The 72,089-nt window shown below is 31.9% G+C and overlaps 2 protein-coding genes and 1 long non-coding RNA gene across 3 annotated transcripts; 2 read left to right on the forward strand and 1 right to left on the reverse strand.

Moving 5' to 3' along the window:
- Window positions 1–24,775: 24,775 nt before the first annotated feature.
- LOC142235942 (uncharacterized) lies at window positions 24,776–26,482 on the forward strand. Its single transcript, XM_075307195.1, has one exon. The coding sequence runs from the start codon at window positions 24,776–24,778 to the stop codon at window positions 26,480–26,482; it is 1,707 nt and encodes a 568-aa protein (XP_075163310.1).
- An 866-nt stretch (window positions 26,483–27,348) lies between these two features.
- On the reverse strand, window positions 27,349–28,550 carry LOC142233892 (uncharacterized). Its single transcript, XR_012721508.1, has 2 exons — window positions 28,024–28,550; window positions 27,349–27,966 (listed from the first exon to the last, which is right to left on the reverse strand). It is a non-coding gene; the product is annotated as an uncharacterized LOC142233892 (long non-coding RNA).
- A 394-nt stretch (window positions 28,551–28,944) lies between these two features.
- Window positions 28,945–32,295, forward strand: LOC142235943 (uncharacterized). Its single transcript, XM_075307196.1, has one exon. It carries the CDS (start codon window positions 28,945–28,947, stop codon window positions 32,293–32,295), a length of 3,351 nt encoding a protein of 1,116 aa, XP_075163311.1.
- The last annotated feature ends 39,794 nt before the right edge of the window (window positions 32,296–72,089 follow it).

Genomic DNA, 72,089 nt, shown 5'->3' on the forward strand with positions numbered 1-72,089 from the left:
TGAAATTTGGTACGTGGTCTTAGTATACGGTCTCTAACAACCATGCACAAATTGGTCCATATCGGTCCATAAATATATATAGCCCCCATATAAACCGATCCCCAGATTTGACCTCCGGAGCCTCTTGAAGGGGCAAAATTCATCCGATTCGATTGATATTTGGTACCTGATGTTAGTATATGGTCTCTAACAACCATGCAAAAATTGGTCCATATCGGTCCATAATTATATATAGCCCCCATATAAACCGATCCCCAGATTTGACCTCCGGAGACTTTTGGAGGGGCAAAATTCATCCAATCCGGTTGAAATTTGGTACCTGATGTTAGTATACGGCCTCTAACAACCATGCAAACATTGGTCCATATCGGTCCATAATTATATATAGCTCCCATATAAACCGATCCCCAGATTTGACCACCGGAGCCTCTTGGAGGAGCAAAATTCATCCGATCCGGTTGAAATTTAGTACGTGGTCTTAGTATACGGTTTTTAACAACCATGCAAAAATTGGTCCATATCGGTCCATAATTATATATAGCCCCCATATAAACCGATCCCCAGATTTGACCTCCGGAGCCTCTTGGAGGGGCAAAATTCATCCGATCCGGTTGAAATTTGGTACCTGATGTTAGTTTACGGCCTCTCATAACCATGCAAAAATTGGTCCATATCGGTCCATAATTATATATAGCCCCCATATAAACCGATCCCCAGATTTGAACTCCGGAGCCTCTTGGAAGAGCAAAATTCATCCGATCCAGTTGAAATTTGGTACATGGTGTTAGTATATGGTCTCTAACAACCATGCAAAAATTGGTCCATATCGGTCCATAATTATATATAGTTCCCATATAAACCGTCCCCAGATTTGACGTCCGGAACCTCTTGGAGGAGCAAAAGTCATCCGATACGGTTGAAATTTGGTACATTTTGTCAATATATGGCCTCTAACAGCCATGTAAAAATTGGTCCATATCGGTCTTTAGTTATATATAGCCGATGACTTATTACACAAAAATTGGTCCATATCGCCAAAAATAATCTACCAAAACTTTATTTCCATAGAAAATTTTGTCAAATTTTATTACTATAGAAAGTTTTGTCAAAATTTTATTTCTATAGAAAGTTTTGTCAAAAGTTTATTTCTATACAAATGTTTGTCAAAATTTTATTTCTATAGAAAATTTTGTAATCTTCCTAAACTTTATTTCCATAGAAAATTTTGTCAAATTTTATTACTATAGAAAGTTTTGTTAAAATTTCATTTCTATAGAAAGTTTTGTCAAAAGTTTATTTCTTTAGAAATGTTTGTCAAAATTTTATTTCTATAGAAAATTTTGTAAAAAATTTATTTCTGTAGAAAGTTTTGTTAACATTTTATTTCTATACAAAATTGTGTCAAAATTTTATTTCTATACAATATTTTGTCAACATTTTATTTCTATAGAAATTTTTGTCAAAATTGTATTGCTATAGAAAATTTTGTCAACATTTTACTTCCATAGAAAATTTTGTCAACATTTTATTTCTATAGAAAATTTTGTCAAGTTTTTATTTCTATAGAAAATTTTGTCAAATTTTTATTTCTATAGAAAATTTTGTCAAAATTTTATTTCTATAGAAAATTTTGTCAAGGTTTCATTTCTATAGAAAATTTTGTCAAAATTTTATTTCTATAGAAAATTTTGTCAAACTAGATTATATACATATTTAATCGGCCTTTTTTTGTTTAATATATACCCCGTATGGGCTAACTTACAATTTAGAAGACAGTGTTAAAAAGTTTTACGATACCTTGCCATCGGCAAGTGTTATCGCAACCCAAGTAATTCGATTGTGGATGACAGCCTTTAGTAGAAGTTCCTACGCAATCCATGGTGGAGGGTACATAAGATTCGGCCTGGCCGAACTTACGGCCGTATATACTTGTTTTTCTATAGAAAATTTTGTCAAAATTTTATTTTATTTTTTGGGTGTACTAATCATGCAAAAAATCCAAAAATGTATTCTAGAAAAAAATTGCCTCGAATTTTCAACCTGGCTTTAGACAAAGAGTTGATATCTATATTGCAAAATCAGTAAACAAATTTTGAAATCCTTAATGCTGATGTTTAGCTCTTGGTTGTTCATTTAGCCTATCGCATTGTTATTAAACTAAATCAACAATGAACATTTGTATTGTGTGTGTGTGTCTTTTGTTCGAGAAACATTTGTTCATTTCATTCCAAAGAAACGATTATTTGTAACTTTTTGTTTGCGTATTTTTGAAACTAAAGCTACTGGGCTTTATTTGACCTGATTTTAATATTTTAGACAAATATCATGAATGCTATACCCTACATCACCTAGAAGGTTACAAAACTAAGTCTCTGTGTGTCATTGCTAAATCGATTTAGTAATAAATGCTGAGTAATATTCATGATTTTGGCCTGTCCGTCTTTCTGCCCATCTTTCTGTGCAGTAAAATGAATATTGACCTAATATGAAGGAAAGAAAGAAAAAATTTCATGACACGTCTCCCATAAAGACGTGAATTTAAGGGGCATTTTGAAACTGAAACTTTTTACTAACACTGGTAAAAATTTGACGAAAATCGGGGTAATAGTTTCACTAGCCAAGGGGGCTAGTAAGAATTTTGACGTTAAACATTTTTGACATTTACGAAATTGCATGGCTTGATTATCTCAAAACCAATAAAAAGTTTTTTTTTTATATTTATTAAAGAAATGAGTAAATCAAACTAGCAATTTTTTCTCATCATAGTAAAAAGTTCCGGTTTCGAACAGACCCTAACTCATTTTGTGCCAGTCGTGTAGGGTAAAGTACAGTTAGTATCGCTTCCTTGAAGCCTTTCCATTTTAGTTTAACTTTTGAAATTATAATTTTCGCTTAACTTGGTTTACTATAATGCTTGAGGCCATTGATACCACTTATTTTTTCTAAATTGTTAATAAAATATTTGTCAAAAACTATTTTTGTTATGAGTTAAATATGACAGTACCTGTATTGGATTTTGTTATTACAGATTTTCGTCAATTGCTTTTGGGGGAAAATTAATAAATAATATTTTTTTTTGGAATTTATGACAAATTTATCAATTTACGATATGTCATCAAGGCATAATAATCTGCATGATTTGCCCTACATAGAAATAACAAAATTGTATTTCTATAGAAAATTTTTTCAACATTTTGTTTCTATAGAAAATTTTGTAAAAATTTTATTTCTATAGAAAATCTTGTCGAAATTTTATTTCAATAGAAAATTTTGTAAAAATTTTATTGCTATAGAAAATTTTGTCAAAATTTTATTTCTATAGAAAATTTTGTCAAAATTTTATTTCTATAGAAAATTTTTTAAAAATTTTATTTCTATAGAAAATTTTTTAAAAATTTTATTTCTATAGAAAATTTTTTAAAAATTTTATTTCTATAGAAAATTTTTTAAAAATTTTATTTCTATAGAAAATTTTTTAAAAATTTTATTTCTATAGAAAACTTTATTTCTATAGAAAATTTTGTCAACATTTTATTTCTATAGAAAATTTTGTCAAAATTTTATTTATTTTATTTTATTCCGAAACGTGCGTCCATCCAACCATCTTGCAGTCTATAGGGCTTTGCCCAAATAAATTTGACAAACATTCTTTTCCTCTGTTGGTTAAGCTACTCTTGTAGTTTAGTCAATGTATGGTTTTAAGCTGAAATAAAAAACAACAACAATGCTTAAAGAACAAAACCAACAATAACAAAACAAAACAAATGGAAAAAGAAGAGGAGGCACGCTCAAAATAAACCCAGCCATGTGAATTCAAATCGATGATTTGACAGTGGCATAGGAAAAGAGATATGTTTGTTTCGAATTTATTTCGGCATAAGCCGGCTATCAATGTAAAACCTTTTTTCGGAGGGTTCAAGTGTGGTTTTTGTTGGGTTTAATAAACTGCCTGAATTTATTCTGATAATTGGTTGATAGTTTTGCTGCAAGTAGAGGATGCTGATGAGGAATGTGGTAATTCCGAAACGTGCGTCCATCCAACCATCTTGCAGTCTATAGGGCTTTGCCCAAATAAATTTGACAAACATTCTTTTCCTCTGTTGGTTAAGCTACTCTTGTAGTTTAGTCAATGTATGGTTTTAAGCTGAAATAAAAAACAACAACAATGCTTAAAGAACAAAACCAACAATAACAAAACAAAACAAATATTATTTCTATAGAAAATTTTGTCAAAATTTTATTTCTATAGAAAATTTTGTAAAAATTTTATTTCTATAGAAAATTTTGTAAAAATTTTATTTCTATAGAAAATTTTGTAAAAATTTTATTTCTATAGAAAATTTTGTCAAAATTTTATTTCTATAGAAAATTTTGTTAAAAAATTTTATTTCTATAGATTTTCCAAATTTTATTTGTTTAGAAAATTTTTTCCAAATTTTACTTCTATAGAAAATGTTGTCAAAATTTAATTTTTTCAAAATGTTATTTCTATAGAAACTTTAAACTTAATTATATACGTATTTAATCGGCCTTTTATAGCCTCCACCATAGGATGGGGGTATATTAACTTTGTCATTCCGTTCGTAACACATCGAAATATTGCTCTCAGACCCCATAAAGTATATATATTCTGGGTCGTGGTGAAATTCTGAGTCGATCTGAGCATGTCCGTCCGTCCATCCATCCGTCTGTTGAAATCACGCTAACTTCCGAACGAAACAAGTTATCGACTTGAAACTTGACACAAGTAGTTTTTATTGATGTAGGTCGGACGGTGTTGCCAATGGGCCATATCGGTCTAGTTTTACGTATAGCCCCCATATAAATCGATGCTCAGAATTGCCTTGCGGAGCCTCTTGGAGGAGCAAAATTCATCCGATTTGGTTGAAATTTGCTACATGGTGTTAGTATATGGTCTCTAACAACCATGCGAAAATTGGTCCACATCGATTCAAAATTATAGATAGGCCCCATATAAACCGATCCCCAGATTTGACCTCCGGAGCCTCGAAGAAGAGCAAAATTAATCCGATTCGGTTGAAATTTGGTACGTGGTGTTAGTATATGTTCTCTAACAACCATGCAGAAATTGGTCCATATCGGTCAATAATTACATATAGCCCCCATATAAACCGGTCCCCCGATTTGGCTTGCGGAGCCTCTAAACCAAATTTCATCCGATCCGGCTGAAATTTGTTACAGGGTGTTAGTATATGGTCTCTAACAACCGTGCAAAAATTGGTCAACATCGGCCCATAATTATATATAGCCCCCATATAAACCGATCCCCAGATTTGGCTTGCGGAGCCTCTAAGACAAGAAAATTTCATCCGATCCGGCTGAAATTTGGTACGTGGTGTTAGTATATTGTCTGTAACAACTATGCCAAAATTGGTCAACATCGGTCCATAATTATATATAGCCCCATATAAACCGATCCCCCGATTTGGCTTGCGGAGCCTCTAAGAGAAACAAATTTCATCCGATCCGGCTGAAATTTGGTACATGGTGTTGGTATATGTTCTCTAATGACCATGCAAAAATTGGTCCACATCGGCCCATAATTATATATAGCCCCCATATAAGCCGATCACCAGATTTGACCTCCGGAGCCTCTTAGAGGAGTAAAATTCATCCGATCCGGTTAAAATTTGGTACGTGGTGTTAGTATAAGGCCGCTAATAACCATGCCAAAAATGGTCCGTATCGGTCTATAGTTATATATAGCCGATCCCAAATCACACAAAAATTGGTCCATATCGGTTCATAATCATGGTTGCATCTCGAGCCTAAAATACTCTACCAAAATTTTATTTTTATAGAAAACATTGTCAAAATGTTATTTCTATAGAAAATTTTGTCAAAATTTTATTTCGATAGAAAATTTTGTAAAAAATTTATTTCTATAGAAAATTTTGTCAAAATTTTATTTCTATATAAAAATTTTTTCCAAATTTTATTTCTATAGAAAATTTTGTCAAAATTTTATTTCTATAGAAAATTTTGTCAAAATTTTATTTCTATAGAATTTTTTTTCCAAATTTTATTTGTTTAGAAAATTTTTTCCAAATTTTACTTCTATAGAAAATGTTGTCAAAATTTTATTTTTTCAAAATGTTATTTCTATAGAAGCTTTAAACTTAATTATATACGTATTTAATCGGCCTTTTTATACCCTCCACCATAGGAGGAGGGTATAAATATTGCTCTAAGACCCCATAAAGTATATATATTCTGGGTCGTGGTGAAATTCTGAGTCGATCTGAGCATGTCCGTTCGTCCGTCCGTTCGTCTGTTGAAATCACGCTAATGTCCGAACGAAACAAGCTATCGACTTGAAACTTGGCACAATTGATGTAGGTCGTATGGTATTGCAAATGGGCCATATCGGTCCACTTTTACGTATAGCCCCCATATAAACGGACCCCCAAATTTGGCTTGCGAGGCCTCTAAGAGAAGCATATTTCATCCGATCCGGCTGAAATTTGGTACATGGTGTTAGTATATGGTCTCTAACAAGCATGCAAAAATTGGTGCACATCGGTCCATAATTATATATAGCCCCCATATAAACCGATCCCCCGATTTGGCTTGCGAGGCCTATAAGAGAAGCAAATTTCATCCGATCCGGCTGAAATTTGGTACAGGGTGTTAGTATATGGTCTCTAACAATCATGCAAAAATTGGTCCACATCGGTCTATAATTATATATAGCCCCCATATAAACCGATCACCAGATTTGACCTCCGGAGCCTCTTGGAAGACCAAAATTCATCTGATTCAGTTGAAATTTGATACGTGATGTTAGTATATGGTCTCTAACAACCATGCAAAAATTGGTCCACATCGGTCCATAATTATATATAGCCCCCATATAAACCGATCCCCCAATTTGGCTTGCGAGGCCTATAAGAGAAGCAAATTTCATCCGATCCGGCTGAAATTTGGTACAGGGTGTTAGTATAAGGTCTCTAACAATCATGCAAAAATTGGTCCACATCGATCCATAATTATATATAGCCCCCATATAAACCGATCACCAGATTTGACCTCCGGAGCCTCTTGGAAGACCAAAATTCATCTGATTCAGTTGAAATTTGATACGTGATGTTAGTATATGGTCTCTAACAACCATGCAAAAATTGGTCCACAACGGTCCATAATCATATATATCCCCCATATAAACCGATCCCCAGATTTGGTTTGTGGAGCCTCTAAGAGAAGCAAAATTCATCCGATTCGATTGAAATTTGGTACGTGGTGTTAGTATATAGTCTCTAACAGCCATGCAGGAATTGGTCCATATCGGTCCATAATTATATGTAGCCCCCATATAAACCGATCCCCAGATTTGACCTCCGGAGTCCCATGGAAGAGCAAAGTTCACCCGATACGGTTGAAATTTGGTACGTGGTGAAATTTGGTGCATTGCGCTAGTATATGGCCGCTAACAACCATGTCAAAATTGGTCCATATCGATCTATAGTTATATATACCCAATCCCCAAAATAATCTACCAAAATTTTTTGTCTATAAAAAATTTTGTCAAAATTTTATTACTATAGAAAATTTTGTCAAAATTTTATTACTATACAAAATTTTGTCAAAATGTTATTTTTATAGGAAATTTTGTCAAAATTTTATTGGTATAGCAAATTTTGTCAAAATTTTATTTCTATCGAAATTTTTCTCACATTGAATTATATACGCATTTAATCGGTCTTTTTTGTTATTGTTATATATACCCCGTATGGACTAACTTACAATTGAGAAGACGGTGTAAAAATGTTTTATGATACCATGCCATCGGCAAGTTTTACCGCAATCCAAGTAATTCGATTGTGGATGACAGTCTTCAGTAGAAGTTTCTACGCAATCCATGGTGGAGGGTACATAAGATTCGGCCTGGCCGAACTTACGACCGTATATATTTGTTCTTGCTTAGTTCTCTTGCTTTTGTGTCGTTGACATTGAAAATTTAATAAGCTGGCAAACAAATTTGGGCATTAGAGGGTTAATGTGGTATGCAGATGTCCTTTTTTCAACATTTTGCATATTATATATTTTTGTGCGGAGGAATCGGGGATCCTGTTCGTTTAAGGGTTAATTTTTGTCAACTTTTGTCTTTATATAAATAAACTGAATAATTGAATAAAACTAGCAAATAATAGAATGCAAATTCCACATTTGTCGAGAAATGGATCGGTACACTTTTCAAATATTCTTTGGAGATTTCGGATATTTTCTTTGTCCTACACTGAAAAAAAAGCGTACTCGGTTCCAAAGATTTTGTCTTTACTTTAAAAAATTTGGTATTGATTCCGAGCCAAAGAAGCGGAGAATACAAGTAAGGATACTTTTAAGACACAATTCTCTTTTAAATTTAGGTTTTGTGTACTTGCTTCTAGGAAGCAAATTTTAATTTTTCGCTTTCTCAGCTTTTTTTCTTCATATGCTATCAAAGTCCTTTAAAAACGAGTTAACGGCAACTTTATTTTCCAAATTAGGACTCGACTTCCAGTAGAAATTATACTATGTATGAAGTAAAAAACTTCTTTAAAATAAAGTTTTGAAAAACACGTCCTATTGTTGAACGATTTTTTGCTTTGTAGTCAAGATGCAAAAAGACAACAAATTTAAAGACAATTTCATTAAATTTAAAGAATTTTTCTGAATTATTAAAGTCAAGTTGACCTTAGCCTATGAATTTTTTCTTTCATGTTAAGATACCCATTTTTAAGTCAAATCACTTAATTATAAGGACAATACGACTTCATTGAAAAGTTTATCGACTTTTGGACAAGGAGAGTAACTTTATTTTAGAGAAATGCGTCTTCTATGCTAAGCAAAATTTGTATTCGTATTTTAAAGACATGAAATCTTTGACCTCACGACAATATTTTTTTGCAGTGTACTGTGTTTTACCCATTGTGAAATTCAGAAAATTTATTTTATTTTTATGCATAAAAACCAGGATCGTTATATAGCACTTTTTATACCCTTCACCACTACTGTGGTACAGGGTATAATAAGTTTGTGCATTTGTATGTAACGCCAAGAAGGAAAAGTCTGAGACCCATCGTTTAGTATACCGATCGTCTTAGAATTAAATTCTGAGTCGATTTAGCGATGTCCGTCTGTCTGTCTGTCTGTCTGTCTGTCTGTCTGTCTGTCCGTCTGTCTGTCTGTTGATGTATTTTTGTGTGCAAAGTACAGCTCGCAGTTTTAGTCCGATTGTCCTAAAATTTGGTATAGGGTCCTGTTTCGGCTCAAAGACGATCCCTATTGATTTTGGAAAAAATCGGTTCAGATTTAGATATAGCTGCCATATATATTTTTCACCGATCTGGTCATAATTGGCGTGTATATCAACCGATCTTCCTCAAATTCCGTACATCCGAATATTTTATGAGTCTCGAAAAACTTGCAAAATATCAGCCAAATCGGTTCAGATTTAGATATATAGCTTTCGCCCGATTTACACTCATTTGCCCACAGAGGCCAATTTTTTGCTCCGATTTAGTTGAAATTTTGCACAGGGAGTAGAATTAGCATTGTAGCTATGCGTGTCAAATTTGGTTGAAATCGGTTCAGATTTAGATATAGCTCCCATATATAGCTTTCGCCCGATTTACACTCATATGACCACAGAGGCCAATTTTTGCTCCGATTTAGTTGAAATTTTGCACAGGGAGTAGAATTAGCATTGTAGCTATGCGTGCCAAATTTGGTTGAAATCGGTTCAGATTTAGATATATCTCCCATATATAGCTTTCGCCCGATTTACACTCATATGACCGTAGAGGCCAATTTTTAACTCCGATTTAGTTGAAATTTTACACAGGGAGTAGAATTAGCATTGTAGCTATGCGTGCAAAATTTGGTTGACATCGGTTCAGATTTAGATATAGCTCCCATATATATGTTTTTCTGATTTCGACAAAAATGGTCAAAATACCAATATTTTCCTTGTAAAATCGCCGCTGCTTAGTCGAAAAGTTGTAAAAATGACTCTAATTTTCCTAAACTTCTAATGCATATATATCGAGCGATAAATCATAAATAAACTTTTGCGAAGTTTTCTTAAAATTGCTCCAGATTTAAATGTTTCCAATATTTATACCCTTCACCACTACTGTGGTACAGGGTATAATAAGTTTGTGCATTTGTATGTAACGCCAAGAAGGAGTAATCATAGACCAACCTTTTAGTATACGGATCGGCTTAGAATTAAATTCTGAGTCGATTTAGCGATGTCCGTCTGTCTGTCTGTCCGTCTGTCTGTCCGTCTGTCTGTCCGTCTGTCTGTCTGTCTGTCTGTTGATGTATTTTTGTGTGCAAAGTACAGCTCGCAGTTTTAGTCCGATTGTTCTAAAATTTGGTATATGGTCCTGTTTCGGCTCAAAGACGATCCCTATTGATTTTGGAAAAAATCGGTTCAGATTTAGATATAGCTGCCATATATATTTTTCACCGATCTGGTCATAATTGGCGTGTATATCAACCTATCTTCCTCAAATTCCGTACATCCGAATATTTTATGAGTCTCGAAAAACTTGCAAAATATCAGCAAAATCGGTTCAGATTTCGATATAACTCCCATATATAGCTTTCGCCCGATTTACACTCATTTGCCCACAGAGGCCAATTTCTTGCTCCGATTTAGTTGAAATTTTGCATAGAGAGTAGAATTAGCGTTGTTACTATGCGTGCCAAATTTGGTTGAAATCGGTACAGATTTGGATATATCTCCCATATAAAGCTTTCGCCCGATTTACACTCATATGACCACAGAGGCCAATTTTTAACTCCGATTTAGTTGAAATTTCGCACAGGGAGTAGAATTAGCATTGTAGCTATGCGTGCCAAATTTTGTTGAAATCGGTTCAGATTTAGATATAGCTCCCATATATATGTTTTTCTGATTTCGACAAAAATGGTCAAAATACCAACATTTTCCTTATAAAATCGCTACTGCTTAGTCGAAAAGTTGTAAAAATGACTCTAATTTTCTTAAACTTCTAATACATATATATCGAGCGATAAATCATGAATAATTTTTTTCGAAGTTTCCTTAAAATTGCTTCAGATTTAAACGTTTCCCATATTTATTTTTTACTAACATTGTGTTCCACCCTAGTGCATTATCCGACTTAAATTTTGAGTCTATAGATTTTGCAGAAGTCTATCAAATTCTTCCAGATCGAGTGACATTTAAATGTATGTATTTGGGACAAACCTTTATATATAGCCCCCAACACATTTGACGGATGTGATATGGTATCGAAAATTTAGATCTACAAAGTGGTGCAGGGTATAATATAGTCGGCCTCGCCCGACTTTAGACTTTCCTTACTGGGTTTTTACTAACATTGTGTTCCACCCTAGTGCATTAGCCGACTTAAATTTTGAGTCTATAGATTTTGTAGAAGTCTATCAAATTCTTACAGATCGAGTGATATTTAAATGTATGTATTTGGGACAAACATTTATATATAGCCCCAAACACGTTTGGCGGATGTGATATTGTATCGAAAATTTAGATCTACAAAGTGGTGCAGGGTATAATATAGTCGGCCCCGCCCGACTTTAGACTTTCCTTACTTGTTTTTTACTAACATTGTGTTCCACCCTAGTGCATTAGCCGACTTAAATTTTGAGTCTATAGATTTTGTAGAAGTCTATCAAATTCTTCCAGATCGAGTGATATTTAAATGTATGTATTTGGGACAAACCTTTATATATATAGCCCCAAACACGTTTGGCGGATGTGATATGGTATCGAAAATTTAGATCTAAAAAGTGGTGCAGGGTATAATATAGTCGGCCCCGCCCGACTTTAGACTTTCCTTACTTGTTTTTAATATATTTTATTTACTTCACTTCCAAAAAAGTAAATATTAAGTCCATCTATAGAAGGGCATTTAAGGATGTACATTATAGATGATGAGTTAGGAAGAAAATGTTTAAATGTTTATGCTAAGGACGCTTTGCAGCAATATTTCGATGATTCTTTGCTATCTGTATCTGTATTACGATAAATATTTTAGTTTGGAAACATTTTTGCGATATTCAATAAAATTGCATAGCCCTTCAGAAACTTAAGATCCTCTGACTTTTCTATGCTCTCACAATTTCAGAAACTCACGAGAGAGAAATCATAAAAATTGAGACGAGAATGACAAATAGTCTAATAGCGAAAAGTTTTCGTTTGCTAATATTTTATTAAATAACCCAGCTATCAGTTTTACAAAAAGTCCTAAATTCATATACATTGCATACTCACGCAGCACATTACCGAATTTTAACATTGCAATGGTTTCAAATGCTACAATATCGCTTGTGTTACCCCGTTAAAGACGATTTCAAGATTGCTTGGTACAACAAATCCTCAACGATTAAAATAGGCGGCCAATTGATGGAAATCATTGTCTAGAGTACTATTACATTTACTGCTTGTTATTGTTGTTGGGTGAATAAATGAAGGCTTGCTCATCCATATGAGTTGTACAGGTTGTTGCTTCACTCTAATCACCACACTATCACTACAAAACACATTTCTAGACATTCAACAATTGCTGATACTGTAATGAGATCATCCACATCATGATGTTGCAGTTAAACTGATGCAGATGCTGATGTAAACGATGACTAGGTTCAAAATTGGAAAGACCAGCCTCCGCAACCCGTATCTCCTCTGAGAACTTTTGTATACTGACTATAAGTGGTAGTAGTGGGATCTCTAACGTTGTTGGTAATTAAATTCCAAATTAGTTCTGCAATGTATTTTCTTCACTAATTTGTTGTTGCTTACTTTAGTCATTGCTGTGATCTTGAAAACTGGCTGGCTGTTTGGCTCGCTCATAGTCATCGATTTTTTATCGTCATCATATTCGAGTTAAGAACTCTTAAGGATGCTGCTGCATAAACAATTCTTTGTCGCTGCATTCATAACCATGCATAGAGCATGCATTTGGTATGAATCAAGAATATGGATGGAAATCTTTAGTGGTAGCTATAACCCAGGTAAACTTTTCCAGTTATGTTGAATCTCTTATGATATGAGCATTACACCATTCTAAAGATATAAATTATTGGCACAATCTGAAATCCTTCAAATTTGCCAGGGGCTGATTTTGAAAAATTTCGCTTAATTTACACATTTTGTTTTCTACTTAGTAGTAGCAATTTTTACAAAGATTTGTGCTAGCTCTAGTCGATTATCACCAGGATTGCTTTTAAAATTCTCGAATAAACGGCCCTTTACAACCGTATTACTAAATCTAATTATTTACGAATATTTGTGTCTGTACTCTTTTTTTTTAGGCGACATTGATTTCTCTTTCTCTCACAAGAACTCTTAAATACAAAAGAGAATTACAAACCAGTGGTAACCAGAGAATGAAGCCGCAGAGTCGCGCCGCCGATTTTAGCCGTCGCCGACCCGTTTTTAGCAGTCGACGCCGCCGCCGAATATGTCGACTCATCTCGACTCAAATTTAGCCGCCAATTAATCTAAAATATTGGTTTATACTTGATTTATTTTGTTTCTTGTTCGATCTTTTTCAGTTTAAATCAGAAAAATTTAATAATATTTGATATAGTTTTTGCCAAAATTTTGAACTTTCCACCTTCAATGAATTATAATCAAGTTGCTATAATAGTTTTACAAAAATTTAGCTCAAAAAATTTGAATGAAATGTAAATTTGATTGTAGGATTGGTTGTACAACTAATATCATTACAATTCGGAAAACTTCAAATTGATTTTATAATAGATAATTTTGCGCCGCCGAATAGATAATTTTTTATCGGCTTAGCTGTCAAGCCGCCGCCGCCGGAGGCAAATATTTAGTGTCAGCCGCCGCCGACAAAAATGGGTCGGCTTCATTCTCTGGTGGTAACCTACATTCGTTTTCTCCATATTATTTTATCTGCCACGTAGAAGTCTAGTGGCTTCTCATCCCTATTTGTGACAGTTTGATATTCAATTGAATATTCTTTGCGTTCATTGAAATGTTTGCTGGACTTAAGTATTTCTCTCAGAAGGCATATTTCTATGCGTCTACCATCATATCAATAATTATGAACGCTTATCGTATAGTATTACCGTTAGTCCAGCTTCCTATATCACCGAAAAGACGGCAAGCACTCATACTAGATATGAGGTGGGTAAGCCATAGCAAATGCAAAAATGAATATCTCAAATAGAGATGGGTATGTGAGTGAGATTACTCTCAATCTCTTGACTGAGAGCAACTGCATATACATACATATGAACGAGAAGTCTTAGCAGAGGCTCACACACCACTATCTTAGGAGAGGTTTACACACCACTATCATTTTAGGAATTTTGCAGCTGAATTTAGCATTTATTTTTGGCCGCAAAATTTTCATTTAGCATTCCTAAGTTTTTTTTTCAGTTATGCGGATGCGTTTTATATATCGGGATTAGAAAACAAAAACATATATTATATATCGAAAATCGCTTTATTGTTTTACAATATATTCCCCATTAAGATCTATAAACTTTTGCATGGAATGGAATTTAATAGTGAACATTTTCGTGCGGTTATTTTTAACAACTTGCGACGTGGATTAACTCAACAAGAGCGCGTCGATGAACTTAATTCAATGTTTGGCGATGGACCTCCGTCAAGGACCAATGTTTATCGATGGATATGGTGAATTCAACCGTGGTGTCGTAGCTCACTCCAAGACGAATTTCGTGAAGGTCATACAAAATCAGTTGTTGTTCCGGAAACCATTGATGCTGTGCACCAACTGATATCGTCATGTCACCTATCGTGTGCTTGGGACGACTTTAGGCATTAGTGGCACCAGAATACATTCAATATGTATTGCATAAACATTTAACCGTCAACAAAATGTATTTGCATTGGAGTTGGGAGAATTCCACCAAAAATTCTAGACTTTTTAGTATTTTATAGTTTTGTAGCATTCTTGATGTGTTTGTAGATTTTGCAACTTATTCCTCTCCAACTAAGAGGTACTTCACAAATTTTTTCTAGAAATAAAATTTTGCCAAAAATTTTCTATAAAAATAAAATGTTGACAAAATTTTCTATAGAAATAAAATTTTGACAAAATTTTTTATAGAAATAAACTTTTGACGGAATTTTCTATAGAAATCAAATTTTGACAACATTTTCTACAGAAATAAAATTTTGACAAAATTTTCAACAGAAATAAAATTTTGACAACATTTTTTACAGATATAACATTTTGACAAAATTTTCTACTGAAAAAAAAAAAATTGACAAAGTTTTCTACAGACAGACAGACAGACAGGTTTTGACAAAATGTTCTATAAAAATAAAAATTTGTTTTTTATTGTGGGTATGTACTTCAATCATATTTGTTGTTTTGATCTCAGCTTTAAAACCATTGTGTTGACTAAACTACAAGAGTAGCTTAACCAACAGAGGAAAAGAATGTTTGTCAAATCTATTTGGGCAAAGCACTATAGACTACAAGATGGTTGGATGGACGCACGTTTCGAAATTACCACATTCCTCATCAGCATCCTCTACTTGCAGCAAAACTATCAACCAATTATCAGAATACATTCAGGCAGTTCACTAAACCCATGGTGAACCACATTTGAACCTTCCGAAAAAAGGTTTATGATAGCCGGCTTATGCCGAAATAAATTCATACAAACATTTCTCTTTTTTTCGGAAGGTTCAAATGTGGTTCACCATGGGTTTAAAGCTGAGATCAAAACAACAAATATGAAATAAAATTTTGACAACATTTTCTATAGAAATAAAATTTTGACCACATTTTCTATAGAAAAACAAGTAAGGAAAGTCTAAAGTCGGGCGGGGCCGACTATATTATACCCTGCACCACTTGTTAGATCTAAATTTCCGATACCATATCACATCCGTCAAATGTGTTGGGGGCTATATATAAAGGTTTGTCCCAAATACATACATTTAAATATCACTCGATCTGGACAGAATTTGATAGACTTCTACAAAATCTATAGACTCAAAATTAAAGTCGGCTAAGCACTAGGGTGGAACACAATGTTAGTAAAAAACAAGTAAGGAAAGTCTAAAGTCGGGCGGGGCCGACTATATTATACCCTGCACCACTTGTTAGATCTAAATTTCCGATACCATATCACATCCGTCAAATGTGTTGGGGGCTATATATAAAGGTTTGTCCCAAATACATACATTTAAATATCACTCGATCTGGACAGAATTTGATAGACTTCTACAAAATCTATAGACTCAAAATTAAAGTCGGCTAAGCACTAGGGTGGAACACAATGTTAGTAAAAAAATATGGGAAACGTTTAAATCTGAAGCAATTTTAAGGAAACTTCGCAATAGTTTATTTATGATTTATCGCTCGATATATACGTATTAGAAGTTTAGGAAAATTAGAGTCATTTTTACAACTTTTCGACTAAGCAGTGGCGATTTTACAAGGAAAATGTTAGTATTGTGACCATTTTTGTCGAAATCAGAAAAACATATATATGGGAGCTATATCTAAATCTGAACCAATTTCAACCAAATCTGGCACGTATAGCTACAATGCTAATTCTACTCCCTGTGCAAAATTTCAACTAAATCGGAGTTAAAAATTGGCCTCTGTGGTCATATGAGTGTAAATCAGGCGAAAGCTATATATTGGAGATATATCTAAATCTGAACCGATTTCAACCAAATTTGGCACACATAGCTAAAATGCTAATTCTACTTCCTGTGCAAAATTTCAACTAATTCGGACCACAAAATTGGCCTCTGTGGTCATATGAGTGTAAATCGGCCGAAAGCTATATATGGGAGATATATCTAAATCCGATCCGATTTCAACCAAATTTGGCACGCATAGCAACAATGCTAATTCTACTCCCTGTGCAAAATTTCAACTAAATCGGAGTTAAAAATTGGCCTCTGTGGTCATATGAGTGTAAATCGGGCGAAAGCTATATATTGGAGATATATCTAAATCTGAACCGATTTCAACCAAATTTGGCACGCATAGCAACAATTCTAATTCTGCTCCCTGTGCAATATTTCAACTAAATCGGAGCCAAAAATTGGCCTCTGTGGTCATATGAGTGTAAATCGGGCTAAAGCTATATATGGGAGATATATCTAAATCTGAACCGATTTCAAATTTGAAATTTGGCACGCATAGCTACAATGCTAATGGTAGTCCCTGTGCAAAATTTCAACCAAATTGGGGTAAAACTCTGGCTTCTGTGACCGCATTAGTCCATATCGGGCGAAAGATATATATGGGAGCTATATCTAAATCTGAACCGATTTCAATCAAATTTTGCACACTGGACTATACGACTAAGTGTTATGTTTGTACAAAATTTCAAGCAAATTGGTATAAAACTTTGGCTGCTGGGTCCATATTAGTGCATATCGGGCGAAAGATATATATGGGAGCTATATCTAAATCTGAACCGATTTCTTCCAAAATCAATAGAGTTCTATTCTGACCCAAATTAGGAACATGTGCCAAATTTAAAGGCGATTGAGCTTAAATTGCGACCTAGACTTTGATCACAAAAATGTGTTCACAGACAGACGGACATGGTTATATCGACTCAGGGACCCACCCTGAGCATTATTGCCAAAGACACCATGTGTCTATCTCATCTTCTTCTGGGTGTTACAAACATATGCACTAACTTATAATACCCTGTTCCACAGTGTCGCAGGGTATAAAAATGTTGACCGAATTTTTTCTATAAATAAAATTTTGACAACATTTAAAATAGAAATAAAATTTTGACAAAATTTTCTACTGAAATGAATTTTTGACAAAATTTTCTATAGAAATAAAATTTCAACAAAAATTTCTATAGAAATAAAATTTTGACAAAATTTTCTACAGAAATAAATTTTTGACAAAATTTTCTACAGAAATAAATTTTTGACAAAATTTTCTATAGAAATAAAATTTTGTCAAAATTTTCTGTAGAAATAAAATTTTGTCAAAATTTTCTATAGAAATAAAATTTTGACAACATTTTCTATAGAAATAAAATTTTGACAAAATTTTTTATAGAAATAAATTTTTGACAAAATTTTTTATAGAAATAAAATTTTGACAAAATTTTGTCAAAATTTTCTATAGAAATAAAATTTTGACAAAATTTTCTATAGAAATAAAATTTTGACAAAATTTTCTATAGAAATAAAATTTTGACAACATTTTCCATAGAAATAAAATTTTGACAAAATTTTTATAGAAATAAAATTTTGACAAAATTTTCTATAGAAATAAAATTTTAACAAAATTTTCTAAGGAGTAACATTTTGACAAAAAATTTTTTATAGAAATAAAATTTTGCCAAAATTTTCTATAGAAATTAAATTTTGACAACATTTTCAATAGAAATAACATTTTAACAAAATTTTCTATAGAAATAAAATTTTGACAAAATTTTCTATAGAAATAAAATTTTGACAAAATTTTCTATAGAAATAAAATTTTAACAAAATTGTCTATAGAAATAATATGTTGACAAAATTTCCTATAGAAATAAAATTTTTGCCAAGTGGCAATTGTGGTCACGTGCCCATCTCTGATACCAACTTGACCAATATCTTCGTTAGACCCATTTGAAAAAAATCAAATTTCTTTTAAGCCGATAAGAAGCATAACCCAGTTGTTTAGCGGCTGGTGGTTGAATTTTTCTCTTTGGCTAAGTCAAATCATTGTTTATGCATTCATACAATAGCATAAATTCCGTCTGTCTGACTGTACGTCTGTCTTTGCTAACCATCTATTGACCATAGAACTGGACTGCTGCATCGTTGGTCTCCAAACTTTGCCTTTAGAAATCCAGCCTAAATGATTGACCACAAGCATTTGTTGTTGGTCCAAAGTGTATCTGGTTATTGGGGAGAAAGAAAGAGAAAGAGAGACAGAGGGTTTTATGCAAAAAGGCGACACATAGACCGGCATGATACAATTTCCCGGCTGAATGGGTTAAATAAGCGCATGCGTGCTGCCAATACATTGTGGCATAATGGAGTAAAGGCCAAGATGTAAATATTTCTATGTGTCCAAAGAGTTTTCAAAACAGCTGCTGTACATTTGCCTTCACTAGATTTTGTGTGAATTTTATGAAAAAATAAATAAATGTTTCCTTTTTTTGTGTATTAGAATTTTTTCTCCACTACCAACCAAAAACTCAAAATATATTTAACTTCTGACTGAAATCCAGCAGGCATTTTGAAAAACAACCCGGCCAAGTCAAGGGAAAAAAACTGCATACTAATGCAATTAATATTCAATGCCATAAGGAACGCACATAATTTACATGCTGCGATTTTGATGCGGCTGTCTGCATTTTAAATTTTTTTTATATTTTCTTCAAATTTATTTTATGGCATATTTCTTTACGTCTTTAACCCTAGAGAGTTTCCTTTTTGATCAGGTTCCTTGCGATTTGATTTCTTATGCTGCCGAAATGATGTTTAAGGCATTAGAAAATTACCTCTTGATGCTAACAGCTTGATATTTCACTATACGGTTATAGAGGATCATAGGCATTTTTGACCTTAGGATAAAGGATTTATGTGATTTTCTTTGGTTACTGACATTTAAGCCAAGAGAACATCATTTAGGTGAGATTTTAAGGTAATGGAATAAATCATTATTGATATTTGAAACCCTGCTTCACAAGGTAGAGCACAAATATTTGTATACCCACCACCATAGGATGGGGGGGGGGGGGGGGGTATATTAACTTTGTCATTCCGTTCACTGAAAAAAATATTTACGTGATATTAAAGATTACGCAACCTAAATTTTAGGATGTGAAATTTACAAAATATTAAGGGCAAATTTCTTTAAAATAATGAAATTTTAATTAAAATAAAGTTTATAATCTTTGCTTCAAAAATTTTTTTTTCATTAAATTTAGTACAAAAATTTTGTAAATTTTCGTCCCTCCGTTAAAGTCGCATGTCTTTGAACTAAGGCTAATTTTCCTTAAAGTAAAGAATCACATTTTTGGTTGAAAGAAATTGTCCTTATATTGACTGAAATATTGAATCTTTAGATTTAACATAAAAACACTTCAAATATAGGCTATAACTTCTTTTGAGGAATTAGCGTCTTTGTCTTAAAGTTTTTTTTTTTTTTTTTTTTTTGAATTCGGAAAACATTTTTACTTTGATGTATCCTTTGTAATTTGGATTTTTAAACTGGCATATGTTTGTACATGAGTACCTTTATTAATAAACCGTGAAAAGAGAATGAAAATTTGATAAATAAGATCTGTATCCTAATTTTAATTTTATTGGACCTAGATTTAAAGCCAGGCAGGTCGCTAAAAAATTTCTTTATTTTAAAGAAGCCGCATCTTTAGCTCGGAATCAATACCAAAATCCTTAAGGGAAGGTCAAAATCTTTGGATCCTAGTAAACTTTTTTTTTGTTAGTGTTTGTAACACATCGAAATATTGCTCTAAGTCCCCATAAAGTATATCGATTCTGGTTGGTGGTAAAATTCTGAGTCGATCTAAGCATGTCCGTCTGTCCGTCCGTCCGTCTGTTAAAATCACGCTAACTTCCGAACGAAACAAGCTATCGACTTGAAACTAGGCACAAGTAGTTGTTACTGATGTAGGTCGGATGGTATTGCAAATGGACCATATCGGACCACTTTTACGTATAGCCCCCATATAAACTGACGCTCAGATTTGGCTTGCGGAGCCTCTTGGAGGAGCAAAATTCATCCGATCCGCTTGAAATTTGGTACATGGTGTTAGTATATGGTCTCTCATAACCATGCTAAAACCGGTGCATAGTCATATATAGCTCCCATAAAAACAGATCTCCAGACTTGACTTGCGGAGCCTCTAAGAGAAGCAAATTTCATCCGATCCGGCTGAAATTTGATACATTATGTAAGTATATGGTCTCTAACAACTGTGCGAAAATTGGTCCACATCGGTCCATAATTATATATAGCCCCCATATAAACCGATCCCCCGATTTGGCTTGCGGAGGCTCTAAGAGAAACAAATTTCATCCGATCCGGCTGAAATTTGGTAAATGGCGTTAGTATATGGTCCCTACACAGAAAAAAATATCACCAGAATATTTCCAATTAAAAACTTAATTGAAGTTGAATGTTTTTTCAATTAATAAATTAATTGATACAATTAACTTTTTAATCAAGGTAGAAACATTAGGTTAATTAAGTCAATGATTGAAAATTTTAAAATTTTTAATTAAAAAATTAATTGATAGAATTAACTTTTTAATCAAATTCAGAAGACGAAGTCAGTTAAAAAAAAGTGATGAACATTTCTTAATTAAAATAAAAATTCTAAGCCAATTCAGAAAGTGGTTGAAAATAGTTGCCTTTTTAAATAAAAAATTAATTGGGGTTTGCATTCAAAATCAATTAAATTTTTAATTGAATCAATTAAAAAATTTATTGAAAGTTGCTAATGACATCAATTAATTTTTTAATCAAGGATTTTTTCTATGCCCAATTAAAACTGTGATTGATACTATAATTTTCGTGATTGAAGACATTTCAATTAAAAAATTAATTGGATCAATTAATTTCGTGATTGAATCAGAAAAATATTTTTTTGTGTGTACTAACCATGCAAACTTTGGTCTACAATTATATATAGCCCTCATATAAACCGATCCCCAGATTTGACCTCCGGAGCCTCATGGATGAGCAAAATTCATCCGATTCGGTTGAAATTTGATATGTGGTGTTAGTATATGATCTCTAACAACCTTGCAGGAATTGGTCCATATCGGTCCACAATTATATATAGTCCTCATATAAACCGATTCCCAGATTTGACCTCCGGAGCCTCATGGGTGAGCAAAATTCATCCGACCCGGTTGCATTTTGGTACGTGGTGAAATTTGGTACATTGCACTAGTATATGTCCGCTACCAACCATGCCAAAATTGGTCCATCGGTCTATAGTTATATATAGTCAATCCCTAAAAATAATATACCAAAATTTTATTTCTATAGAAAGTTTTGTCAAAATTTTATTACTATAGAATATTTTGTCAAAATTTTATTATTATAGAAAATTTTGTCAAGATTTTATTTCTATAGAAAATTTTGTCAAAATTTTATTTCTATAGAAAATTTTGTCAAATTTTATTGGTATAGAAAATTTTGTCTAAATTTTAAATTTTTGACATAATTTTTCATAGAAGTAAAATTTTGACAAATTTTTTGATAGAAGTAAAATTTTGACAAATTTTCTATAGAAATAAAATTTTGAGAGCATTTTCTATAGAAATAAAATTTTGAGAACATTTTCTATAGAAATAAAATCTTGAGAAAATTTTCTATAGAAATAAAATTTTGAGAACATTTTCTTAGAAATAAAATTAAAAAAAAAAAACAAAAAAATCAATAGAAATAAAATTTTGACAAAGTTTTCTGTAGAAGTAAATTTTTGACAACATTTTTTATAGGAGTAAGTTTTTGAAAAAAATTTTTATAGAAGTAAAATTTTGACAAAATTTTCTATAGAAATAAAATTTTGAGAAAATTTTCTATAGAAATAAAATGTTGAGAACATTTTCCATGGAAATAAAAATTTCAAAAAAATCAATAGAAATAAAATGTTGACAAAATTTTCTACAGAAATAAAATTTGGATAAAATTTTCTATAGAAATAAAATTTTGAGAACATTTTCTTATAAATAAAATTAAAAAAAAAATCAATAAAAATAAAATTTTTACAAAATTTTCTACAGAAGACAAAATTTTCTATAGAAATAAAGGTTTTGGGAAAATTTTCTATAGAATTAACATTTTGAGAAAATTTTCTATAGAAATAAAAAGTTGAGAAAATTTTCTATAGAAATAAAATTTTAAGAACATTTTCTTTAGAAATAAAATTTTGAGAACATTTTCTATAGAAAAAAAATCAATAGAAATAAAATTTTTACAAAATTTTCTACAGAAGTAAATTTTTGACAAAATTTTTTATAGGAGTACAATTTTGACAAAATTTTCGATAGAATAAAGGTTTTGGGAAATTTTTCTATAGAAATAACATTTTGAGAAAATTTTCTATAGAAATAAAAATTTGAGAAAATTTTCTATAGAAATAAAATTTTAAGAAAATTTTCTTTAGAAATAAAATTTTGAGAAAATTTTCTATAGAAATAAAATTTCCAAAAAAAATCAATAGAAATAAAATTTTGACAAAATTTTCTACAGAAATAAAATTTGGACAAAATTTTCTATAGAAATAAAATTTTGATAAAGTTCTCTATAGAAGTACATTTTTGACAAAATTTTTATAGAAGTAAAATTTTGCCAAAATTTTCTATAGAAACAAAATTTTCTATAGAAATAAAATTTTGAAAAAATTTTCTATAAAAATAAAATTTTGACAAAATTTTCTATAAAAATAAAATTTTGAGAAAATTTTCTATAGAAATGAAATTTTGACAAAGTTTTCTATAGAAGTAAATTTTTGACAAAATTTTTTATAGAAGTAAAATTTTGACAAAATTTTCTATAGAAATAAAATTTTCTATAGAATTTAAATTTTGACAAAATTTTCTACAAAAATAAAATTTTGGGAAAATTTTCTATAGAAAAAAAAATTTTGAGAAAATTTTCTATAGAAATAAAATTTCCAAAAAAAAAAATCAGTAGAAATAAAATTTTGACAAAATTTTCTACAGAAGTAAAATTTGGACAAAATTTTCTATAGAAATAAAATTTTGACAAAGTTTTCTATAGAAGTAAATTTTTGACAAAATTTTTTATAGAAGTAAAATTTTGACAAAATTTTCTATAGAAATAAAATTTTCTATAGAAATAAAATTGTTGCGGCCTTTTTATTAATTTTTCATTATTGTAACTATTGAATTCTCTGTATTTAAATGAATTGTCTACACTGTCTTTGCATACATTTATTCTCATTAAAAACATAAAGTTATCAACGATCAAAAGCAAATGCAAACGCAATAATAACTAGGGATATATGAACTAATGAGAGCAAAACCAATAGACGAAAAGAAATGCGAATAAAAACTGGTTTTTTGCGCGCATTACTGCATTGAACATTTGTTTTTGGATTGACATGGTTTGAATATACAAAGAATTGAATATACAAAGGATTGCTTACCATCATAAAAAGAAACGGTACACATCATAAAGTAAAATGAAATGAATGTAACTTATTTGATAGCGAAGAAATTGAAATAAAGTCAGTCTTACATTGAACAGCTCAGTATATACCAACTCAAGTCTTTAACTTCTTTTTATAAAGAAATCGAGTTTTTAGAAAAAGGCTGAAGTGTACAAGCTCCGTTAGGAAAAAAGATTCTCAGCGTAAACATTGGCGCCCGAGCAGGGACTATTACGTTTAAACCTAATAATCAATAATTAATTAAAAAAAAAAAAAAAAATAAATTCGATCCGGAAAAAACTCGCTATAATATTAGCCACTCTGCTCGTTGTTGCCCATCATCATATTAATCGAACCATTGAGGTTGTTGCTGCTGACTGCCGTTTCATAACCATTATATGCAGTGAGTAATTGCCGTCGGCAAAAGAGTCTAGAGTTGTGTAATAGCTGTCAAGTGCTCCGATCTATAGCCGAAAAAGGAAATTTACATTTGTATCGAATTCGCATAATATAATTGTTAAAAATGGTCAAAAGTTCAAAAGAACTTTCTAAATCGCGAGATAGTTTATTTAATTCTTTAAGTCGCAACAGAACTTATGTTTTTAAAAATAATGCGTCTATGACAGTGTCGGAACTAGAGACACGCCTAGGGTTGATAGAATCCGTCTTTACTCAATTATGTAATATCCAGGCATCAATTGAACAGGAAACGGGTGACGAAAGTGAGTTCGATAAGCGACAGCGCTTTGAAGACCTGTATTGCGAAATAAAATCTAAAATTTTATCGACTATATCACAAAAGCAAAAAAGTTCAGGCACTCAGGAGTCATCGGTATTTAACCAAACACTAAACTCGTCGGGTTCAGTTACCAAGCCATCGTCAAATCTTCCTAAACTTAAATTACCGGTATTTTCAGGAAAATACACTGAATGGACCAATTGGTTCAACACGTTCAATTCGATAGTCGATTCAGATACCGACTTAGATGATTTATCAAAATTCGTCCACCTTAGGTCGTGCCTGGGTTCTGTTCCATTAGGAACGATTGAGTTCTTAGAACTTACTGGAGCAAATTATTCCAAGGCCATGAATTTACTAAAAAAGAGATTCGAAAATAAGTCGGTTATATTTCAATCTCATGTTAAAGAATTGTTTGAATTAGAACGTATCTCTCGGCCATCTTCTGAATCTCTCCGTCGTTTAATAGATGTAATAAATTCTCATTTACACTCGCTAGAAAGCTTAGGCTCCGTCGAGGAGTTAAAGGAGGTAATGATATTTTATTTAGCTCGACTGAAACTTGATGAAGATACCCTAATGAAATGGCATGAATATACGAACGTGGGGGAATTGCCTTCATGGGGCCGTCTTGAGGCATTCCTCACGTCTAGATGTTTGTCTTTGGAAAATAGTGAGGTAAATTCCGGAAGAGTGGTGGAGAATTCATTTAAGCGTAACGATGACAGACGGAATGGACGAAAGGTTAGAGCCAAGGTTTTGACTGCCTCAATGAGTGTTTCTGATACTATGTGTCCAAGTTGTAGTAAAGGCCATTCAATTATGCAATGTCCCGTATTTCTGAACCTATCACCGAGTCAGAAATATTTTGAAGCCAAAAAATATTCTCTGTGTATTTTGTGCCTATGCCATAGGCACCCAGTTCGTGATTGCAAGGCTGAAAAATGCGAAAAGTGTTCAAAGCCGCATCACACTATGCTGCACAGAGAAAATTCCAAGGTATCAGTTCCTAGAACTCCGGTCGATAATAGGGGAGAGGTTGGCAAAGGTAGTAATAATGCAGCTTTATACAGTTCCATGTTACAAGTGTCTACTGCGAACTTTTTGGCCACCGCTTTGGTTTTGGTCAAAGACGCTTCTGGAGGTTTTCATGAAACCAGATGCGTTTTAGATTCTGGGAGCCAATTGAATTTTATAACTGCGGGCCTTGCAGATCGATTAGGACTACCATGCATTGAGTCGTTTGCCAAAATAAGTGGTATAGGAAATTTGAGCAGTGAAATCAGTAAAAAGGTCTCTACGCAAATAAAATCTAGGACTTCAGAGTTCACTTGTAATTTGGAAATGCACGTAATTCCAGAAATAACGAATTACTCTGGAAATAGTTTAGTTGATATCAGTTCATGGAATTTACCAAGGAACATCAAACTTGCCGATCCCTTTTTCAATAAAAATCGTAAAATAGAAATATTAGTAGGAATTGGACTGTTTTTCAAGTTATTGTCTGTAGGCCAGATTAGATTGGCTGAAAATCTTCCGCTCCTTCAAAAGTCTTTATTGGGCTGGATAGTAGTGTTGGGAAAGTAACGAGTATTTGATTGCAAGTACTCGTTACTGACTAATCTTTTGAGTACTCGTTACAGTTAAATGAGTACTCAATATCTACAATACAATCCCAATAAACACAAACGTTTGAAAAATGCTAAAATTCAACTGTTTTTCAAACAATTAGGGAATATTTATAATATTCGATCATTACAGAACTTACTGCAATTTTCGTTCGCCTCGAGACGAACGAAACGTCAAAAATCACTCGTTGATATCTCGAGAACTAGAGTTTGAATCACAATTGTTTCGGTGGTCGATAGTAAATCATAAAGGATGAGTCCATGGCAAAGTTGGAGGATTTGTAGCAAATATATATAAAGTTATTTTAGTTTCACTCCAGACGAACGATTCGTCGCGGGACGATTTTGAGTTTCATGAACAGGCAGTTATTTTTTGCTACAAGAACAATGTTTTTATTATTTTAACCATTATATATCCAACACGACCATAAACAAGTTCACAGGATCAAATATAAATTCCCATAACCATTCAATTGGTTACGATAACCAATGCCGATAAATTTGGTTTTATGTCGTATAAAATTGTTGAGCTAACCACCAGCATGGGAATCAACAAATGGTTGGTACAACCAAAAGTTGAGTAAACTAATAGAATTTTAGTCAAATTATGGGACGCGCTTAAGGCAGTTGTTGCAAACAAATAACTATTAATATCAACATCGACATGTTAGATGATATGACGCTACACAATTTGCAAAACGGGGAACAGCGTCACTAAATGTACTTAATAATAGTCCGCAATAAATTGAATAGTTTATCCCATAGAATAGAATTTGGCTTAAGGTAAGTATCGCACCGATTTATAAAAAAGGAATATTACAAAAGTTTCCATAAAGTTTGCAGGCTTCATACACCAACCAACACAAATACTTTTATTGTATTAAGCACATAAAATTCTAGAACTACTTCAGAGATCTGTATTTATATCTAGAGACTTAAGGAGGACATTTCTGGTAAGTATAAGTCTATGAATTATAATTTTATATTTATAAAAACTGTAATATGTACGTACATGCATAATATATGAAAATTGAATTATATTGTCTCAATATAATCTGCCCTTTTCATTTAAAATTGGAATTTGGTAAGTATATCTAACAATTGGTCAGGGTAACAATAAATAACATCGTGGGAGGTTGCACCAACAAACCATGTAAATAACAACCAATTTCTCATATCCGAAACGAATGCTTTCGTTCGACTAGGATTCCCAAAACAGCTGAATAATAATAAAATAATTATCCCAAAACAGCTGGCAAATAATTCGGTTGAGGCAACGAATTTGTTTTCTAGGTGTAGTTATGGAAAAGGATAGATTATCCATCCATTGGTTGCACTTTGAAAGATTTGTGGAAAATTTCACTTGTCGATGAGACACCATATTTTTTCATCGATCAGCTTCTGAATGCTTCCAAAAATGTGTCATCCAAAGATATTAGTTTTCTGCAAATAAATATGCGTTTAGAGAATTCTTTAACTTTTCATTCCATTTTAACTTACCAAATAATATAATTTCAAATAATTTCCAAACAATTTCCGTATTTTTATATTTCTACGCGGCATAAAGATGTTTTGAAAACCACAAAATTCGAGTCGTAGCCATCAAATTGTGATCGAAATGAAGGGAATGGTTCGTCGAATGGTTCCATAACATAGATCAGCAAATAAAATGGGATAAATGCAAATAAAATGGGATGTTTAAATGTTACCGCTTTCAAGGTACCACATTTAGGATTTATGCAGGATGGAGGATGCATCCTTAGTTCATATATCCGTTCAGATTTAGAAATTTGTCAATAGTTTCTAAGTTTCGCCATAAATGAACCAAAATCGAAGGATAAAGGATTTGGTATCAAGGGAAGGTTAAAAATTCGCTTTAAAAACAAAGACGATGATGATCAATTCAATGATGTTCTTTCCGCTCTGAAAAGTTGTTCCACATCCAGATATTTTTAATTTGATATTTATATTTAAGCCATTTAAAATTATTCATTAATATGCAGGCAATTTGAAATAAAATACTCTGAGAAAATACTCATTTTACTCATACATATAAAATAAATACACATACATAATACATGTAAGTAAACAAAACAAATACTATCAAATAAAAAAATTCGAACCTGCAAAAGGCGGTCAAACAAAAATTGACGCCTTTCAAAGTTGTTACGCCGTTTATCAGTGATGCCAACTCCCGAAATGCAAAAAGCACCAAATATATTATTATTATTATATATTATTAACTGTTGGGAAAGAAAATATTATTAAAAATTATACAAATGGTCTTTTTTGAATTTTTTATTAAAGTAACGAGTAGTAACGAGTACTCAATTCAAAAGTAACGAGTAGTAACGAGTAGTCAAAAGTAATCAAAATTTCCAACATTACTGGATAGTTGTTGGGGAGTGCAGTGGCCAATCAATGAACTCGTTGATTGTGGCTTCCAATTCGAAATATGACAATGAATGCAAGCTTAAGGATTTAGTAGAACGATTTTGGAAATGTGAAGATGTTGCCCTGGGCACCGAACATTCACTAACACCCGACGAACAGAGATGTGAAAATATTTTTACTGCTACTGTCACACGCTCGGATAGTGGTCGGTTCATTGTTCGGTTGCCTTTTCGGAGTGAACATTGCACACTCGGTAGTTCCTACAATATCGCCCTGAAAAGGTTTCTAAATTTGGAACGAAAACTGTATGGCAACCCTGTTCTACAAGATGAATATATTAAATTCATTGAGGAATATAAGTCAATGGGTCATTTGGAAGTTATAAATGTAAATTGCGATATAGGGTCTGTGAGGTATTTTATGCCACATCATCCTGTTATTCGGCTTGATAGTACAACTACTAAATTACGCGTTGTATTTGATGCCTCTTGTAAGACGGATAACGGTTTCTCGCTGAATGATCAGCTGCTCGTTGGTTCTCGTTTGCAACCTGACTTGTTTGATATCTTACTACGTTTTCGTTCTTATAGATATGCCTTAACGGCAGATATTGCAAAAATGTTCAGACAAATTCGAGTTCATGACGACGATTGTCTCTACCAGTGCATATTATGGCGTTCTAACAAGGCGGAAACTGTTAGAGTTTTGAAATTAAAGACCGTTACTTATGGTACTAGTTGTGCTCCATTTCTATCCGTCCGATGCATGAAATATTTGGCCGACATGTATTCCGAAACGTATGAGCTCGGAAGTAGAGCTATTCATAATAACTTTTATATGGATGATATGTTAGCTGGGGCTAATTCCAAAGATGAGTTGCGTCGCCTGAAATTGGAAGTGTTGAAAATACTCAATTATGGTGAATTCGAACTGCATAAATGGAGATCGAATTGTTCGGAATTTAACTCAACCCGAGATACGCTCTCGATAAAAACCGAAGATTGTGCTAAGACCCTGGGTATTTTGTGGGATTCCAGAGATGACGTTTTCGGTTTTTCATATGTCGATTTGAAGGGGACAAAATGTACAAAGCGAACAGTTCTATCTGAGGTTGCACGTCTTTTTGATCCTCTGGGTCTAATTAACCCTGTGGTAGTTTTAGGTAAGATCTTCTTACAACAACTATGGCTATTGAAGTTGAGTTGGGATGAGTCTTTGCCCCAGGAGCTGGCGACTCAGTGGGCAAAATTTAGACATGAACTTGTGTTATTGAGAGATCTGAAATTTCCCAGAACTTTCTGGACAGAACATGATTTTGTTTCCTTGGAACTACATGGCTTCTCGGATGCCTCCATGAGGGCATATGGAGCGGTCATATATACCCGCATCATCGATAGGGATGGAAATGCTCATGTGCAGTTACTTACGGCAAAATCTCGTGTCGCTCCTCTTAAATCCGTATCACTACCCCGGTTGGAGCTAGAGGGAGCTTTGTTATTGGCCAGAGTAATGAATCGGGTAATGGAAAGTATACAGTTAGATGTTGCTGACACCTATTATTGGACCGATTCAACACTAGTCCTTCAATGGCTAGCTTCTCATCCTTCCAGATGGTCAACTTTTATAGCGAATCGAACCGCTAAAATTCATGGTTTATCTCGAGTCACTAATTGGTATAAGGTAGACGGGAAACAGAATCCAGCCGATATTGTATCCCGTGGGATGTATCCGTCTGAGCTAGGGTCGTCTCAACTCTGGTTGAATGGACCCAAATTTTTATTAGACCCCGAGGATAATTGGCCAAGGCTTCGAAAAGAGATATACGGTAATATTGAGGAATTGGAGGAACGTAAAGGAGAATTCAGTCTGATAGTTGGTAATGTGGGGAACACTATAACTGATCTGGTTTCTTCCTGCAAATATTGTAATAATTTTCCCAAATTGCAAAGAGTGTTTGGGTTTATTTATCGATGGCGCATGAGGTCGAAATGCAAGTCTAAATCATATTTAACTGTACCAGAATTGGTTGGAGGTCTTAATTATATTTTATTTAATATTCAAGAGGTATGCTTCGGTGCAGAAAAAAGAAATCTAAGGTTAAATAAAAATGTTAAATCTGCTACTATACAGCGGCTTAATCCGTTTATGGATGATTCTACGATTCAATTAATGAGAGTTGGTGGACGACTAACAAAGTCAGAGTTTCCATATGAAACAAAACATCCCATTCTTTTGCCCGGGAATCATGAGGTAGTGACTTCGTTAGTCGACCACATCCATAGACTCAACTTACATGTAGGTGCTGTCGCATTATCGGCTTTCGTACGACAAAGGTTTTGGATTATCAATATTAGAAAAATTGCACGAAAGGTTGTTAGAAAATGTATGCGTTGTTTTAAAGCTAATCCAAAACCATTAGTTCAAATGATGGGGGATTTACCTTCGAATAGAGTAAAGGGAAATTCGCGTCCTTTTGAACATGCCGGGGTAGATTTCGCCGGTCCTATTACCGTTCATTATAAAATTAGAGGTAAAAGGCCATATAAGGCGTATATAGCCGTTTTTGTTTGTTTCCTCACTAAGGCTTGCCATATAGAGGTGGTTTCGGATCTAAGCACTGATTCATTTATTGCATCACTTAAGCGCTTTTTTGCTCGACGTGGACTAAGCTCACATCTATATTGCGATAACGCCACCAACTTTGTTGGTGCATCCCGAAGAATTGGTTGTAGCATGTTCACCAATCAAGAGAAGGACGACATTGAGAAAGAATGTGGAAAGAGAAGCGTACAGTTTCATTTTATACCACCTCGCACTCCACATTTCGGTGGCTTGTGGGAAAGTGCTGTTAAGATCGCAAAACAGTTATTAGTGCGCCACTGCAACTCTGCTTCCTTGACATATGAAGAACTCAACACAGTTGTAGTTCAAATAGAAGCTGTAATGAACTCGAGGCCACTGTGTCCGATATCTTCTGATGCCAATGATCTAGAAGCACTAACGCCGGGCCATTTTTTGATAGGCCGACCACTAAATGCATTATCTGAAGACATAGATGACCAAGAATTGAGCGTCACACACCACAATAGATGGAAGCGAATTCAAGCGGTTCAAGCAATGTTCTGGCGAAGATGGTCGAAGGAATACATTACATTGATGCAAGAGAGAATGAAGTGGAATAAAGCCACGAAGAATATTGAAATTGGAACTCTAGCTATTATATCGGAAGACAACATTGCTCCTTACAATTGGTTGCTGGGACGAGTCATAGAAATTCACAGTGGGACTGACGGACTAGTTCGTGTAGCGACACTTCAAACTAAATCTGGATTGCTGAAACGAAGTATCCATCGCCTTTGTCCTTTACCCCTCGATTAGGCCGCTGTAGCTCTATGAAGTTGTAAGGAGCTTACAAGGGGGGACTATGTTGCGGCCTTTTTATTAATTTTTCATTATTGTAACTATTGAATTCTCTGTATTTAAATGAATTGTCTACACTGTCTTTGCATACATTTATTCTCATTAAAAACATAAAGTTATCAACGATCAAAATGTGATAAATGAATTGTCTACACTGTCTTTGCATACATTTATTCTCATTAAAAACATAAAGTTATCAACGATCAAAAGCAAATGCAAACGCAATAATAACTAGGGATATATGAACTAATGAGAGCAAAACCAATAGACGAAAAGAAATGCGAATAAAATACTGGTTTTTTGCGCGCATTACTGCATTGAACATTTGTTTTTGGATTGACATGGTTTGAATATACAAAGAATTGAATATACAAAGGATTGCTTACCATCATAAAAAGAAACGGTACACATCATAAAGTAAAATGAAATGAATGTAACTTATTTGATAGCGAAGAAATTGAAATAAAGTCAGTCTTACATTGAACAGCTCAGTATATACCAACTCAAGTCTTTAACTTCTTTTTATAAAGAAATCGAGTTTTTAGAAAAAGGCTGAAGTGTACAAGCTCCGTTGGGAAAAAAGATTCTCAGCGTAAACAAAAATTTTCTATAGAATTTAAATTTTGACAAAATTTTCTATAAAAATAAAATTTTGAGAAAATTTTCTATAGAAATAAAATTTTGACAAAATTTTCTATAAAAATAAAATTTTGAGAAAATTTTCTATAGAAATAAAATTTTGACAAAGTTTTCTATAGTAGTAAATTTTTGACAAAATTTTTTATAGAAGTAAAATTTTGACAAAATTTTCTATCGAAATAAAATTTTCTATAGAATTTAAATTTTGACAAAATTTTCTATAGAAATAAAAATTTGAGAAAATTTTCTATAGAAATAAAATTTTGAGAAAATTTTCTATAGAAATAAAATTTTGAGAAATTTTTCTATAGAAATAAAATTTTGAGAACATTAGAAATAAAATTAAAAATAAAAATCAATAGAAATAAAATTTTGACAAAATTTTCTACAGAAGTAAAATTTGGACAAAATTATCTATAGAAATAAAATGTTGACCAAATGTTCTATAGAAGTAAATTTTTGACAAAATTTTCTATAGAAGTAAAATTTTGACAAAATTTTCTATAGAAATAAAAATTTTGGCAAAATGTCTACAGAAGTAACAATTTTGGCAAAATTTTTTATAGAAATAAAATTTTGAGAAACATTTCTATAGAAATAAAATTTTGACAAATTTTTCTATAGAAGTACATTTTTGACAACATTTTCTATAGAAATAAAATGTAGACGAAATTTTTACAATTCTCTTTTTCGTACATTTTTTAGGGAATGCAGTTAAGTAGATAAATTACTGATCGACTCAAAAACGGAACTTACAGGCTCAAAATACTGACCCCAGTTTTGTCAAAAATTTTCAAGTAAACAAAAATTTGTGAAGCCCATATCGTGCACACGCAACTTTTTGTAGAGCTCTACAAGTTCTATCCAGAAACGAATAAATCATCGAAATCGGTTCAAAATTGCGGAATTGACTGTTCATACCCCCGAGGTGACCAACTTTCCGCGCCTAAAGGTCAGTCCGTGGATACACTAGGGACCCACAAATTTGCAAACTTAGAGCTTTTACATGAAGAAAAAATTATCTTGATATATTTATCCGTTTAAAAGTTGCAGAATTATATAAAAAAGGCGATTTGGAACCACTGTGCAGCGGTTAATTCGTTATCAAATATTTTCCTAAACTATTATTATTATTTTTTTTATTTTATACATCATTTTTATTTTATTATTTGTAACATATCTTTTTGTATAAATATATTTTTTTACATTAAAAGTCAACAAAAAGTTAAAAATTCTTGTAATTTGCAAAACTTTCCCAAAAGAACAGCACATCACTAATCCCAGCGAGAATGAAATTTTTAATTTTCTATATATATGTTTTTCTTTTTTATTGTTTTTTTTTTTTGCGAAATTTGATTGTCCAAAACTTAAATTTTCAATTAAAACGGCCTAATTCCGTACTTTCTAAGACTTGTACAAAAGGACTGCATAGCTACGCCTTCATCGCCATTACGACCTCTGAATGGACTTTAGTCCGAGCATTACCCACGCAGGCTGCAGTGCCTCATCAACCTCTGCACTAACTTCTATTCCAGGCTCGTTGCTCCCGAACCGAGATCTCCCTCAGCCACTTGCCAATCAACCAGGACAACTTCTCAGCATTGTCAGATCCATTGCCCCAAAATCAAATGGATTTTGAATTTGAATTTTGTGTCGCCTACCTAGGTCCGTAATGGGAAAACCCTTTGAGGAGGGCATTTAAGAATCAGATTCAGCCGTTCTTTATACGATTTTGGGGTGCCATCTTCACTGGATACCGCCATCATGGTAATCATCATCACAATCGTCTCTAATAAAATGGATCCAGCCATACGAGCATACAAAATGGGGCAATCTGTAATGCGCTTCCTCTAGCCACCGTAGATGCATGGATTTCTTTTGTCTAGCACATGTTTTCTCCTAAAAATCATCTACACCATCTCTTTGGGTCTATGGCCATGGTGTTACATCCAACTCAAATGCTGAATATTCCACATTTACTCGGATGGTGATAGTAGTGCCTGGTGCTTCCATTGTGTGGTACCTGTGCTCTTGGCCAATTCCTTTTGATGAGTGGGCGTTCTGTGGCATGTGCAAATTGTATGCGGTTCACCCAAAACATATTTTATTCCAATGTTTTCGTTTTTTGTTTGTCTTCTTCTAGGTTTCCACAAATTTTCATGTCGTTTTCCATTGTACTTGGGACAGACTCCAGAAAAAAAAATCAAATAAAAAAATTTAACAAATGAAATTGCCAAATGAAAAAAACAGATTTCTTGTTTTTTTTTTTTTTGGTGTTTGTTCAGGTGAAAAAGTGTGGCTTAAACAAGATTTAGTTCATTTCGATTGTGGTTAAATTTATTGTAGACTCTTAGCCGGAATGTCAGGCGATAAGTAATCATTTTGGTATTCAATGCATATTTTTCCCGTTTAGTGTCCCCATGTTTTATGGAGAAGATAGAGCAGTAGTGCCATGTATATGGAATATGTTTAAGAAAAAATAGAGAAATTGTATCAATGGTTTTTACGATTTAAAATTTTTGAATAAAAAAATTAAAAAACCTTAGGAAAGTGTATGAAATTCCAGTTCAATATGATTCCCAATGATATTAATTTTAATTTACTTGTGATGTATGACCTTACTATTATTTTTATACCCACCACCATAAGAAGGAGGGGGGGGGGGGTGTATATCAACTTTGTCATTCCGTTTGTAACACATCGAAATATTGCTCTAAGACCCCATAAAGTATATATATTCTGGGCCATGGTGAAATTCTGAGTCGATCTAAGTATGTCCGTCCGTCCGTCTGTTGAAATCACGCTAACTTCCGAACGAAACAAGCTATCGACTTGAAATTTGGCACAAGTAGTTGTTATTGATGTAGGTCGAATGGTGTTGCAAACGGGCCATATCGGTCCACTTTTACGTATAGCCCCCATATAAACGAAACCCCAGATTTGGTTTGCGGAGCCTCTAAGAGAAGCAAATTTCATCCGATCCTGCTGAAAATTTTTACATGGTGTTAGTATATGGTCTCCAACAACCATGCATAAATTGGTCCAAATCGGTCCATAATTATATATAGCCCCCATATAAACGAAACCCCAGATTTGGTTTGCGGAGCCTCTAAGAGAAGCATCCGATTTGGCTGAAATTTGGTACGTGGTGTTAGTATATGGTCTCTAATAACCATGCAAAAATTGGTCGAAATCGGTCCATAATTATATATAGCCCCCATATAAACCGATCCCCAGATTTGGCTTGCGGAGCCTCTAAGAGAAGCATATGTCATCCGATTTGCCTTAAATTTGGTACGTGGTGTAAGTATATGGTATCTAACAACCATGCAAAAATTGGTCGAAATCGGTCCATAATTATATATAGCCCCCATATAAACCGATCCCCAGATTTGACTTCCGGAGCCTCTTGGAAGAGCAAAATTCATCCGATTCGGTTGAAATTTGGTACGTGGTGTTAGTATATGGTCTCTAACATTCATGCAGGAATTTGTCCATATCGGTCCATAATTATATATAGCCCCCATATAAACCGATCCAAAGATTTGACCTTTTGGTGATGCACAATTCATCCGATCTGGTGGAAATTTGGCACATTGTGCTAGTATATGGTGGTAACAACCATGCCACACTAGGTTCATATTGGTCTATAGTTATATATAGCCCTCAGATAAACCGATCCCCAATCACACAAAAATGTTTCCAAATCGGTTTAAAATTGTACAAAACCCCAATATAAATGACCCCCATATTTCGATTCTGGCTCTCTAATTACCACGAAAAAGTGCATATAGGTTCGTAATTATTTGCATACTTTCCTATATATAGCTCTTTGTCTAATATATACCTCATATGGACACCTAAACGCCAAGTTTTTTCCGAATTTTATTTGACATTTCTCTATTTCAGACTTACTCAATTTGAACCATGGAGAGATACACAATCCAACAACGTGTTAAATGGTTCCAAGAAATGCAGTGGATGATCAATTTTCGAAGAATATCATCTTCAGTGATGAGGCACATTTTCACCTCAGTGGATTCGTCAATAAACAGAATTGCCGCATTTGGACGAATGAGAATCCAAGAGTGATTGTCGAAAAACCAATGTACCCACAAAGAGTGACTGTTTGATACGGTTTATGGGCTGGCGGCATCATCGGGCCGTATTTTTTCCAAAATGAGGCCGGTCAGGCAGTTACTGTGAATGGTGTTCACTATCGTGAGATGATAACGAACTTTTTATGGCCCGAATTGGAAGATATGGATGTGGACGATATGTGGTTTCAGCAGGACGGTGTCACTTGCCACACAGCTAACGAAACAATGGCTCTTTTGCGCAACAAATTCAATGGCCGTGTTATCTCACGTAATGGCGATGTCAATTGGCCACCAAGATCATGTGATTTGACACCGTTGGACTTTTTTCTTTGGGTTACTTTGAAAGAATAGGTGTACGTCGATAAGCCAGCAACAATTCAAGAGCTAATGGATGAGATAATTCGGCACATTAACGGCATAGAACCTCCATGATGCCTCAGCGTCATCGAAAATTTGGACCATCGGATGAAGGCCGCGGCGCCCTTTTGGCCGATATTTTTTCCCAAACATAATTGAGTAATACCAATATATCATAATAAAATAAAATTACAATAATTTCCTAAATAGTTTGTGCTTTATTCAAAATCAACATCGGCGATTGAAAATTTTAACCACCCTTTAATTCGATTGTGGATGACAATCTTTAGTAAAAGTTTCTACGCAATCCATGGTGGAGGGTACATAAGCTTCGGCCTGGCCGAACTTACGGCCGTATATACTAGTTATTAATTCTTTTAATATTGCACTTTAATATTCTAAGAAACGAACGTCTATAATTATGCAATGACATTTTTCAAGAGCAACTAAACTGACCCAGGAAAAACAGAGCTTCCACAATTACTTTTCTATAGAGAATTTTGACTAAATTTTATTTTGTAAAAATATTATTGCTATAGAAAATTTGTCATCATTTCTATAGAAAATTTTGTCAAAATTTTATTTCAATATGTTGGGAAATTTTTTCTATAAAATTTGTCAAAACTATATTGGTATGGAAAATTTTGTCAAAACTTTATTGCTATCGATTTTTTTTCAAAATTTTATTTCTATAGAAAATTTTGTCAACATTTTATTTCTATAGAAAATTTTGTCAAACATTTATTTCTATAGGAAATGTCCAAATTTTATTGGTACATAACATTGTGTCCAAATTTTATTGCTATCGAAAATTTTCTTAAAATTGTATTTCTATAGAGAATTTTGCCAAAGTTTTATTTTTATAAAAAATTTAATCAAAATTTTGTTTCTATAGAAAATTTTATTAAGATTTTATTTCTACAAAAAATGTTGTCAAGATTTTATTTTATTCTTATATTTATTGCTTTATACTATTATGTCAAAAATTTGTTGCTATAGACAATTTTGTCATTTTTTTTAGTCTAATAGCAAATATTGCCCAAATTTATTTCTTTAGAAAATTTGGTAAGAGAAATTTTTATCAAGCTTGTATTTTTTATAGAAAATATTGTCAAAATTTTATTTCTATATTGCTAAAGAAAATTTTGTCATCATTTCTATAGCAAATTTTGTAAAAATTTTATTTCTATATAAAATTTTATTGCTATAGAAAATTTTGTCCAAATTTTATGCCTATAGAAAATTTTGTCAACATTTTATTTCTATCGAAAATTTTATCAAAATGTTATTTCTATAGAAAACTTTATCAAAATTCTATTTCTTTAGAAAATTTTGTCAAAATGTTATTACTTTAGAAAATTTTGTCAAAATTTTATTTCTGTATAAAATATTATTAAAATTTTATTTCTATAGAAAATTTTGTCCAAATTTTTTGTCTATAGAAAGTTTAGATTCTGTAGAAAATTTTGTGGACATTTTACTGCTAAAGAACATTTTATGAAAATTTTATTGCTAAAGAAAATTTTTTTGCCATTGAAACTTTGACAACATTTCAACTCTACAGAAAGTTTTATTTCTATAAAATATTTTGTCAAAAATTTATTTCTATAGAAAATTTTGTGCAAATTGTATTGGTATCGAAAATCTTGTCAAAATTTTATTGCTATAAAAAATTTTGTCAAAAATTTATTTCTATATAAAATTTTGTCCAAATTGTATTGCTATCGAAAATTTTGTCAAAATTTTATTGCTATAGAAAATATTGTCAAAATTTTGTTGCTATAGAAAATATTGTCAAAATTTTATTTCTATAGAAAATTTTGTCAAATTTTTTTTTATATAGAAAATTTTGTCTATATTTTATTTCTATAGACAATTTTATCAATCTTTTATTTCTATAGAAAACTTTATCAAAATTCTATTTTTTAGAAAATTTTGTCAAAATGTTCTTTCTTTAGAAAATTTTGTCATACATTTATTGCTATACAAAATTTTGTCAAAATTTTATTTCTATATAAAATATTATTAAAATTTTATTTCTATAGAAAATTTTGTCCAAATTTTATGTCTGTAGAAAATCTAGATTCTATAGAAATTTTTTTGACAATTTTACTGCTAAACAAAATTTTATGAAAATTTTATTGCTAAAGAAAATTTTATTACGATTGAAACTTTGACAATATTTCAACTCTACAGAAAGTTTTATTTATATAAAAAATTTTGTCAAAAATGTATTTCTATAGAAAATTTTGTCCAAATAGTTTGCTATCGAAAATTTTGTAAAAATTTTATTGCTATAAAAAATTTTGTCAAAAATTTATTTCTATAGAAAATTTGTCCAAATTATATTGCTATCGAAAATTGTGTCAAAATTGTATATTGTCAACATTTTATTTATATAGAAATTTTTGTCAAAATTTTATTTATATAGAAAATTTTGTCAATATTTTATTTCTATAGAAAATTTTATCAAAATTTTATTTCTATAGAAAATTTGTTAAGAGAAAATTTTACCAAACTTGTATTTTTATAGCAAATAATGTCAAAAATATATTTTTATATTGCTATAGAAAATTTTGTCATCATTTCTAGCAAATTTTGTCAAAAATTTTTTTCTATATAAAATATTATTAAAATTTTATTGCTATCGAAAATTTTGTCAAAATTTTATTTCTATATAAAATATTATTAAAATTTTATTGCTTTCGAAAATTTTGTCAAAATTTTATTTTTATACAAAATTTAGATCCTATATAAAATTTTGTGAAAATTTAACTGCTAAAGAAAATTTTATTGCCATTGAAACTTTGACAACATTCCAACTCTACAGAAAGGTTTATTTCTATAAAAAATTTTGTCAAAAATTTATTTCTATAGAAATTTTGTCCAAATTGTTTGCTATCGAAAATTTTGTCAAAATTTTATTGCTATAGAAAATATTGTCAACATTTTATTTCTATAAAAAATTTTGTCAAAAATTTATTTCTATAGAAAATTTTGTCCAAATTGTTTGTTATCGAAAATTTTGTGTAAATTTTATTGCTATATAAAATATTGTCAAAATTTTATTTCTATAGAAAAATTTGTCAAAATTTTAATTCTATAGAAAATTTTGTCAAAATTTTATTTCTATAGAAAATTTTGTCAAAATTGTATTTATATTGAAAATTTTGTCAAAATTTTATTTATATTGAAAATTTTGTCAAAATTTTATTTATATTGAAAATATAAATTTTATTTCTATAGAAAATTTTGTGAATATTTTATTTCTATAGAAAATATTGTCAAAATTTTATTGCTATAGAAAATGTTGTCAAAATTTTAATTCTATAGAAAATGTTGTCAAAATTTTATTTCTATAGAAAATTTTGTCAAAATTTTAATTCTATAGAAAATTTTGTCAAAATTTTATTTCTATAGAAAATTTTGTCAAAATTTTATTTATATTGAAAATTTTATCAAAATTTTATTTCTATAGAAAACTGTATCAAAATTCTATTTCTTTAGAAAATTTTGTCGAAATTGTATTTCTTTAGAAAATTTTGTCAAAATTTTATTACTTTAGAAAATTTTGTCATACATTTATTGCTATAGAACATTTTTTCAAAATTTTATTTCTTTAGAAAATGTTATCAAAATTTTATTTCTATACAAAATTTTGTCAAAATTTTATTTCTATAGAAAATTTAATTTTTATAGAAAATTGTCTCAAAATGTTATTTCTGTAGACAATTTTGTCAAAATGTTATTTCTATAGAAAATTTTGTCAAAATTTTATTTCTATAGACAATTTGATCAAAATTTTATTTTTATAGAAATGTTTCTCAAAATGTTATTTCTATAGAAACATTTGTCAACATATTATTATATAGAAAATGTTTTTGGAATTTTATTTCTCTAAAAAGAAAATAGTGTCTAAACCAACGTTTGACTTATATTTATCTATTGAATTTCTTATTTCATCGAATTGTGTTTCTGTACTGAATTACTATGAATTATTGAATTTTTGTATCTGAACTAAACTATTATGAACTAACCGCCCTCGTTGCAGTCGGGTCTACGGCCCGGGGCGGACACAGGGTTTTCAACCCTGTCCAAGGACTGCAAACCCCCATTTGGAGTATGTTTATTTCCCGAAAAAATCGAAAATACCAACTCCAAAGGGCTACAACAACAACAACAACATTATGAACTAAAGGGTGGTTAAAATTTCAAGGGCCGATGTTGATTTTTAATAAAACACAAACTATTTAGGAAATTATTGTAATTTTATTTTATTATGATATATTGGTATTACTCAATTATGTACAGAACAAAATATCGGCCAAATGGGCGCCGCGACCTCGGTGGCACACCTTAATCCGATGGTCCAAATTTTCGATGACGCTGAGGCATAATGGAGGTTCTATGCCGTTAATGTGCCGAATTATCTCATCGTTTAGCTCTTGAATTGTTGCTGGCTTATCGACGTACACCTATTCTTTCAAATAACCCCAAAGAAAAAAGTCCAACGGTGTCAAATCACATGATCTTGGTGGCCAATTGACATCGCCATTACGTGAGATAACACGACCATTGAATTTGTTGCGCAAAAGAGCCATTGTTTCGTTAGCTGTGTGGCAAGTGGCACCGTCCTGCTGAAACCACATATCGTCCACATCCATATCTTCCAATTCGGGCCATAAAAAGTTCGTTATCATCTCACGATAGTGAACACCATTCACAGTAACTGCCTGACCAGCCTCATTTTGGAAAACTTACGGCCCGATGATGCCGCCAGCCCATAAACCGCACCAAACAGTCACTCTTTGTGGGTGCATTGGTTTTTCGACAATCACTCTTGGATTCTCATTCGCCCAAATGCGGCAATTCTGTTTATTGACGAATACACTGAGGTGAAAATGTGCCTCATCACTGAAGATGATTTTCTTCGAAAATTGATCATCCACTGTTGCCATTTCTTGGAACCATTCTGCCCATTCACGACGTCGATGATTCAAATTGAGTAAGTCTGAAATAGAGAAATGTCAAATAAAATTCTGAAAAAAAACTTGGCGTTTAGGTGTGGTTCACATTCAACATCGGCCTTTACAATTTAACCACCCTTTATTGTTAATGAAAAATCCATGAAGTTGTAATTTAAGATTAATCGATATTCCTGATCGAATTTATTATTGTGAATTATTACTTTATATCCAAAAAGTTTCTTGGCTTGTTAAATAAGTTGAATTCGGTCTATTCTTTTCTACATCTCGAATGGTGAGCATACCCACAAATAAACCGACACATACTTCAAAATTGTAACTCATGTCTTTTACTTACAAATCTTTCCCTATCTCTGCGTTGCAAAACTTGATGGTATATATTCTCATTCACTGAGAATGTATACCACATACTGATCTACCACAATTCTCCTAGTGCCTCCTCTACAATCTGTTATACAGTCCACATACACTCTACTCCAGGAATTGGTGTCCACTAGTCTCTCTCTCTCTCTCTCTCTCTAACAACAGTTGTCGTCACCAATCCCCCCATAACCACAACTTAAAACAAATAGTCAAGATTTTATTTCTAAAGAAACTTTTGTCAACATTTTATTTCTATTGAAAATTTTGTCAATATTTTATTTCTATAGAAAATTTTGTGAATATTTTATTTCTATAGAAAATATTGTCAAAATTTTATTGCTATAGAAAATGTTGTCAAAATTTTAATTCTATAGAAAATGTTGTCAAAATTTTATTTCTATAGAAAATTTTGTCAAAATTTTAATTCTATAGAAAATTTTGTCAAAATTTTATTTCTATAGAAAATTTTGTCAAAATTTTATTTATATTGAAAATTTTATCAAAATTTTATTTCTATAGAAAACTGTATCAAAATTCTATTTCTTTAGAAAATTTTGTCGAAATTGTATTTCTTTAGAAAATTTTGTCAAAATTTTATTACTTTAGAAAATTTTGTCATACATTTATTGCTATAGAACATTTTTTCAAAATTTTATTTCTTTAGAAAATGTTATCAAAATTTTATTTCTATACAAAATTTTGTCAAAATTTTATTTCTATAGAAAATTTAATTTTTATAGAAAATTGTCTCAAAATGTTATTTCTGTAGACAATTTTGTCAAAATGTTATTTCTATAGAAAATTTTGTCAAAATTTTATTTCTATAGACAATTTGATCAAAATTTTATTTTTATAGAAATGTTTCTCAAAATGTTATTTCTATAGAAACATTTGTCAACATATTATTATATAGAAAATGTTTTTGGAATTTTATTTCTCTAAAAAGAAAATAGTGTCTAAACCAACGTTTGACTTATATTTATCTATTGAATTTCTTATTTCATCGAATTGTGTTTCTGTACTGAATTACTATGAATTATTGAATTTTTGTATCTGAACTAAACTATTATGAACTAAAGGGTGGTTAAAATTTCAAGGGCCGATGTTGATTTTTAATAAAACACAAACTATTTAGGAAATTATTGTAATTTTATTTTATTATGATATATTGGTATTACTCAATTATGTACAGAACAAAATATCGGCCAAATGGGCGCCGCGACCTCGGTGGCACACCTTAATCCGATGGTCCAAATTTTCGATGACGCTGAGGCATAATGGAGGTTCTATGCCGTTAATGTGCCGAATTATCTCATCGTTTAGCTCTTGAATTGTTGCTGGCTTATCGACGTACACCTATTCTTTCAAATAACCCCAAAGAAAAAAGTCCAACGGTGTCAAATCACATGATCTTGGTGGCCAATTGACATCGCCATTACGTGAGATAACACGACCATTGAATTTGTTGCGCAAAAGAGCCATTGTTTCGTTAGCTGTGTGGCAAGTGGCACCGTCCTGCTGAAACCACATATCGTCCACATCCATATCTTCCAATTCGGGCCATAAAAAGTTCGTTATCATCTCACGATAGTGAACACCATTCACAGTAACTGCCTGACCAGCCTCATTTTGGAAAACTTACGGCCCGATGATGCCGCCAGCCCATAAACCGCACCAAACAGTCACTCTTTGTGGGTGCATTGGTTTTTCGACAATCACTCTTGGATTCTCATTCGCCCAAATGCGGCAATTCTGTTTATTGACGAATACACTGAGGTGAAAATGTGCCTCATCACTGAAGATGATTTTCTTCGAAAATTGATCATCCACTGTTGCCATTTCTTGGAACCATTCTGCCCATTCACGACGTCGATGATTCAAATTGAGTAAGTCTGAAATAGAGAAATGTCAAATAAAATTCTGAAAAAAAACTTGGCGTTTAGGTGTGGTTCACATTCAACATCGGCCTTTACAATTTAACCACCCTTTATTGTTAATGAAAAATCCATGAAGTTGTAATTTAAGATTAATCGATATTCCTGATCGAATTTATTATTGTGAATTATTACTTTATATCCAAAAAGTTTCTTGGCTTGTTAAATAAGTTGAATTCGGTCTATTCTTTTCTACATCTCGAATGGTGAGCATACCCACAAATAAACCGACACATACTTCAAAATTGTAACTCATGTCTTTTACTTACAAATCTTTCCCTATCTCTGCGTTGCAAAACTTGATGGTATATATTCTCATTCACTGAGAATGTATACCACATACTGATCTACCACAATTCTCCTAGTGCCTCCTCTACAATCTGTTATACAGTCCACATACACTCTACTCCAGGAATTGGTGTCCACTAGTCTCTCTCTCTCTCTCTCTCTCTCTAACAACAGTTGTCGTCACCAATCCCCCCATAACCACAACTTTAAACAAATAGTCAAGATTTTATTTCTAAAGAAACTTTTGTCAACATTTTATTTCTATAGAAAATGTTGTCAATATTTTATTTCTATAGAAAAATTTGTGAAGATTTTATTTTTATAGAGGAAATTTGTGAAATATCGCTTTGTTGGAGAGGCATATTTTGCAAAAACCAACAAAACATCAAGAATTCTTCCAATCTACCAAACTGTAAAAAATCTATCATTCTTGGTACAATTCTAGCAACTGTGTCATACGTGAATGTGTAACGCCGTTTGAACTCGGCTATAATTTTGAATCGGCGGCACTCATTAATAAGAGAGAAGTTCACATCTTATAGCATAACGAAGTGCCACTATATTTAATCTAACCTAACCTGTATTACGTATAGCACAATTTCGATATCTTAGGCTCAGTTAGACTAATCAACTCATTGTGATACCATTTCTCTCCTATCAATTCGCTCACTGACCGGAGCGAATTTTTTTGTACTAATATTTTTATTTCCACCACTCTCGTGGAAATAAAAATATTACATTAAAAGTTGACAGCAGCAAATAGGAACAGAAAACTAACACCAAAATGCTTCTTTTAACATGGAGGTAGGTTTTGTTAACAAGATTGCAGAAACTGCTGCCGCATAGTTTGCTGTATGTGTTTAGTCAATCCAGCATCTCTCTGGCCTTAGTCCCACACTACAGCAGTCTTACCAAAAAAAAAAAAAAAAACACAAAGCTTCATGAAATGATAGTCATATCTTTGTTTGTTTTTTCGAAATGGAATTGTGGAATTCTAGGTTGTTTTTGGTGTTCTCAGACTCACCTTAGTTGTAAATCTCGAAACAAAAGCAAAAACAAAACACTATGAAAACATGAAAAATGTGTTAAAATTTAAGTTGTTTTCCCTGCTATAATAAAATGTAAATATTCACGCCTTTTGTAGAATCCTCTGTCTGTGGTTAAATAAATTAAAAACAAAATGCTAGCCAAGAATTTGCTCAAGAATTGTAATTGTCACTGTGGTCATGATGATACCTAGTTATGGAAACCAAAAATGCATGATAGTAGTGCAGTCTTCCCCACACATCAATGGGTTAAACAGTGAGGGGAATTTGCGAATTTTTAGAAATTACATTAATTGGTGCATTCATCATGAATGTACAGAAGAAATGTGATCACCACAAACGGGTTTCAAGAGCATAATGATGAATATGAACCATTTTGTCGCATGAATGTTGTTTTCTCGCCAAACATATACATGCATACAAGGGTTTTGTGGGATAAATTTGATATCAAACGAAAGGAAATTTTCTGTAAATATTATGAATTTCATTATTTTTTTTTTTAACGATTAAGTTGTAGTGGAAAAGTTTGTATTTTCCTCTAAAAATATTAATGTTGTTGCCTTTGTTGTGTTAGCTTGAATTGCTATAATTTGGTTCGTTAAGTGAGTGTGAAGTTCTGCTTCAAATTTTTAAATTTTTCCCCACACAGATAAAAATAAATTTGAGAACCAATAACTTTTGTTGGAAAACCAATAACAAAATTTGTTAATTTTCCTGCAACAAACTAATTTGTACTTTTAATAACCATTATTACAAAAAAGTTGTTAGCAATCGTTACCATCAGAAGGCAACAAATAATTTGTGTTCTCAATAACATAATTTGTAAGTAATTTGTTGAGCATCCAACAGTTCAAAATATTTGTTGTTGAACGTTACTTTTAATCCTCAACAAATATTTTTGAATTTGAACGAAAAAATTTGTATGTGGTTTGTTGCAGTCTATCAATGACCTGTAACAAATTTATTGGTGTATTGACAAAAAATTAAATTGAAATAGACAGAATTATTGCACCAAAATTGCAAAATTGCCGGAACAATTTTGGAGATATTTTGTTAAGTACACACAGAGAATGAATATGGCAAAATGCTATTTTTGGACGGGGAACATGTAACATTTTTGTGTCGAAAATCCTATACTCAGTTTTGTAAATGTATGACGATTTTAAATTTGAGTAGTCCAGGGTCTAGCAAGCATTTTGACAACTTTTTGCCCAGTGATATATATTCTAGTTAATTAGAATTGTAATAACTCTAATCCCGATATTAATACGGTTTTATTACTTATATCATACAACAAACACATTTAACTACCAAATTTAAAAAATATACATTTTTTAGAGGCATTTATAAATGCTTTTCTGTATTCTCTGATGAATGAGCTCTTTGCTTGCTATCATACACGTGCATGTGCTCATACTCATTTTGTTCTAACGGTATTCTTCGCATACTTCTTTTAGCTTTCGTATGTACATGTTTTCAACGATGTGCGCGTAACCAGTCTTGTAGTTTTGTTTTTGTTTTCATATCGATAGCTGTCAACTAATTTCGCAACAAAACAATTTGTTGAAAATTCAGAATATTTCTATTATTTCCTCTGTCAATCTACAAACACATTTCAACAACAAATGTCTCATATTCAATAGACAAATTTGTTGAGCATCAGCAGATTTTACATACAAATAAAGTTGTTAATATTTATTTGCAGTTATTTTTTTGTGTGCATATTACCTAATTGTTTTTCCTATTCCTTTAATTACGATGAACATAGCGGTTTTAATCATTGAACATATGCAAACCCTATTTTTCATCGCTGGAATGGCAACCCTTTATTTTTGCTTTGTACAAGTGTCAATGCGTGAACTGTGAAATTGTTATGAGTAAATAACGTGTGGATATGTGATGTGCAAGATGAATCGGTAAGTATGGGGGCTATATACAATTATGAACTTGATATGGACCAATTTTGTGTGATTGGGGATAGATTTATCTGAGGGCTATATATAACTATAGACCGATATGGACCTAGTTAGACATGGTTGTTAACGGCCATATACTAGCACAATGTACCAAATTTCAACTGACTCGGATGAAGTTTGTTCCTCCAAGAGGCTCCAAAACCAAATCTCGGGATCGGTTTATATGGGGGCTACATATGATTATGAACTGATATGGACCACTTTTGGCATGGTTGTTAAATATCATATTCTACCACCACGTACCAAATTTCAACCGAATCGGATGAATTTTGCATCTCCATAAGGCACCGGAGGTCAAATCTGGGGATCGGTTTATAAGGGAGCTATATATAATTATGGACTGATATGAACCAATTCCTGCATGGTTGTTGGATACAATATATTAACACCACGTACCAAATTTCAACTGAATCAGATGAATTTTGCTCTTCCAAGGGGCTCCGGAGATCAAATCTGGGGATCAGTTTACATGGGGGCTATATATAATTATTAACCGATGTGGACCAATTTTTGCATAGTTGTTAGAGACCCTATACTTACACCATGTACCAAATTTCTATAATATTCCTAATATTTCGATGTGTTACAAACGTAATGACAAAGTTAATATACCCCTATCCTATGGTGGAGGGTATAATAAAATTAATTCTATTGTTTTGTTTTCAAAAATGTATGCTACTTCAATTTTATTCAATCTACTCCACTTTTTTCCAAAATCTACTTCACTCAATTTTTCACTAGCGGCAGCACTGTTGGAGAGCCATTGGGAGAGCATTGCTTTTAAGAGAGGGAGCTCATGTGACATGCTGGGGAGAATGTGGTGGAGTTGAAATGTCTTATTTGCCAAAAGATCAGTTAGTCTGATATTTATACCCTGCGCCACACTGTGGAACAGGGTATTATAAGTTAGTGCATATGTTTGTAACACCCAGAAGGAGACGAGATAGACATATGGTGTCTTTGGCAAAAATACTCAGGGTGGGCTCCTGAGTCGATATAGCCATGGCCGTGTGTCCGTCGGTCCGTCTGTCTGTGAAGACATTTTTGTAATCAAAGTCTAGGTCGCAGTTTTAGTCCAATCGACTTCAAATTTGGCACAAGTATGTGTTTTGGCTCAGAATAGAACCCTATTGATTTTGGAAGAAAGCGGTTCAGATTTAGATATAGCTGCCATATATATTTCGCCCGATATGGACTAATACGGTCCCAAAAGCCAGAGTTTTACCCCAATTTGGTTGAAATTTTGCACAGGGAGAAGAATTAGCATTGTAGCTATCGTGCCAAATTTGGTTGAAATCGGTACAGATTTAGATATAGCTCCCATATATAGCTTTCGCCCGATTTACACTCATATGACCGCAGAGGCCATTTTTTTGCTCCGATTTAGTTGAAATTTTGCACAGAGAGTAGAATTAGCATTGTAGCTATGCGTGCCAAATTTGGTTGAAATCGGTTCAGATTTAGATATAGCTCCCATATATATCTTTCGCCCGATATGCACTTATATGGACCCAGAAGCCAGAGTTTTATCCCGATTAGCTTGCAATTTTGCACAAGGAGTACAATTGGTAGTATAGTCATGTGTGCCAAATTTGATTGAAATCGGTTCAGATTTCGATATAGCTCCCATATATATGTTTTTCTGATTTCGACAAAAATGGTCAAAATATATAATATTTTCCTTGTTAAATCGCCACTACTTAGTCGAAAAGTTGTAATAATGACTCTAATTTTCCTTAACTTCTAATACATATATATCGAGCGATAAACCATAATTAAACTTTGGCGAAGTTTCCTTAAAATTTCTTCAGATTTAAATGTTTCCCATATTTATACCCTGCTCCACACTGTGGAACAGGGTATTATAAGTTAGTGCATATGTTTGCAACACCCAGAAGGAGACGAGATAGACACATGGTGTCTTTGGCAAAAATGCTCAGGGTGGGCTCCTGAGTCGATATAGCGATGTCCGTCTGTCCGTCCGTCCGTCTGTCTGTGAAGACATTTTTGTAATCAAAGTCTAGGTCGCAGTTTTAGTCCTATCGACTTCAAATTTGGCACAAGTATGTGTTTTGGCTCAGAATAGATCCCTATTGATTTTGGAGTACAATTGGTAGTATAGTCATGTGTGCCAAATTTGATTGAAATCGGTTCAGATTTAGATATAGCTCCCATATATATATTTCGTCCGATATGGACTTATGTGGCCCCAGTAGCCAGAGTTTGACCCTAATTTGCTTAAAATTTTTGCACAAGAAGAACCATTAGTGCTATAGTCAAGTGTGCCAAATTTTATTGAAATCGATTCAGATTTAGATATATCTCCCATATATATCTATCGCCCGATATGGACTAATATGGTCCCAGAAGCCAGAGTTTTACCCCAATTTGGTTGAAATTTTCCACAGGGAGTAGGATTAGCATTGTAGCTACGCGTGCCAAATTTGGTTGAAATCGGTTCAGATTTAGATATAGCTCCCATATACAGCTTTCGCCCGATTTACACTCATATGACCACAGAGGCCAAATTTTAACTCCGATTTAGTTGAAATTTTGCACAGGGAGTAGAATTAGCATTGTAGCTATGCGTGCAAAATTTGGTTGAAATCGGTTCAGATTTAGATATAGGTCCAATATATAGCTTTCGGCCGATTTAAACTCATATGACCATAGAGGCCAATTTTGTGGTCCGATTTAGTTGAAATTTTGCACAGGAAGTAGAATTAGCATTATTGCTATGCGTGGCAAATTTGGTTGAAATCGGTTCAGATTTAGATATAGCTCCCATATACAGCTCTCGCCCGATTTACACTCATATGACCACAGAGGCCAAATTTTAACTCCGATTTAGTTGAAATTTTGCACAGGGAGTAGAATTAGCATTGTTGCTATGCGTGCCAAATATAGTATATTCATGTGTGCCAAATTTGGATGAAATCGGTTCAGATTTAGATATAGCTCCCATATATATGTTTTTCTGATTTCGACAAAAATGGTCAAAATACCAACATTTTCCTTGTAAAATCGCCACTGCTTAGTCGAAAAGTTGTACAAATGACTCTAATTTTCCTAAACTTCTAATACAAATATATCGAGCAATAAATCATAAATAAACTTTTGCGAAGTTTCCTTAAAATTGCTTCAGATTTAAATGTTTCCCATAGTTTTTACAACAAGTAAGGAAAGTCTAAAGTCGGGCGGAGCCGACTATATTATACCCTGCACCACTTTGTAGGTTAGGTTAGGTTGATCTAAATTTTATACCCTGCATCACTTTGTAGATCTAAATTTTCGATACCATATCACATCCGTCAAATGTGTTGTGGGGCTATATATAAAGGTATGTCCCAAATACATACATTTAAGTACCACTCGATCTGGAAGAATTTGATAGACTTCTACAAAATCTATAGACTCAAAATTTAAGTCGGCTAATGCACTAGGGTGGAACACAATGTTAGTAAAAAATATGGGAAACGTTTAAATCTGAAGCAATTTTAAGAAAACTTCGAAAAAGTTTATTTATGATTTATCGCTCGATATATATGTATTAGAAGTTTAGGAAAATTAGAGTCATTTTTACAACTTTTCGACTAAGCAGGGGTCGATTTTACAAAGAAAATGTTGGTATTTTGGTTCATTTTTGTCGAAATTAATAAAAACATATATATGGGAGCTATATCTAAATCTGAACCGATTTCAACCAAATTTGTCACGCATAACAACAATGCTAATTCTACTCCCTGTGCAAAATTTCAACTAAATCGGAGTTAAAAATTGGCCTCTGTGGTCATATGAGTGTAAATCGGGCGAAAGCTATATATGGGAGATATATCTAAATCTGAACCGATTTCAACCAAATTTGGCACCCATAGCTACAATGCTAATTCTACTTCCTGTGCAAAATTTCAACTAAATCGAAGCAAAAAATTGGCCTCTGTGGTCATATGAGTGTAAATCGGGCGAAAGCTATATATGGGAACTATATCCAAATCTGAACCGATTTCAACCAAATTTGGCACGCATAGCTAAAATGCTAATTCTACTCCCTGTGCAAAATTTCAACCAAATTGGGGTAAAACTCTGGCTTCTGGGACCGTATTAGTCCATATCGGTCGAAAGATATATATGGGAGCTATATCTAAATCTGAACCGATTTCGATAAAATTTGGCACACTTGACTATAGTACTAATTCTTCTTCTTGTACAAAATTTTAAGCAAATTAGGGTAAAACTCTGGCTTCTGGGGCCATATAAGTCCATATCGGGCGAAATATATATATGGGAGCTATATCTAAATCTGAACCGATTTCTTCCAAAATCAATAGGGATCTATTCTGAGCCAAAACACATACTTGTGCCAAATTTGAAGTCGATTGGACTAAAACTGCGACCTAGACTTTGATTACAAAAATGTGTTCACGGACAGACGGACAGACGTACAGACGGACAGACGGACAGACGGACATCGCTATATCGACTCAGGAGCCCACCCTGAGCATTTTTGCCAAAGACACCATGTGTCTATCTCGTCTCCTTCTGGGTGTTGCAAACATATGCACTAACTTATAATACCCTGTTCCACAGTGTGGAGCAGGGTATAAAAATTGTGTTCCACCCTAGTGCATAAGCCAACTTAAATTTTGAGTCTATAGATTTTGTAAAAGTCTATCAAATTCTGTCCAAATCGAGTGATATTTAAATGTATGTATTTGGGACAAACCTTTATATATAGGCCCCAACACATTTGACGGATGTGATATGGTATCGAAAATTTAGATGTACAAAGTGGTGCAGGGTATAATATAGTCGGCCCCGCCCGACTTTAGACTTTCCTTACTTGTTTTTTTTTTTTTTTTGCAAATCCATGATGACATAAATTATAGCACATAACTTCGAATTTCATTAAATCTCTTCACATTCGATTGGCTTACCCTATTTTCGCTTGGAATCATTACTTGTGAAAAACAACCTTCATAGAAGTTGTTTTTTTTCCACTATTCATTCATTATGTAATTGAACCATGTGAAAAAGTGATTTAAATACTCACTCATGTGATGAAATATGAAGCATTTCTAAAACAAACTTTAATGGTCAATGCGTTCAGTCTAACGTCTGTCCATACATTTATTTCCAAAAAAAAACTACTGCCACTGACCCGAGCATGGAACTAGAAAAGTTATACGGTTGCTATAGCAGTACATATATTCTTTGGAACACTGGGAGAAAATTTGCCACAATAAATTGACTTACTCCAACTACTCCATATCCTTTGGGAACATGTTAAGGGTGCACAAGTGCATAAAGGGTGATACGGTCAACATTTGGTTAATATAATTTTTGATTTTGGAATTCACTCTTCAGTTGTCAAAATGCCGTCCACGCAAGAAGAGCAGCGTATCAAAATTTTGCTCGCGCATCGCGAAAATCGGAGCTACTCGCAAGCAAAGCTGGCAAAATCGCTAAGAGTTGTCAAATCAACCGTTACAAATGTAATTAAAGTGTTTGGGGAACGTTTGTCGACAGCCAGGAAGTCTGGATCGGGGGGAAATCGAAAACCGGAAGCCGCTGAGACGACAAAGAGAGTTGCCGGTAGTTTCAAGCGAAACCCTAACCTCTCTCTCCGAGAATCTCATTAATTTATTATTTTAATAGGAAAAGTTGAATTTTTCTTATATATAGACATTCTTGTAATTGTTGCTTTGGTTTCACATTTTTATCCGAACAACAGCTTGAGAGTCACTTGCAGAGCATTGAAATGGAATGAAATAGGAAAGAGAAGATAGGAAAATAGCTTGTGTCATTTAGTAGGTAACGGATACAATCACATCTGTTATATACAAAACAAGTAAGCAAAGTCTAAAGTCGGGCGCGGCCGACTATATTATACCCTACACCACATTGTAGACCTAAATTTTCGATACCATATCACATCCGTCAAATGTATTGGGGGCTATATATACAGGTTTGTCCCAAATACATATATTTAAATATCACTCGATCTGGACAGAATTTGATAGAGTTCTACAAAATCTATAGACTCAAAATTGAAGTCGGCTAATGCACTAGGGTGGAACACAATGTTAGTAAAATAATATGGGCAAATATTTAAATTTGAAGCAATTTTCATATGTCATATGGGTGTAAATCGGGCGAAAGCTATATATGGGAGATATATCTAAATCTGAACCGATTTCAACCAAATTTGGCATGCATAGCTACAATGCTAATTCTACTGGCTGTGCAAAATTTCAACTAAAGACGAGATAGACACATGGTGTCTTTGGCAAAAATGCTCAGGGTGGGCTCCTGAGTCGATATAGCGATGTCCGTCTGTCCGTCCGTCCGTCTGTCTGTGAAGACATTTTTGTAATCAAAGTCTAGGTCGCAGTTTTAGTCCTATCGACTTCAAATTTGGCACAAGTATGTGTTTTGGCTCAGAATAGATCCCTATTGATTTTGGAGTACAATTGGTAGTATAGTCATGTGTGCCAAATTTGATTGAAATCGGTTCAGATTTAGATATAGCTCCCATATATATATTTCGTCCGATATGGACTTATGTGGCCCCAGTAGCCAGAGTTTGACCCTAATTTGCTTAAAATTTTTGCACAAGAAGAACCATTAGTGCTATAGTCAAGTGTGCCAAATTTTATTGAAATCGATTCAGATTTAGATATATCTCCCATATATATCTATCGCCCGATATGGACTAATATGGTCCCAGAAGCCAGAGTTTTACCCCAATTTGGTTGAAATTTTCCACAGGGAGTAGGATTAGCATTGTAGCTACGCGTGCCAAATTTGGTTGAAATCGGTTCAGATTTAGATATAGCTCCCATATACAGCTTTCGCCCGATTTACACTCATATGACCACAGAGGCCAAATTTTAACTCCGATTTAGTTGAAATTTTGCACAGGGAGTAGAATTAGCATTGTAGCTATGCGTGCAAAATTTGGTTGAAATCGGTTCAGATTTAGATATAGGTCCAATATATAGCTTTCGGCCGATTTAAACTCATATGACCATAGAGGCCAATTTTGTGGTCCGATTTAGTTGAAATTTTGCACAGGAAGTAGAATTAGCATTATTGCTATGCGTGGCAAATTTGGTTGAAATCGGTTCAGATTTAGATATAGCTCCCATATACAGCTCTCGCCCGATTTACACTCATATGACCACAGAGGCCAAATTTTAACTCCGATTTAGTTGAAATTTTGCACAGGGAGTAGAATTAGCATTGTTGCTATGCGTGCCAAATATAGTATATTCATGTGTGCCAAATTTGGATGAAATCGGTTCAGATTTAGATATAGCTCCCATATATATGTTTTTCTGATTTCGACAAAAATGGTCAAAATACCAACATTTTCCTTGTAAAATCGCCACTGCTTAGTCGAAAAGTTGTACAAATGACTCTAATTTTCCTAAACTTCTAATACAAATATATCGAGCAATAAATCATAAATAAACTTTTGCGAAGTTTCCTTAAAATTGCTTCAGATTTAAATGTTTCCCATAGTTTTTACAACAAGTAAGGAAAGTCTAAAGTCGGGCGGAGCCGACTATATTATACCCTGCACCACTTTGTAGGTTAGGTTAGGTTGATCTAAATTTTATACCCTGCATCACTTTGTAGATCTAAATTTTCGATACCATATCACATCCGTCAAATGTGTTGTGGGGCTATATATAAAGGTATGTCCCAAATACATACATTTAAGTACCACTCGATCTGGAAGAATTTGATAGACTTCTACAAAATCTATAGACTCAAAATTTAAGTCGGCTAATGCACTAGGGTGGAACACAATGTTAGTAAAAAATATGGGAAACGTTTAAATCTGAAGCAATTTTAAGAAAACTTCGAAAAAGTTTATTTATGATTTATCGCTCGATATATATGTATTAGAAGTTTAGGAAAATTAGAGTCATTTTTACAACTTTTCGACTAAGCAGGGGTCGATTTTACAAAGAAAATGTTGGTATTTTGGTTCATTTTTGTCGAAATTAATAAAAACATATATATGGGAGCTATATCTAAATCTGAACCGATTTCAACCAAATTTGTCACGCATAACAACAATGCTAATTCTACTCCCTGTGCAAAATTTCAACTAAATCGGAGTTAAAAATTGGCCTCTGTGGTCATATGAGTGTAAATCGGGCGAAAGCTATATATGGGAGATATATCTAAATCTGAACCGATTTCAACCAAATTTGGCACCCATAGCTACAATGCTAATTCTACTTCCTGTGCAAAATTTCAACTAAATCGAAGCAAAAAATTGGCCTCTGTGGTCATATGAGTGTAAATCGGGCGAAAGCTATATATGGGAACTATATCCAAATCTGAACCGATTTCAACCAAATTTGGCACGCATAGCTAAAATGCTAATTCTACTCCCTGTGCAAAATTTCAACCAAATTGGGGTAAAACTCTGGCTTCTGGGACCGTATTAGTCCATATCGGTCGAAAGATATATATGGGAGCTATATCTAAATCTGAACCGATTTCGATAAAATTTGGCACACTTGACTATAGTACTAATTCTTCTTCTTGTACAAAATTTTAAGCAAATTAGGGTAAAACTCTGGCTTCTGGGGCCATATAAGTCCATATCGGGCGAAATATATATATGGGAGCTATATCTAAATCTGAACCGATTTCTTCCAAAATCAATAGGGATCTATTCTGAGCCAAAACACATACTTGTGCCAAATTTGAAGTCGATTGGACTAAAACTGCGACCTAGACTTTGATTACAAAAATGTGTTCACGGACAGACGGACAGACGTACAGACGGACAGACGGACAGACGGACATCGCTATATCGACTCAGGAGCCCACCCTGAGCATTTTTGCCAAAGACACCATGTGTCTATCTCGTCTCCTTCTGGGTGTTGCAAACATATGCACTAACTTATAATACCCTGTTCCACAGTGTGGAGCAGGGTATAAAAATTGTGTTCCACCCTAGTGCATAAGCCAACTTAAATTTTGAGTCTATAGATTTTGTAAAAGTCTATCAAATTCTGTCCAAATCGAGTGATATTTAAATGTATGTATTTGGGACAAACCTTTATATATAGGCCCCAACACATTTGACGGATGTGATATGGTATCGAAAATTTAGATGTACAAAGTGGTGCAGGGTATAATATAGTCGGCCCCGCCCGACTTTAGACTTTCCTTACTTGTTTTTTTTTTTTTTTGCAAATCCATGATGACATAAATTATAGCACATAACTTCGAATTTCATTAAATCTCTTCACATTCGATTGGCTTACCCTATTTTCGCTTGGAATCATTACTTGTGAAAAACAACCTTCATAGAAGTTGTTTTTTTTCCACTATTCATTCATTATGTAATTGAACCATGTGAAAAAGTGATTTAAATACTCACTCATGTGATGAAATATGAAGCATTTCTAAAACAAACTTTAATGGTCAATGCGTTCAGTCTAACGTCTGTCCATACATTTATTTCCAAAAAAAAACTACTGCCACTGACCCGAGCATGGAACTAGAAAAGTTATACGGTTGCTATAGCAGTACATATATTCTTTGGAACACTGGGAGAAAATTTGCCACAATAAATTGACTTACTCCAACTACTCCATATCCTTTGGGAACATGTTAAGGGTGCACAAGTGCATAAAGGGTGATACGGTCAACATTTGGTTAATATAATTTTTGATTTTGGAATTCACTCTTCAGTTGTCAAAATGCCGTCCACGCAAGAAGAGCAGCGTATCAAAATTTTGCTCGCGCATCGCGAAAATCGGAGCTACTCGCAAGCAAAGCTGGCAAAATCGCTAAGAGTTGTCAAATCAACCGTTACAAATGTAATTAAAGTGTTTGGGGAACGTTTGTCGACAGCCAGGAAGTCTGGATCGGGGGGAAATCGAAAACCGGAAGCCGCTGAGACGACAAAGAGAGTTGCCGGTAGTTTCAAGCGAAACCCTAACCTCTCTCTCCGAGAATCTCATTAATTTATTATTTTAATAGGAAAAGTTGAATTTTTCTTATATATAGACATTCTTGTAATTGTTGCTTTGGTTTCACATTTTTATCCGAACAACAGCTTGAGAGTCACTTGCAGAGCATTGAAATGGAATGAAATAGGAAAGAGAAGATAGGAAAATAGCTTGTGTCATTTAGTAGGTAACGGATACAATCACATCTGTTATATACAAAACAAGTAAGCAAAGTCTAAAGTCGGGCGCGGCCGACTATATTATACCCTACACCACATTGTAGACCTAAATTTTCGATACCATATCACATCCGTCAAATGTATTGGGGGCTATATATACAGGTTTGTCCCAAATACATATATTTAAATATCACTCGATCTGGACAGAATTTGATAGAGTTCTACAAAATCTATAGACTCAAAATTGAAGTCGGCTAATGCACTAGGGTGGAACACAATGTTAGTAAAATAATATGGGCAAATATTTAAATTTGAAGCAATTTTCATATGTCATATGGGTGTAAATCGGGCGAAAGCTATATATGGGAGATATATCTAAATCTGAACCGATTTCAACCAAATTTGGCATGCATAGCTACAATGCTAATTCTACTGGCTGTGCAAAATTTCAACTAAATCGGAGCAAAAAATTGGCCTCTGTGGTCATATGAGTGTAAATCGGGCGAACGATATATATGGGAGCTATATCTAAATCTGAACCCATTTCAATAAAATTTGGCACACTTAACTACACTACTACTTGTACTCCTAGTGCAAAATTTCAACCAAATTGGGGTACAACTCTGGCTTCTGGGACCATATTAGTCCATATCGGGCGATAGATATATATGGGAGATATATCTAAATCTGAACCGATTTCAATAAAATTTGGCACACTTGACTATCGTACTAATTGTTCTTCTTGTGCAAAATTTTCAGCAAATCAGGGTAAAACTCTGGCTTCTGGGGCCATATAAGTCCATATCGGGCGAAATATATATATGGCAGCTATATCTAAATCTGAACCGATTTCTTCCAAAATCAATAGGGTTCTATTCTGAGCCAAAACACATACGTGTGCCAAATTTGAAGTCGATTGGACTAAAACTGCGACCTAGACTTTGATTACAAAAATGTGTTCACGGACAGACGGACATGGCTATATCGACTCAGGAGCCCACCCTGAGCATTTTTGCCAAAGACACCATGTGTCTATCTCGTCTCCTTCTGGGTGTAGCAAACATATCCACTAACTTATAATACCCTGTTCCACAGTGTGGCGCAGGGTATAAAAAGCTTATAAGCAATCTTAGCACATCACTATGCAGTTTTGATGTTTTCTGTAGTAGGGAAAAGGTTCCGAAAATTTAGAAAAACGACAATTTCTTGTTTTATAAAATTTGTTTTTATACCCTCCACCATAGGATGGGTGTATATTAACTTTGTCATTCCGTTTGTAGCACATCGAAATATTGCTCTAAGACCCCATAAAGTATATATATTCTGGGTCGTGGTGAAATACTGAGTTGATCTGAGCATGTCCGTACGTCCGTCCGTACGTCCGTCCGTCCGTCTGTTCAAATCACGCTAACTTCGGAACGAAACAAGCTATCGACTTGAAACTTGGCACAAGTAGTTCTTATTGATGTAGGATGGTATTGCAAATGGGACATATCGGTCCACTTTTACGTATAGCCCCCATATAAAACGATCCCCCGATTTTGCTTGCGGGGCCTCTAAGAGAAGCAAATTTTATCCGATCCGGCTGAAATTTGGTCCATAGTGTCAGCATATGATCTCTAACAACTGTGCAAAAATTGGTCCACATCGGTCAATAATTATATATATCCCCAATATAAATCCCCCGATTTGGCTTGCGGAGGCTCATCCGATCCGGCTGAAATTTGGTACATGGTGTTAGTAGTCTCTAATGTCCATGCAAAAATTGGTCCATATCGGTCCTTAATTATATATAGCCCCAATATAAACCGATCACCAGATTTGACCTCCGCAGCTTCTTGGAAGACCAAAATTCATCTGATTCAGTTGAAATTTTGAACGTGGTGTTAATATATGACCTCAAACACCCATGCAAATATCGGTCGAAATCGATCCATAATTATATATAGTCTCCATATAAACTAATCCCCAAATTTGACCTCCGGAGCCTCTTGGAAGAGCAAAATCCATCCGATTCGGTTGAAATTTGGTACGTGATGTTAGTATATGGTATCCAACAACCAAGCAGGAATTGGTTCATATCAGTCCATAATTATATATAGCCCCCATAAAACCGATCCCAAGATTTGACCTCCGATGCCTTTTGGAGAAGCAAAATTCATCCGATATGGTTCAAATTTGGTACGTGGTGGTAGTTTATGATATTTAACAACCATGCCAAAAGTGGTCCATATCAGTCCATAATCATATATAGCCCCCATATAAAACGATCCCGAGATTTGGTGTTGGAGCCTCTTTGAGGAGGAAATTTCATCCGAGTCAATTGAAATTTGGTACATTGTGCTAGTATATGGCCGTTAACAACCATGCCTAACTAGGTCCAGATAAATCGATCTCCAATCACACAAAAATTGGTCCATATCAGTCCATAATCATATATAGCCCCCATAAGCGACCCCCATATTTCAATTCTGGCTCTCTACGTACCATGCAAAAGTCCATATCGATTCGAAATTATTTGTAGACTTACCTATACACCCTCAAAAAAAATCGCTTCTCTAACATATGTTCCAAACATATTTTGCAGGAAGCACATATATTATTGGATACCGCCGAAACATTAATATGTATGTTTTATGTGAGCATATTATATGTTTGGAAGCATTTTGAGTCCAAAAATAGTATATGCTTGGAATAATTCCCCAAAGAAGATTGTGTTCATTCCCTCACATATTTTTAACTTCCACGAAATTTTTGAGTTCTTCGCATCTTTTTCTGTAATACAAATATGCTGTTTTTTTCAAATGTCTATTTTCTTGGTTCCGAATGTCTATTCTCTTTATTCCGAATACTCAATCTACTATTCAAATTAAATAATATTTAGACTTAAGCATACCAAATTTTTGGCCATATTATAAAACAGTTTTCCGAAACAACATACAAGCGGTTTCACAGAAATTGCTCTCATTTCATTCTCTCGCTGTGTTATGTTGATATCTTTTTATTCAACCCTCCCGGTTTCCATCTCTATTTCTTTCTCTATACTAACTCTCTCTCTCTCTGTCGCTCTCTGAATAAAGTATCACAACATATATATGTTTACTCGAAATTTGTAAATTTATATATGTTTACATTCACGCATATTATTTTTATGAAACATGCATGCCCCAAACATAATATATTCTAACATATTAACATATGTGTCCCAAACATTTTGTGTTAGTTTAGGAACATTACATGTTTGCACTTAAATATATTGTGTTTAAAAATTGTGCCCGAAACACATTTTGTTTATATCGGAACATATGAAAAACATATTTTTCTAACAGTGTACATACTTTTTTGTCTAATATATACCACGTATGGACTAACTCATAATTTAGAAAAAGAAGTTTTAAGATATCACAACCCAAGTAATTCGATTGCGGATGACAGTCCTTCGCAGAAGTTTCTACGCAATCCATGGTGGAGGGTACATAAGATTCGGCCTGGCCGAAGTTACGGCCGTATATACTTGTTTTAAACAAAGTTTCTTCACTCACAAACTTCATTTGACCCAAATATTATTTCTCAGAAAAGAAAACAGTTTTTTTTTTCAGTGTATGTATTTGATCTAAATTGGCTAACAAATGTTAAAGTTTTACAAATGCGAAACTAAATTAAATAGATCAGAATTTATGACTTTTTTTCGACAAACATTTAAAAATTTGTTCTTGTACAAATGTCGCCACACAATGCAATGAATTCCAGTGGCCATCCGACATTAGTTAGTTTGCCTTCATATTCTTGCACATACACACATATGCATATGGTTTTGGTTATACAGCTTTGATAGGGTTACCATTGTCATGCAAAAATCGTACTTTTCTTAAAAGGCCATATACAGAAATAAATGGCACAAAATGACGACATTCAGAATTAGGCCTTCATTAAGAACTTTTAGATTTTTATCTTGATGCAAATTGGTATTTGGCTGTTGCATACTCGTATATACACTGAAAAAACAGTGAACCCTTTTCCATTGCAAAATGAACTAAACTGTAGTAATATTGACCATGATTTAGCCCTTAAGATTTTTTTCAACTTGTCTAGTTTATAATTCTCTTAAATTTTAGTTAATCTATAACATTGTATTTTAGTTCATTTTTACAACACCATAAGATTTATATACCCCTACCAAGTTAAAAAGTCAGTATTATTTTGGTTTACCTGCTTATTTTTTGGGAAACCCGATAATAAAAAGTGGTTAACAGTCTCCTTAAAATGTCGACGACTAAACTATTTTTACATCAATCATTCCACAGTACAGAGAAATTAAATAATTAAAGGAACAACAACCCGTTTTACTATTATGAACGTTTTCATACATTAAAATTAAACTTTCTTTAAGCAAAAGTACTTCATTATAAAAACTTATGATGAGAGTTCTTAATACAATGTTTTTGTGAATAAAAATTATGACCACGTGGAACAAGAAAGTATTTTATTTTAACTCGCTATTTGGACATTTTGACTTTTCCTTAGTTTTTTATTCATCGTTAGTATATTCACATATCTTGCTGAAAAAATGGAAGGAATAATGAAAATTGTTAAAAATTAACATATAATAAAATATAATTTTTAATCTCTTTAAATTAGCTTGTAACTTACCATATTTGGGGGAATTTTAATAAATGGTGTAAGGAATTCAACTTTTCTTAGATAAACGTACCTCATAAAGTTTGTACCTGAAACAATTAGAGAAATAATGAATTAAGTAATATATTAACTCATAAAACTGTGTTGTTATCGATGTGAAGGACATAATACAATAAATATTCTTGTCAAAAGAAAGCCAAACTTTTAATATAAAACTTACCAATTCTCTATTAAATTGTACACTGAGGTTAAAATGTTATCGAAATTCATTTGGGGATACTATGAAATAAAATATTTATTTTTTACATTAAATAGAAAACATTAAATTGGTTTCCAAAAAATCTAATTAAAGAAATAATATGCATGAAAAAACTAAATATTCTGGTTAAAAGAATGTTAAAGAAAGCTTACCACTTCATAAAAATGTCTCCAAATTGTTATTCTGAAGTTAAATATTTGTTTTTTACAATAAAAATATTAAATTTGTATCCAAAAATATTTGATTATTGTAATACTAAAATAAGGTATATGTAATTTTGATAATAAAAAGGCCATAAAAATTTAAATATTGTAGTGAAAAGAAAGCCAAATTTTAAAAGAAAACTTACCACTGCTCTATTAAATTATACGCTGAGGAGGAATATAAAAATATGCCCGAATCCATCTTGGGGTTGCTCTGAAATTAAATATTTTTTTTACAACAAAGAAAAACATTAAACTAGTTAAAAAAAATAATAATTAGCAAATAATGATATAAATAAAAATATCCTTTTTAAAAGAACACCACATTTTAAAAAGAATACTTACCAATTTATGATTAAACGATATGCTGAGGTGTAACAAAAATTTTCCAAAAATATTTGATTAAAGTAATACTAAAATAAGGTATTAAAACCTGTAATTTTTTACAATAAAAATGTCATTAAAACGTAAATATTCTAGTGAGAAGAAAGCCAATTTTTAAAAGAAAACTTACCACTTCTCTATTAAATTATATGCTGAGGAGAAATATAAAAATTTGCCCGAATCCATCTGGGGTTGCTCTTAACTTAGATATTTTTTACAACAAAGAAAAACATGAAACTTGTTAAAAAAATAATAATAATAATTAGCAAATAATAATATACATAAAGAATATTATTTTTTTAAAGAAAACCACATTGAAAAAGAACTCTTACCTATTTATCATTAAACTATACGCTGATGTGTCACAAACAATTTTCCAAATTCATCTGGAGTTACTCTGAAATTGAATATTTATTTTTTACATTGAATAATAAAAATTAAATTAGATAAAACAATTTCAATATACTTTCCATATCAGCATTTTTTCCTAAATATTGAACATTCTTAATAACTTTTTTCTAAGCTACCGATCATCACTTCGCCATCGTACGTCTCATCGCTAAAATATTAATAACTTTCATTTCAAAGTTTTAATAAACAAACACCAATATACATACAGTATGTCAAGAAAGTGTTTTGACAATAGGATAAAAGTTATGTTTTGTTCCAAAATTAAATATAATTTAATTTTAAAAAATATTTTATTATATATTTTGCAAAGTATACATATTTTATTTTTCTCAAAACGAATTAACAACTCGATTTTTACTTCAATTATTTCTGGAATTTGAAATATTTGGCAATGTCAAAAGACTTTCTTGACATACTGTATGTCTAAAAAAACCAAAATATTCCATACCTTTATATTCCCTTGTTACATACTTGCTAAAAAGATGCAACAGCCCACGCCAACGCCAACTATATAACTGAAGCATGCCAAACAAAACCAAGCAAAACCAAAACATTCCTACAACAACAAAAACACATGTGCCGTCATTGAAAACAACACCTCATCCAGACAAATAAACCATTCGCCAATAATAAACACACACACAAACCACTGAAAGAACAAAAACAACCCCACGCTCAGATATACACAACATCCCCATACCATTTCTCATTATTGGATTGCATGCTCTCACTCTCAAAAAAAAAATTCAAGTAACATCATCTTTACATTAAACATATTCCACTTTGACGAGAAAGATCTCTGTACTATGCATTAGTTCATCGCATCTGTCCACAATTTACTGTAAAAACAATACTCTTAAATGCATATCAGTATAAGAACGATGAAACGTTTAACTTAAAATTAGCAAAAACTTCATGAAATGATATCTACCCATTTTTGACGAAAATGTCTATAAATTTAATTACATGTGAACTAAAAATATTTCATTGGGAAATTTTTTACCAACAATTATTAACCATAGGAATTGTCAGTAAGAAATTGCTATCCACTTTCAAGTTCATTTTTCGTAAAAAAATATTTTCTCATACAAAAAAATCTTATGGTAAATTGCACTTATTATTTAGAAAATACTTTACATTTCACAAGTAGTTTTATAGCATGACAAACGAATTTTTAACTACCAGTTAAGAAATTTTTTAAGGAAATTTCCATCGTATTTTGTAGGCCATGAACTAAACGATTGCTACTTAGAATTTGTAAAATTTCCTTTCGAGTAGTTAATTTTCGTTGAAGATACGAAAAATGAACTAAAATTCTGGAAAATTCTTGTAATAAATTATTGTAAAAATCTTCTTAAATTTACGAGACACTTTTTTTTCTGTGTACTGCAACTTCAGGGCAACCCATGTAATTACTTCAATATCATCAAAAACCAAGTGTGTGGTTGTTGACTTAGTTGCTCTCTCCGCTTACTGTAGCCAACTGTAGCCAACTGTAGTCTAATGAAATAGCATTCATGTTTACTTAAATGTTGAATTTTCATGCAGTTTTATTGAATTAAAGGGAAAATTCTTTTTGCAAAACTTAAGTTATAAATCACTCTTGAGTTTTGTGTGCTAGTAGACTTAAGAATTACGCTCTTTGGAAATGAAAAGAATGTCATTGATTATAGAGCATTCATTAATTTAATTTAATAAGAAGATGTGGTGAAATTGTATGGGGAGAAGAGGGACATATACAATATGCCTATACTCTCAGAGAGCACAATATATCGAAAGAATAAATGAGTTGCCATATCAAGAAGGGCACTGAAATGGCTCAGAGATGGTTGGCTTTATGTCTAGGAAAAGTAGATTATAAATGCAGAAGAAATCCAGAGATGCCTTTTTGGATATTCGAATATAGTTAAAAATGTTCCCTTCATATTTACTCGTCCTATGTTTTATCACTCAAAAAATGAGAGCAGTGCAATTATGAGTATGTGTTGAAATTCATAAAGAGCAACTTCATTTAGTTGATTTGCACAGTGTAAAGCCGATTTCTACAGAAATTTTTGTCAAAATTTTACTTCTATAGAAAATTTTCTTTAATTTCTATCGAAAATTTTGTCAAAAATTTATTTTTATAGAAAATTTTGCCAAAATTTTATTTCCAAAGAAGATTTTGTCAAAATTTTATTTCTATAGAAAAGTTTGTGAAAATTGTATTTCTATAGTCAACATTTTATGTCTATGGAAAATTTTGTGAAAATTTTATTTCTATAAAAAATTTTGTCAAATTTTTATTTCTATAGAAAATTTTGTCAAAATCTTATTTCTATAGAAAATTTTGTCAAAATTTTATTTCTGTAGAATGTTTTATCAAAATTTTATTTCTTTAGAAAAATTTCTCAAACTATTATTTCTATAAAAAATTTTCAAAAAAATTTATTTCTCTACCAAATTTTGTCAAAATTTTATTTTTATGGAAAATTTTGGCAAATTTTATTTCTATAGAAAATTTTGTTAAAATTTTATTTCTATATAAAATTTTGCCAAATTTTATTTTAGAAAATGTTGTCAAAATTTTATTTCGAAAGAAAATTTTATTACTAAGAAAATTTTGTGAAACTTTCATTTCTATTGAAAAATTTGTGAAAATTGTATTTCTGTAGAAAATTTTAAAAAATTTTATTTCTGTAGAAAATTTAAAAAAATTTTATTTCTATAGAAATTTTGTCAAAATTTTATTTCTAAAAAAAATTTGCAAAATTTTTGATTTCTTTAGAAAATTTGGTCAAAATTTTCTCAAAATTTTATTTCTATAGAAAATTTTGTCAAAATTTTATTTCCATAGAAAATTTTCTGAAAATTTTATTTCTACAGAAAATTTTTCCAAAAATAAAATAAAACTAGGAATAAAATTTTGTAAAAAGGTTGTCAACATTTTGTTTCTATAGAAAATTTTATTTCTATAGAAAATGTTGTGAGAATTTTAATTCTATAGAAAATTTTTTCAAAATTTTATTTCTATAGAAAATTTTGACAAAATTTTATTTCTATAGAAAACGTTGTCAAAAGTTTGTTTCCATAAAAAATTTTATCAAAATTTTATTTTTATAGAAAATGTTGTCAAAATTTTATTTTTATGGAAAATTTAGTGACAATTTTACGTCTATAGAATATGTTGTCAAAATTTTATTTCTATAGAAAACTCTGTCAAAATTTTATTTTTATACCCACCACCATAGAATGGTGACGGGGGTATAATAAGTTTGTCATTCCGTTTGTAACGCATCGAAATATCAATTTCCGACTATATAAAGTATATATATTCTTGATCAGGGAGAAATTCTAAGACGATATAACGATGTCCGTCTGTCCGTCTGTCTGTCTGTCTGTCTGTCTGTCTGTCTGTCTGTTGTAATCACGCTACAGACTTCAATAATGAAGCAATCGTGCTGAAATTTTGCACAAGCTCGTCTTTTGTCTGCAGGCAGGTCCAGTTCGAAGATGGGCTATATCGGTCCAGGTTTTGATATAGTCCCCATATAAACCGACCTCCCGATTTGGGGTCTTGGGCTTATAGAAGTCGTAGTTTTTATCCAATTTGCCTGAAATTTGAAATCTGGAGGTATTTTATGCCCATAAAGAGATGTGCCAAAAATGGTGAGTATCGGTCCACGTTTTGGTATAGCCCCCATATAGACCGATCTCCCGGTTTTACTTCTTGGGCTTATAGAAACCGCAGTTTTTATTCAATTTACCTGAAATTTGAAATCTAGAGGTATTGTAGGACCACAAATACGTGTGCCAAAAATTGTGAGTATCGGTCCATATTTTGGTATAGCCCCCATATAGACCGATCTCCCGATTTTACTTCTTGGGCTTATAGAAAACGCAGTTTTTATTCAATTTACCTGAAATTGGAAATCTAGAGGTATTGTAGGACCACAAATACGTGTGCCAAAAATTGTGAGTATCGGTCCATATTTTGGTATAGCCCCCATATAGACCGATCTCCCGATTTTACTTCTTGGGTTTATAGAAACCGCAGTTTTTATTCAATTTATCTGAAATTGGAAATCTAGAGGTATTGTAGGACCACAAATACGTGTGCCAAAAATTGTGAGTATCGGTCAATGTTTTGGTATGGTCTGCATATAAAACGACCTCCCGATTTGGGGTCTTGGGTTTATAGAAACCGTAGTTTTTATCCAATTTGTCTGAAATTGGAAATCTAGAGGTATTTTAGGACCATAAAGAGGTGTGCCGAAAATGGTGAGTATCGATTCATATTTTCGTATAGCCTCCATATAGACCGATTTCCCGATTTTACTTCTTGGGCTTCTAGAATCCGAAGTTTTTATCCTATTTGCCTGAAATTGGAAATCTAGAGGTATTTTCGGGTCATAAAGAGGTATGCTGAAAACGGTGAGTATCGGTCCATATTTTAGTATAGCCCCCATAAAAACGATCTCCCGATTTAACTCCTTGGGTTTCTAGAAACCGTAGTTTTTATCTGATTTGCCTTAAATTGTAAATATTCTGGTATTTTAGGCTCACAAACACGTGTATCAGATTAAGTTTTTATCGGTCCATTTGGTAATGCCTCCATATAGACCGACTTCACTTCTTGAGGGTGTAGAAAGAGCACTGATCATGAAAATTGCTTGAAACTCAATGTAAAATTTCCAGATTTTACTTCTACAGATTTAAGATTTCAAATCAAGACGTTATTTTATAATTTTCTTGCACACTTACAAGAGATGTTAATGATTCCTCTAAAACTCAAACAAAAATGGTTCTTATAAATCCAGAATCTGATATAGTCCTCATAGGTGAAATCTTTAAATTTATCTTCGGGAAGTGTCCTCAAGTCCTCAAGCCCTCCTGAAATTTCAAAGGAACCCCTAATATTTGGTTCATGGTGGTGGGTATTTAAGATTCGGCCCAGCCGAACTTACAGCTGTATATACTTGTTGTAGAATATTTTGTCAACATTTTATTTCTATAGAAAATTTTATTTATATAGAAAATTTTGTGAAAATTTTACGTCTATAGAATATGTTGGCAAAACTTTTTTTCTATAGAAAATTTTATTTGTATAGAAAATTTTAGCAAAATTTTATTTCTATAGAAAGTTTTGCCAAAATTTTATTTCTATAGAAAATTTTGTCAAAATTTTATTTCTATAGAAAATTTTGAAAAATTTTATTTCTATAGAAAATTTTGTCAAAATTTTATTTCTATAGAAAATTTTGTAAACATTTTTGTATTCTTTAGAAAATTTTGTCAACATTTTTTATTTCTTTAGAAAATTTGGTCAAAATTTTCTTAAAATTTTATTTCTATAGAAAACTTTGTCAAAATTTAATTTCCACAGAAAATTTTCTCAAAATTTTATTTCTATAGAAAATGGTGCCAAAAATAAAATAAAACTAGGAATAAAATTTTGTGAAAAGGTTGTCAACATTTGGTTTCTACAGAAAATTTTATTTCTATAGAAAATGTTGTCAGAATTTTATTTCTATAGAAAATTTTTTCAAAATTTTATTTCTATAGAAAATTTTGTCAAAATTTTATTTCTATAGAAAACGTTGTCAAAAGTTTGTTTCCATAGAAAATTTTGTCAAAATTTTATTTTTATAGAAAATTCTGTCAATATTTTTTTGTCAAAATTTTATTTCTATCGAAAAATTAGTGAAAATTTTACGTCTATAGAATATGTTGTCAAAATTTTATTTCTATTAAAAATTCTGTCAAAATTTTATTTTTGTAAAATGTCAACATTTTATTTCTATAGAAAATTTTGTCAAAATTTTATTTATATAGAAAATTTTGTGAAAATTTTACGTCTATAGAAAATGTTGTGAAAACTTTTTTTCTATACAAAATTTTATTTCTATAGAAAATTTTAGCAAAATTTTATTTCTATAGAAAATTTTAGCCAAATTTTACTTCTATACAAAATTTTGTCAAAATTTTATTTCAATAGAAACATTTTTGAAACTTTTATTTCTATAAAAAATTTTCTAAAAATTTTATTTCTCTGCCAAATTTTGTCATTATTTTATTTTTATGGAAAAGTTTGTCAAAATTTAATTTCTATCAAAATTTTGCCAACTATTTATTTGTATAGAAAATTATGTCAAATATTTATTTGTATAGCAAATTTTGTCCAAATTTTATTTATATAGAAAATTTTGTAAAAATTTTACGTCTATAGAATATGTTGTCAAAACTTTTTTTCTATAGAACATTTTATTTCTATAGAAAATTTTAGCAAAATTTTGTTTCTATAGAAAATTTTGCCAAATTTTACTTCTATACAAAATTTTGTCAAAATTTTATTTCTATTGAAAAATTTGTGAAAATTTTATTTCTATAGAACATTTTGAAACATTTTATTTCTTTAGAAACATTTTGCAAACTTTTATTTCTATAGAAAATTTTCTAAAAATTTTATTTCTCTGCCAAATTTTGTCAATATTTTATTTTTATGGAAAAGTTTGTCAAAATGTAATTTCTATCAAAATTTTGCCAACTATTTATTTGTATAGAAAATTATGTCAAAATTTTATTTCTTTAAAAAATTTTATTTCTATAGAAAATTTTGTCACAATTTTATTTCTATAGAAAATTTTGTCAAAATTTTATTTCTATAGAAAATTTTGTGAACATTTTATTTCTATATTTTATTAAAATTTTAGTTCTTTAGAAAAAATCTCAAACTTTTATTTCTAGAGAAAATTTTCTAAAAATTTTATTTTTCTACCAAATTTTGTCAAAATTTTATTTATATGGAATAGTTTGTGAAAATTTTATTTCTATAGAAAATTATGTTAAAATTTTATTTCTATAAAAACTGTTGCCAGCTATTTATTTGTATAGAAAGTTATGCCAAAATTTTATTTCTATAGAAAATTTCGCCAAATTTTATTTTTATATAAAATGTTGTCAAATTTTTATTTCTATAGCAAATTTTGCCAAATTTTATTTCTTTAGAAAATGTTGCCTAAAGTTTGTTTCCATACAAAATTTTCTCAAAATTTTATTTCTGTAGAAAATTTTCTCAAAATTTTATTTCTGTAGAAAATTCTGTCAAAATTTTATTTTTATCGAAAATATTGTCAAAATTTTATTTCTATAGAAAATTTAGTGAAAATTTTACGTCTATAGAATATGTTGTCAAAATTTTATTTCTATAGAAAATTCTGTCAAAATTTAGTTTTTGTAGAAAATTTTGTCAAAATTTTATTTCTATAGAAAATTTTGTGAAAATTTTATTTATATAGAAAATTTTGTGAAAATTTTACGTTATAGAACATGTTGTCAAAACTTTTTTTCCATAGAAAATTTTATTTCTATAGAAAATTTTGTCAAAATTTTATCTCTATAGAAAATTTGGCAAAATATTATTTCTTTAGAAAATTTTGTTAAATTTTTTTTTCTACAGAAAATTTTGTTAAAATTTTATTTCTATAGGAAGTTTTCTCAAAATTTTATTTCTAAATAAAATTTTGCCAATATTTTATTTCTATAGAAAATGTTGGCAAAATTTTATTTGTATAGAAAATTTTGTCAAAATTTTATTTCTATAGAAAATTGTGGCAAAATTTTATTTCTATAGAAAATTTAGTGAAAATTTTACGTCTATAGAATATGTTGTCAAAATTTTATTTCTATAGAAATTTCTGTCAAAATTTTGTTTTTGTAGAAAATTTTGTCAACATTTTATTTATATAGAAAATTTTGTGAAAATTTTATTTATATAGAAAATTTTGTGAAAATTTTACGTTATAGAACATATTGTCAAAACTTTGTTTTCCATAGAAAATTTTGTCAAAATTTTATTTCTATAAAAAATTTGGCAAAATATTATTTCTTTAGAAAATTTTGTTAAATTTTTATTTTTATAGAAATTGTTGTCAAAATTTTATTTCTATAAATATTTTATTTTGCAAAATTTACTAAAATATCACAAATTCTACCAATCTACCAAACAATAAAATATCTGCCATTTTT

Source organism: Haematobia irritans, chromosome 4 (assembly GCF_050003625.1).
Source record: "Haematobia irritans isolate KBUSLIRL chromosome 4, ASM5000362v1, whole genome shotgun sequence".
Taxonomy (NCBI): domain Eukaryota; kingdom Metazoa; phylum Arthropoda; class Insecta; order Diptera; family Muscidae; genus Haematobia; species Haematobia irritans.

Coding starts and splice junctions, on each gene's coding strand:
- LOC142235943 (XM_075307196.1), top strand. CDS start 28,945: ATGAACTCGTTGATTGTGGCTTCCAATTCGAAATATGACAATGAATGC.
- LOC142235942 (XM_075307195.1), top strand. CDS start 24,776: ATGACAGTGTCGGAACTAGAGACACGCCTAGGGTTGATAGAATCCGTC.